At 33.9% G+C, this 72,089-nt stretch overlaps 2 protein-coding genes and 1 long non-coding RNA gene across 4 annotated transcripts in view; 2 read left to right on the top strand and 1 right to left on the bottom strand.

Annotated features, from left to right (window-relative positions):
* The window catches only part of LOC145269629 (uncharacterized), a 6,421-nt gene extending 3,318 nt beyond the window's left edge, over nucleotides 1–3,103 (top strand). Inside the window, exon 1 of the mRNA XM_080125348.1 lies at nucleotides 1–3,103. This exon is cut by the window's left edge and continues 3,318 nt beyond it. The gene's annotated coding sequence lies outside the window, so the exon portion shown is untranslated.
* Nucleotides 3,104–14,719: 11,616 nt separating this feature from the next.
* LOC145269090 (uncharacterized) lies at nucleotides 14,720–31,345 on the top strand. Its single transcript, XR_013864949.1, has 3 exons — nucleotides 14,720–14,839; nucleotides 25,139–25,251; nucleotides 30,829–31,345. It is a non-coding gene; the product is annotated as an uncharacterized LOC145269090 (long non-coding RNA).
* A 12,098-nt stretch (nucleotides 31,346–43,443) lies between these two features.
* On the bottom strand, nucleotides 43,444–71,623 carry LOC145269628 (uncharacterized). 2 transcript variants are annotated; one of them, XM_080125346.1, is made up of 2 exons: nucleotides 71,404–71,623; nucleotides 43,444–55,365 (listed from the first exon to the last, which is right to left on the bottom strand). In XM_080125346.1, the coding sequence occupies exon 2, from the start codon at nucleotides 53,683–53,685 to the stop codon at nucleotides 52,438–52,440; it is 1,248 nt and encodes a 415-aa protein (XP_079981472.1). In that variant the 5' UTR covers nucleotides 53,686–55,365; nucleotides 71,404–71,623; the 3' UTR covers nucleotides 43,444–52,437. The 2 variants fall into 2 exon arrangements, with proteins under 2 accessions (XP_079981472.1, XP_079981473.1); XM_080125347.1 differs by having other exon boundaries at nucleotides 71,404–71,594.
* Nucleotides 71,624–72,089: the final 466 nt, after the last annotated feature.

Below are 72,089 nucleotides of genomic sequence, written 5' to 3'. Positions count from 1 at the left end.
ACTTTGGCTGAAGGTAAATGAAACAAAAAGAGAAAAACTATACTCTCGTAAAATATGTGACTATTATTTTACACAAAAAAGTCATGTGACATAAGAACACATACTGGATAGAAACCATATTCTTGTCAAGTACGGGGTGGTTCTTTTAGAAATAAAAATATTTCGCTATTCATACGCGAACATCTGCTGAACTGGACTCTTGAAAAAGAATTTTAAAAACTACCTGCCAAATATACTGGGTGAACAATGTGCAAAAGAGAATCGTCCTTAAATGGACAGTCAGAATCTTTAAGAAATCTCTCGGTTAGAATATTTGAATTAGCAGATGAATGTTTGGCATCTTGACAGCTTGAACCAAATGATTAGTAATTTTTTAAAAAAAAGGGAAAATATTCTTGTGAAACATGTGGTTCTTTTACAAGTAAACAATATTTGGCAATTCATGTGTGAATCGATACTAAAGATGTCTTGGATAAACTCACTAAAATAGGGGTAAGTGCTAGACATATGGTTGGTTGCTCCACTGACACCCTAGAAGAAAAAGATGAGGAAAAATGAAAAAAAAAGAGAGAAATCATATTCTTGTGAAATATGCTGGAAACAACACGTTTAAAGATACCAAAAGAAGAAAGCATATTTTTGTGAAATATGTGACTCTTCTTTTATTATAACAAAACAAAATATGTTGAAACATGTAAGCACATACTGTAAAAAACTATATTCTTGCAAAAGTATGTAACCCTTCTATTACAAGGAAAGAACTTATGTCACATGTATTCTTGTTGATTATCTTTGTGTTTTTTATAAGAAATCTGATACGCTGCATGCAAACACTTATTGTAATATTCTTTTATAAAGCTTTTATATTTTGCAGTGTGTGACCACCTTACACATATGCAAATACATATTCCTGTAAAATGCTTGCTTTTTTTGCACAGAAACAAAGTTGCATCATTCATGTTAAATGAAATATGTACCACTGCTATTTTGAAATAATTCAATATGTCGCCAAATATAATGAGACTAGAGAAAATTAATTTTATTAATTTACATGGAGGTTTAAAATGAAAGGATACTTGAGTGATAAAAATATTGGGTACTTGTGCACGTATTGAACCGTGCTGAAATAATGTTATTTCGAAAGCCATTCTAAACATGGGGGGAGGGGGTGTTTTGTAACTATTCTGTACTTTCAGTTAACAAATTAATAAAAAAATATATCGGAAAACTTTTATTTAACTCAAAAATACTATTTAAAAATAGCACGGTTCAATAAGTGCACAGGCACTAATATTGTGTTTGTTTTTGTTTTTGTTTTTTTAATAAAACCTCATATTAGGAAAACACTATATTTAAATAAATTCAAGTTGGCTCTACCTAGATCATAAAAAGAAATTAGGTTTTGTTTTTTTTTGTTTTTTCAATAAAACCTCATATTAGGAAAACACCATATTTACATAAATTCAAGTTAGCTCTACCTGGATCATAAAAAGAAATTATGTTTCGTTTTTTTGGATTTTTTAAAATATAAAACTTCATATTAGGAAAACACCATATTTAAATAAATCCAAGTGTGCTCTACCTGGATCATAAAAAAATTATGTTTTTTTTTCAATAAAACCTCGTATTAGGAAAACACCATATTTAAATAAATCCAAGTGTGCTCTACTGCTCTACCTGGATCATAAAAAGAAATTAGGTTTTCTTTTTCAATAAAACCTCATATTAGGAAAACACCATATTTAAATAAATTCAAGTTATTATTGGCTCTACCTGGATCATAAAAAGAAATTTTATAAATGACTTGAATAATACAATACAAATTGTACATAAAGGAACGGTTCGAATCCTAAAATGATCTCTCAACTGAAATATTTTGATTATTTTTATAGGGACAACTGTTGATGCGTATATTAAAACACATTTAAAATTAATCTCGGCCAACTTACAAAACTGATTATAAATTTGATAGATTAAATCAATACAAAGTTGGATAACGTTTTTAATGAATGAAAAATTGTAAGTATTATTTTAGAAAAAAATTTTATTTATAAAATTTATTTTGTTATTTTGACATTTCATAAAATTGGAGTCTGATTTTTCGGTCATATTAGAAATCAATTATTATTTAATTAAAAGAAATGATATGTTTTGAAATCATTTTAATCATATTTTTATATCTTAAAAAAGAATAAAATATCTCTGCAAATGCATAGAAAACGTGCAGTTTTTCTATCTGTATTTGCATCTGTTCATTTTTTAGATATTTATAAAGTTATCAAAATTAAATGCAATGTTTTAAACAAAATCATTTGCATGGTATAAATCGAAAGTAGATCATTAGCATAAAACTAATTTTCATACTACTGATATTGCATAGAAAACGTAGTTTTATTCTGTTTTATTTTATGTTGCGAAAAATAGTTGCTTTATTTAATACAATAAAATAAAATGGCTTCTAAGATAAAATCGATGGGAAAATAATGTCATTGTAAACATTTGGAACACTATCTGGTACATATGTTTATGTTTTACATTTTGTAAAAATTAAATCAACACAAAGATAACTGAATGAAATCAAAATATGGATGTTTTTGAAAAATATTGTGATGTGTAAGAGAACAAACAAGTAGTATTGCCGCTAAAATGAAGATTGAAAATTAAATTGAAAGAGAAAATGATTTAAAGAAACAACTGGAGTAGGAGGAGTAGAAAATGCAAAGAACAAAAGTCATTTTAAAACAAAGGGAAAATGAAGATTGAAAAATAAATTGAAATAGAAAATGATTTACAAGAACAAAGTTTCATGGATATTTCTTATGACAAAAGAAATACAAAAATTATTCAATAATGAAGAATTATAAATGAGATCATGAGACGTTAAACTACAAAATATGGTCTGGAACATGACAACTTTCATAACATCGATACCATTATCGTCAGCTATTATTTACTTGAGCCTTATAAATGAACTTAATAAAATAATTTTAAAATTTGTGATCATCAAAGATGATCTAGTGACTTGTAAGACAAAGAAAAAATGAACAGGCATTATGTACAACTATCTCGACAATACTATATCATATGAATAAAGGCCTATGGGAATGCCAATTTTGTTTATTTATGTTAAAAGAAAAGAAATTACTTTTTAGTGTGTGCCAAGGTAGTAGTCAGTATGAAATAAGGCAGGGAGGAAGAAGGTGAAGACTTGACAACGTCAGAGAAAAAGTCTGACTATTGGGTTTTTTGTGCAGGAATCGCCCGTTTCAACGGTATAGTTGTCCATCTCTTGCCTCTATTTTATATGACTTATTTTTAATTCAACAACTGACACTGTTGACCTTGTCCTTCTACCAAAGAGTCTTTCTGCTGGGCTGGTGCTTAGTCCTTTGGTTGGCGTGTTGAGTAGGTTCAACACCCCTAAAAATGGATCTTGTGATGCTTTGCGTTTGCAAAAGGGGAGTTTGGTGATATTGTTATATTGCTTTTATGTCTGAACAACCATTTCCTTGCAAATTTTCTGAATGTGTGTAGACGATTGAGACCATTGAGAATTGAGGACCATTGTCGGAGGTCAGTACTTCTAGAATTCCATGGCATGTGAAATGCGCTTTTATGCATTCATTTATAGCTTCTGATGTCGGTGTATCTGGTTTGTGAAAATATCTGTCCACTGTGATCAGATAGCTCTTCCCTCCCCATGATAGGAGGGTCGCCACTACTTGCTGCCAAGGTCTTTCTGCTGGCTGAGGGTCTGCATAGGTTGCGCAGGTGTCACAGGCTTCAATGTATTGTCTAATCTTTTTAGACAGTCCTAGCTAACATACGAAGTCCTTTGCTCTTTGTAGACATGTATTTATGCCTAGATGGCTGGTAAGTGCCTTTTGTTTCATCTCAGCATACAGTATGACTATTCACTGTCGTCGCAATATTAATCAGTTTTGTATAGTAAGTTCATCTCTGTAATCAGAACAGTTTGATCGAATTGGAGAGGATTTTCTTATTATCTGGCAACCCCTTAGCGATTACTTCTGTCAGTGTTCTCATGTTGGAGTCTTCAACTGTCATTTGGCGAATCTCTGCGAGACTAGTTTTGTATCAGTTGCACTGTTAGATTATTCACTGGTTTTACTTCTTTCAACTCTGGCGTGTTTGTTGGTTCTTATAGAAGTGTATCTGCCAATGGGATATCTTTCCTTGCCTTAAATTGGAGTGTGTTGTATTCCTGGGCCAGTAGAAGGTTCTGTACCCGTTTCGGTGCCTTTGATAGGGGCTTCCTGTTCATTTAGACGAGCGACTTCTGGTCAGGCAAAACTACAACTTTTCTTCCATAGTTATAGTGGTGAAAATTTTCTAGGCCATATGAAACTGCCAGCAACCTCTTAATTTGTGCATGCCTTTGTTCCGCATTTGATTGTGATCTATTTGCAAAAAAAAAATAAAAGTCAATTTAATTTATGTGCGCCTTAATATAAGCATGCAAAAAGTATTTGTTGAAAATAAAAAATCGCACAGAAAATGTTTGCAAAAAAAGTGATGCAAAAACTATTTGTCAAAAAGGAAAATTACAATTGCTCTCTCAATATGTTCAATGCATTGTAGCTATCGTCCAGGGCTTCTCTCATTACCAATGATAGACTTCGGTCATAAGCACTGTATTAATTGCGCAAAGATAGTTGCATTCTTTTCAATGAAGTCGGGGTCGTTTCTGTTTTTAGGTTCTGTTTGAAGTACTTTGTGTAGCTTTTGAATTCATAGATATCCTAGAAATATAACTTGCCACAATTCGAATTTTGATTCAGATCCATCAAAATAAAGACGCACGCTGGGTGCATAACCTCTAGAAGTGTAAGCCATGTTTAGTTTCAGAACAGTTTCCGATGGTTCGTTGTTCTACACAAATCTTGAGAGGTGACTGGTTTGCAGTAGACAGAACAGTTTCCGATGGTTCGTTGTTCTACACAAGTCCTGAGAAGTGACTGGTTTGCAGTAGACAGTTCAACAGAGAAAAAGATTCTTACCATGTCGAGACGGAAAAAAACATATGCGGAATTGCTACAGAAAAGGTTTAATATTTATGGAGCAATTCTGGTTTCTGATTGGTTGGTAGCAGAACGTGAATTCGATTCGTCAGTTCCTAGCAGTATCGTTTATAAATAAAATCATACATGCAAGATCATACCCCCACCACTCGTGTTGAGGGATGTGTCTCCTAGCGGCTTCAGCTGCAGGGAGACAGAGTAGAAGTACTCATCAAGGATTCGTTCTTGACACTCAGCCTGACAGGCGAGGGGCCGGGAACTGGCCCAGCACCTGTCGGACTGAGGTACACTGCCTGGATAATACCTAGGAGGTCCACCCTCTCAGGCCTTACCACTATGCTTTCCGGTGGAGTAAGTTCATCGCTTAGTGCTTGAGGCGCCCCGACCAGAGAATGCTGACAGGGTTACTCAGGCAATTTTTGCAATTGCACGAGTGCTCCTCCTTTAGAGGAGCCTGCTTAGTTCCCCACTTTCCTGGCCTTGTGCCAAATATTGCTGATGTGGGCAGCAATTTTAATATCTACCCCGTTATTCATCAAAAATAATTTAACAATAATATATCTTCTCACTAACAATATTTATTAATAACTTCTCACTAACAATAAGTGTGATATAATTTAGTGAGTGTAGAGGTAATTGTTAGTATTTCATAAGAAAACTGGGCCGAACGAAGGAATAAGGTTAGTAGTGACTTTATTCAGAAAAGTGCCAAGTTGGTAACGGTTACTTCTGGTCCCAGGCAACAACCCCCTATTTCGTTCATGTGTGTATTTGTTGTGCGTGTGCATTTTGTCTTTGATTTATAAATATGTTATGATGTTATGATCCGTGGGATAAAATCTGACTTTATACTTCGAGGGTTTTCTTATATTTCTGCCTGATTTAGTTCGGAGTTTGCAATATTTGTTTTTCTCTAGTGATGGTCTGATGATGTTGGTTTGAGTGATTTCATTTCTAACATTGACTTCCTTTGGTCAATTAGTATTCGTTAAGAAATATAAAATTCACCCTTTGTTGTCACTGGAATTATTATGCCACGCAAATGGGTGCAATTGCGGCAGAGTCCTTCCACTAGGAGTCTGTACTATGTAGCTACTAGGTTCTTCTTCATTTTCGAAAATGGTTCTAGGATGCAATGTGTTTCCGAATTTATTAAAAACACATGCACACTGACCTGGGTAATATAGTGGTAATTTCCTGGTCCCACTATAGTGGTCATGATGGTTTCAGTGGTGTATGCCTGTGCATATCTTTCTGTTATCATTTCAATATCTTTATTGCTATTTACCTAGTACACCTTTTGTAAATTAAATAACTCAAGTGTTCCTTGTCTTTGTTCTGGTGTCACTAAATTTATCCACACTACTCGTTAACTCTGCTGTCAAAAATTCAGCTCCAACATTCGACACTTCTGTCTAAACTCTCAACTTCAAAATGCGACTCACTGCTCACAATATTTGCTTCTTCAATATCCAAATCTAAACTGCTCAATCTCTCAAAACTCAGGCTTTTTTTTTAAATTTTAACAAAGCATATCATTTGCATATCACGTGATAAACTTGACAAACTCGTAGCCTTATAAAGACAACAGTGACAATCTTATTCATTCTTTTCGACTGCCCCAAGTTTGTACTAATTTTAAACATCTTGTCTTTTTTTAACAAATTGTCATATTCCAAGACCAAAAGTTTCCAAAATTTTTGCCATGATATTTGTGTCAGCATTTAACCAACACCCCAATCTAGTCTGACAATAGGACTTTCCTTCATATCAAACCAATTGGAACTTCCATAAATATCTTGCAATATGAATGTGTAAATATGCGGATTTTAAATGTACGATTTTTGTTGCCTTTGTCATCTGCTTCAACTTCCTCATAGTTTCCCCTGCATACATCAATTGCGTCTCCACCAGAATGACATACGATATAATTATTTAGTTCTCGATAATCAGGAACTAGTCAAACTGTTCTTTGTGGGTTCATATATTTACATATTGATGCCACGGTACTAGTGTTGAGTGGTGCATTTTAGTGGAATAGAGATAACAATGAACAGGAATTCAAAGGAGGAAAATAGACATGTAGGGGACTAGGATATATAAATACCCCAATCCCGTTACAAAAGAATAATGAAACGAATGGGAATTGAAGGAAACAAAGACTCAAGTAATAGATAAGATAAACGTCGTTTATTTGCTGTTGAAAGAAATGAACATTTTAGTTATAACATGTCCGCGCCTATGTAACCAATGTCCGTTGCAGGACTGGTGTTGTAGCAAGAATAGGAAATGTGTTTTCATCTCAAGTTTGGGTCATTATTGTTTGTTCGCGCATGGGAATTGAAGTGAGTGTTGTAGTGGAAATGAGAATCCAGCGTGTAGGCAAGGAAGAGGATATTAGAGTTGTCATCAGTTAGTAGTCAGCTACGCAAAGGTGTTCTTAGTGGCCAGTAGTAGATGGAGAGAGAAAGAGGGAGAATGTATACATACAGTCATTAGCTCGTGCCCCATACATAGTAGGAAGTGGGCGTGAGGTGCGTGTGCGCGCGCGCCGAAACGGTGGCGGCTTGTTCGCCCAACCTCTCTCGTTGAGAGTTGGTCCTAAAAAGAGGATTAGAAACAGGTTGTCTCCATGTTTTATACTCGCTTCTGGAGTGTCTTTTGCGCATGTGTATTTCCTTAGAAAGCGGAAGTGACGTCGTCCATGTGTGTGTTCGTGTTCGCGTGTGTGAGTACATGTGTATACGTAAGCGTGTGTGTATATATACGTGAATGTGAGTGTATGTACGCGAACGTGAATATGTGTACATGTGTGGACGTGGGCGCGTATGTTTGTGTGCGCGTATGTATGTGACATAGCTTGAAATATGAATGTGTGTTTTGTGTGAGACTTGAAAAAGGCTCGTACAGACACACGTGTTGACTGATGAGAAGAACTCTTTATTAAAGGAAAGAACAAAAAAGGGGTTATGGGATATGTACAGGGAAAAGGGAGGTAATAGAGATACAAGGGTTATCGGACTTTCAACACCCCCGCTTGCTCTTCGAGTGTGAGCGTATTTTTTATTGTATTTTTTTAGTTTTTGGTGTTTATAAAAAAGAATATGCGTATATATAAGAGCATCATATCGGCAAAAAGACGAATTTAAAGTCCGAATAAAAGTGGTTTGAATTTTTCTAGTTTTGCTCAGGTTGGGGGTTTGGTCATGATGTCTGCGAGCATGTCTGTTGTGGGGCAATAGATAATTTTTATGTCGCCGTTGTTCAAAGCGTCCCTGATGAAATGATATTTTATGTCTATGTGTTTGCATATTTGTCGATGCATTGGGTCTCTAGAAAGTGCTATAGCGCTTTGACTATCCTCGAATATTTTAATGGGTGTGTATTCCTTGTACCAATCAATTTCTTTTAGTAATTGTGTGAGGTACACACCTTCTTGGGTTGTTTTTGCTAATGCCACATATTCGGCTTCGCATGTGGATAACGCTACCATGGGTTGTCTTTTTGACTTCCAGGAAATGGGTGACCGCCTTTTGTTAAGCTGAAACAGTAACCCGATATACTGTGTCTGTCGTATTGGTTTGATGCCCAATCGGCATCGCTGTATGCGAATAACTGGAGTTGATCGTTTGATTTTGTATAGCATAGTTGGTGTTGCACAGTACCTTTTATGTACCTCAGTACATGTTTGACTGCCGTTTTCATAGTGTCCCTACGTTCGTAGCCGCAAGACTCTCTTTCATGAGTGGTGGCTTTGCAGTAGTTACACCACATTTTTCGTTTGTTATTGGCACAGTCTGTAGATATATGCCCTTTTCCGCCGCACATGTAACATGTAGTGTCTCGCTCGTCGCAGTCGTTGTTATTTACAGCAGTTCTCGAAAAGGAGGAAGTTAGTTTCATCACGTCGTCGCTGCTAGACTCGTTTTTGTGCTTCAGAGTCTCTTCAAAGCTGTGAAGCTCGGTTTTAAATACCGGAAACGTTAGTTCTTTGTTGCTGTGAGTCACTAGCAGTATCAGAATTTTGTTGAAATTTTCAGGCGAGTCGCCATTTTGAATATACACCTATATTTCTATCAGATTTTAATAATAGTAAAACGTAATTTAAACCCGTAAATTTTATTTCATTAAAACGAGCAAAGACCAAATTTTAATATCATAAAAGCTTTAATAGAGAAATAAACAATTTTATTTATTTTTCCTTCGATTTTTCACTTAACATTTCACGGAATGTCGAACAAAACACTAGTTGAATCTTACGATAAATATTTTTAAAATGGCAAAATATATAACTTACCTGGTTAATGAGTAAGATATGCTTTCTTTTAATCTTCCTGTATGAGAATTTATTCATATTTATGTATTATAATCCATGTATTTTTTAAATGGAAGGATTTTTCCAACACACATAGCGACAACGCGTGGCTTTCAAAGCAACTTGTAACGACACCGGAAGTGAAAAATTATCTCTTACTTATGTACGGAGGCCTATAAGTGTAAAAAAAAAACACTAATTCAGAAACCTTAATAATCTCGATATTGGATTACATTCCTTCAAATTTTCCACTTTTAAAGGTTTTCGGAGGCGCTGAAAACGGAAATAACCATTTATATATACGGCAAACGAAACTAGTAGTTTCCAAGATAAAAAATTTTACAAATGGTCACAAAGTGGGGGGTCACTTTTCTATAATGATGTGACGTCAAATGGGCACCCACTTTATGGCCACATTGCAATGAACAGATTTAAGGGAGATAACTTGTCCTTTTTTTTATTTTTGTGCCTTTACGCTATCGTAAATAAAAAAACTGGGAGTTTTCATTTTTTCATTAACACGAATTACGATATGACGCAGATATGCAATGTTATTTTTTTTTTTAATATCTTAAAGAAATACCTGAATTTTTTTTTTATTATACTATAAATCTGCATTATCCGATTTCGTCTTTTTTTTTTATATCGAAGAAAAGGAAACCAGGAATTAAATATAAATATATAAACTGATCGACCATTAATTACTGGAACATTCTAAACAAAAATTAAGCTTCCACGTAAAAATAAAAAAAAAAAACACGTGGTTATCGAAAAAAGAAGGATTTAAATTTTGGACTTTACCGGTAAATTTACAGATAAGTGATATTTTTTGTTGTTTTAAATTTGAGTATTTTATTTATTCATGTTTTATCTTCAATTTGTGATATATAAAACGTGTCAAACAAAATTAATTATTAAAATTCTCATAGACATTCCAAAATGGGGGGGGTGAATTTATAAAACAACGTTTGTCTAAAATATTATATTTAGTTTATCGGAAAGAGCATAAAATTTTACATTCACCCTGAAAAAAACGTAACAATTGAACGAATAGGAAAATTTTGATAGATTTTTAAAGTTTAAAAATTGAAAAATATTCATCTCATAAAAATCAATTGATTTCACTACGTAACAAAATGGCTTCCCAGAGCGCACGCACGCACATTGTAAACAATGTTTTTTAAACAATGAAAAATAATATTTCTATTATTTTTAAACAACTTAAATAGTTTATTTTGGAAGCATATTCTATAAAGAAAATAAATAACCCACTTTAGAAAGAGAAATTACGAGTTTTCTATATTTTAATCGCAGTTTTCTGTTAGGGGTGTCAAAAATTCCCCCCAAATTCTGATACTGCTAGTGAGTCACATATATAGAAAATGGGTCGAACTGGCTAGGTAATCCCTTTAATATCATCGCGATGATTAAAGCATCGTCCACTGTCTGTCCGGCATTTCTGAGGGCTGTTAGAACGGTTTCTGTTCTTATAACGTAGTCCGTGACACTTTCATCGCTATTCTTTTTGAGAGACGTTAGTTGGGTGTATAAAGGCTTCCCTTTTCCTGCGTACTGTTCGCATAATATTTTTAGAGCTTTTCTTCCATTGTCTGCAGCTTCTTTCATTATCAGGGATAAGCTTTTATCGTCTAGAAACTGTACCAGTTCGGCATACGCTTCCTCATTTCTTTTATCGTCGTGTTCATTTGTAGAGTTTACGCCTAAGATGGCGTCTTTTAGACCGAGCATACGTAAATGGCCTAAGAATTTTACTTCCCAAATTTCGTATTTGGCTTCATATCCGTCGAAAGATAGTCTGCTCCATCTGTTTCCATTATCAGTTCTGGGCCCATAACCTGTTGAGTGGTGCATTTTAGTGGAATAGAGATAAAAATGAATAGGAATTCAAAGGAGGAAAATAGACACACGTGTTGACTGACGAGAAGAACCCTTTATTATAGGAAAGAACAAAAAAGGGATTATGGGATATGTACAGGGAAAAGCGAGGTAATAGAGATACAAGAGTTATCGGACTTTCAACAACTAGGATTCCTTCCGAAATCCAATGGTTAACTTCATTATTGAAGTCAACCTTCTGTTCTTCAGTAAGCCTCATATAATAATGATCAACATCGTTATTTAATGTTTGAGGTTTTGAAGTCCACTTCCATTCAACAGTCCACCTCATTCCATCAAATTTCGCACTGAAGTCCTTGTTCACCAACTCACATTAGAATTTGCCATTTTTCTTTCGGTTTAGGTGTACGCTTGTAGCACAATCTACTCCTCTAATCTTCACATTATTATTTTCATCAACTATAACTCCTCCAAGTTGGCAGATAATATCCAACCCCACTATGTTATCGACGCCTTCGATGATTTTTCCACACAATTGCCTCGGTCCTCAGCAGTCATGTATTTCCAATGTTACAGTACTAATTCCTCTGCATGCAACCTTCTGTCCATCTACTGCTCTTATAGTACTTGTGCCTCTACAATCACTTGAAAGACCTGATCATATTAAGGTGGCAGGACAACAAGTATCACTCACATATCATTTACTAATGTTGGTTCTGATCCATTTTGCGCCATTGCTGATGTAAGGAGATAACTGCCAACTCATCGATTTTCTCATTTTTTTTGTTTTCTTGCGAGCAGTATCTTGTGTAGTGCCCTGGTTCGCCACATTCCTAACAAGTTATCATGTATGGTGCATTACATGTGAGGGCATTTACAATTCTAGCATTTGTCACTAAACAGTTTCCTTATCCTGGGTCTTTCATCAATCTTGCTAGGTTCTATTTTCAGTTCTCGTTTCGCAACTGCTGCCAATTTCAGGGGTCTGTGTGGCAGTGAGCACACTGGCAGTAAATATCAGTTCACTAATCGGCAACTCTTTTACATTTGGTATACATTTTCCGAAAATCCATTCACAAAAGTGAGCCTCATGACCTGCGCTCGTCCTGTTCTCTTAAATCCGGCTAATTCTACGAACCTGTGTATATTTGTTGCATATACATCTACTGCCTCACCCGCCCGCTGCATTCTCGCCAAGTTTGCATAGGCAGAAAAATTCTGTTCTGTGAATGCAGTTTTAAATTTAGCCTTTATTTTCTCTGCCTCTCGTCCATCTTCCTCTGATAACTAGAGATACAGTACTAAGGTGTCACCTTCCAAAAACAACGACACGAAACTTGCAATGTCATGAATCTTTTTCAGGTTTGCCACCAGTCTCATTTTGCCAACCAGGTCTTAAGATCTTCTCTACTGAAAGTTGTTTGCATGTAACTGCTTACTGTCAACATCTTCTGCATTGCTGTAATCTGCAAACCAATAGTTGGCCGAAATAGCTTGTACATTGAATAACTAAAGTGTTACTTGTCCTCCTATTGGTTCTGATGCCAATAAATTCAACTCTGTTATTCGTTACTCTGCTGGCAAAAATTCAACACCAACGTTTGACATTCTGCTGTCTAAACTCTCAAAATCAAAATGCGACTCACTGCTCACAAGACTTACTTCTTCAACGTCCAAATCTATACTGCCTAGTCTCTTAAAACGCAGGACTTTTTTTTTATTTCTAACCAGAGTATCTTATTTGCCTATCACGTGACAATTTTTACAAACTCATAGCCATATACAGAAAACAGTGACTAATATTTTACTTCTTCATTCTTTCCGACTGCCCTAGAACAGGTTTGTAACAATTTTTAACATCTTGTTTTTGGTAACATTTCAGACTACATAAGATTCTCTCAGCATGGTTAACGCTCTAGCTCATACGATGAATGGTGTACCTTTGCGAAACTAAATCATTTAATAACACATTTTCCTTTCAAGGTGATGTGTTCGCTATTGCTTGATGGACTTGCTGTACGTGCTCCACCCTGATGGAGTTTGTTATGAGAACTTGTTGGCCTTTGGACAGGATTCCAGATTCGACGCTATATTTGTTGTTGAAGAACCAATATGATCGGATCTAAGCAGGCAATTCATGAATATTTTCAAGCCAGACTTGGTATGTGATCTATAAAATAAGTGGGTCATTCATCACTTTTTTTACAGCATTTCTGCTTTTTTTTTAAGGAGAGTCCATGATCTGATCCTCATCGACTTCAGTGTTTATATTATCCACTCTCTCATCTAATTTAAACAGTTTATGGTTTTCGGGGTAAGATAACCGATTTAGGGTGTCAGCAAGGATCATTTGCTAACCGGTCCTTATGTAACTCGAGATAGGGAGTTCTATATCTTCATTAACATTTCACTATAACCATGTGGTCCTGAATTCAATAGTTTAGCACATATTGTGATAAGTCCGTGATGACGGAAAAGGCTTTTTCATAGAGGTCGCTGTGGTATCGCTGAATACCATATTGAATTGTCGGTAAAACTATACAAACACCATGACAGCGAATTAACCCTAACCCTAACCCTAACCCTAACCCCTAACCCTAACCCTAAACCTAACCTTAATCCTAACCCTAACCCTAACCCTAACCCTAATCCTAACCCTAACGCTGTCACGGTGTTTTGTATAATAATACCGAATTGTCAAAGTCTCTCATTCATTGCTGCATCTGGTTTGTGCGTCAATTAATCTTTTGGATTTAAATTCAACTGCTTCGCCTTTTTTTATCAGTGCCACTCCCAGGTCTTCTGTGAATCATTCCCCTCTATTGATTAGGGTTTGCTCTGATCCTAGTATAAAACAAGTTGTAGCACTCATGATGTTCAGGATCCCAAATCCATGTTAATTGGTATTCAAGACAGCAAAATGTGTTAGCCTTTTCAGCTAGTTCAGAATATATGTTGTAGCGGACTAGGGTATAATATATATATATCCTCCAATCGCACAAACTAGGAAAAATGAATTGAATTGAGAAAGAAACAAACAACGCGTTAAATTGAAATAAACGAACTAGAATTTATTTCACGAAGAAACAAATAAAAGAAAGGGTACAGCAGCAGCACGTGTTTAGTTTGATGTGCGTCTCTCGCTGTTAGACGCGTGTGCACGCGCCATAAACAAATATACGCGCGTAACAAAGATGGCCGCCAAAGAATACAACGCATAATACGACTTTTTATATCTCGATAACTAATTATTTCTGCAAAATTTCAATGCGATGTCCGTATTCAGCATAGTCGAAAACCTTATAAAGTCGTCATTTAAAAGAAAATTTTGGAGGTGGGAAAAATACCTATGTAATTGAATTGACTATCATCGCCTATTTCCTATGACGCGGCAATGGCTCAAGAAAGTGATTATGCGTGATTGCCAATAATTTTTAACAATGAAAGAATGTTTTGTAATTTGACACAACGCAACAAATAAAAAAAAAAAATTGAAATCACACACAAAAAATATATTTTTTTTATTTTCTGCGAACTTACTTTTCCGGTCGCCATCTTAAACCCGTCAAACTCGTCTCATTTAAATTAACTCCCCTTATAATCGTTTCAGATTGCCAAACAAAAAGTAAGTATTTATTAATTTAATTGCTTTTGAAGCTCTTTTTTACTACAGGGGCGCGTCCAATCTATTATGATTCCCTTTGTCTTAATAGAGAAACGAGAGGTTTGTATTACAATACACATAGATTCGAAAAAAGAGCAGATTTGCCGTTTAGTTGTACAAATATACTTGAGCCATGTAATCACCAAAAGGGACTCTAAAAGGTCGACACCGGTATCGAGTATTTTTTTTTTTTTTTACATGTTTCACAAACTTTAAATGGGTAAAATATAATCCTGTGATTAAAATTTAATTAAAATTAACCACGGTGTTTAACAAATTAAAAAAAAATATTAATGAAAGATGAAGTTTTAAAATGATTAAATATATTTTATTTCATAATTTAAAATTAAAAACATTGCCCAATAAAAATGAAATTTTGGGTACTTATGTATTTTTGGTGCCGTGCTGAAATAATAACGTTATTATTTTGAAAGCCATTCTTAATGAGGAGCCTCCTGTTTGTAATTGTAAGGTGGAAGCACAGAATAGTTACAAAACATCCTCACCTCCTCAATTAAAAAAAAAAGAAGGGGTTTGTATTTACTACACATAGATTCAAAAAAAGTTGTCAAAAAAACAAATATACAACAAATAAATGTTATCAAAGGCAAGATAAGTTACTTTTCTACCTAACTGGATATATTTTTCCTGTTTTTATTCAATGTAACATGTTTATTCAGCTCGAAAAGCATACAGTATTTACCGATGTATTGGAAAATTCAAAATGGCGCCCGACACTCTCTTTCACACGGTAAGTTCAGGAAAAGATGTTATAAATAATAAACCAGACAAAATACTGTTAGAAATTCGCTCATTATATGTTACCGTGACATAAGTTGACATATATTCGGTGCTTTTTAATAGTATTTTGTCTAGTTTATTATTTATAACACCTTTCCCCAAACTTACCATGTTAAAGAGAGTGTTGGGCGCCATTTTGAATTTTCCAATACAGCGGTAAACATTGCATGTTGTTCGAGCTGAATAAATATGTTACATTAAATAAAAACAAAAAAATATATATCCAGTTTAGTAGAAAAGTAACTTATCTTGCCTTTGATAATATTTATTTGTTATATATTTATTTTTTGACAACTTTTTCGAATCTGTGTGTACAGTAATACAAACCCAAAAGAAGATATCGTGAAACTTGAATTTAAACTGACCCCCCCCCAAAAAAAAAAAAAAAACTATAAAAAATGACGCGGTACCATCTGCCATTGGATGCATATGAAAACTGTAAAATCAAAGCAAAATTTGGTGCTTATGCATTTTTGGTACCACACTATTTTAAAATAGTTTTTTTCAGGTTAAATTAAAGTTTCACAATATCTTTTTTTAATTGTAAGGTGGAAGCACAGAATAGTTACAAAACACCTCCCATGTTAAGAATGGCTTTCAAAATAATAACATTATTATTTTAGCAAAGTACCAAAAAAATACATGAGTACCCAAAATTTTATTTTTATTGCTCAATGGTTTTAATGTTAAATTATAAAAGAAAACATATTTAATCATTTTAAAGCTTCACCTTAGATTATTTGTGAAAGAATGTGGTTAATTTAAATTAAATTTTAATAACATGATGATATTTTCAATAATTATGTGATTATATTTGAACCATTTAAAGTTTGTGAAACATGTAAAAAACAAAAACCCTTCAGGTCAATACCGGTGTCGACATTTAAGAATCCCTTTTAGTGATTACATGGTTTGAGGATAGTTGTACAACTAAACGGAAAATCTGCCCCAAAAGTTGTCACAAAACACAAATATTTAACAAATAAATATTATCAAAGGCAATATAAGTCATTTTTCTACCTAACTGGATAATTTCTTAGTGTTTTAATTTTATGTAACGTGTTTATTTGGCTCGATAAACATACAGTGTTTACCGATTTATTTGAAAAATGCAAATGGCGGCATGCTCGTTGTTGAACACAGTAAGTTTGGGAAAACGAGTTTAAACAAAAAAATTATACAAAATGCTGTTAGAAACTCACTCAATATATATTACCGTGACATAGGCGGACATATATTCGGTGGGTTTCTAACAGTATTTTGTATAATTTGTTTGTTTCAACTCATTTTCCCAAACTTACCATGTTCAATAGCGAGCATGCCACCATTTTTCTTTTTAAAATATATCGATAAACACTGTGTGATTTTCGAATAGATTACACGTTTTAAATTGAGTAAAACCACTAAAACCTTCTGCAGATAGGTAGAAGAGTAACTTATCTTGTCTTTGATAACATTTATTTGTTTATATTTGTTTTTTAACCACTTTTTCGAATATGTGTGTATAGTAACACAAACTCGAAACGAGTTAACATTCTATGATTGCATGCAAATGAAGAATAGTACTATAGAAATCACTCCAATGGGATTTTTACATGGCCACCAAGATATAGAAGGCCTGTTAACTGAAAAATGCCTGCAGGCAATGTAGGTAAGATTTTTCAAACTGCTACTGTTCATACTATATGAGGGCATTTTTAAAAAAGGGAATTAAAACATGTTAAAGAAAGAAAAGAATGAAACCCAATTCGATTAATAATTAAACTGCACTTTATTCAATATAAAATATAAATATTACGTAAAATCACATAATTTTAAAGCAATATACAATCTAATACTGATAAAACTAATTCATGAATTTAGGGAACAAACAATTAAAGAAACATATTAAACAAACAATTCTTGGCCTTCAGGACAAGATCACAGTGTAGTATCTGTTCTGATGCTACAATTCACCTGTTCTGTCCTCGGCTGTTGGAGGAGAAATCCTTCATGACTGAGACAATTTTAATTTTTGTTCCTATCCAGACTGCCCCTTATTGGGGAGCTGGATTTTCCCCACAAGATTATATGTTGTAATATTTAAATAACTTACTTTTAATACAGAAATTACATTTAAAGTTTTGGTTTTCTGTTCTTTTATGCCCATTTTTTCCTCATGTTTTTCATTAAAATGTGTAGCATATTTTCATCAGTTACATGGTTAGGAATCCTATACTCCGCTATAGTCTTCATTTTCATATCCGTGCAGAATACATGAATATGGAAATGAAGTTCACATAACTACTAAAAGGCGATCCTACCATAATGTGAACGTTGGATAAAAACTAAGGAAATATAGTAAACATCTACAATATTAAATGAAGGTGGTGGTGAATTTGGGAGGGGACATTATTATCATTATTATTTCACTCACTAGGAGTTGTCTCAAAGGCTGTCATCAGTGGTCCCTCACTAGCAGTAACCTGTGGTATTTGCTGGAAACAGTGATAAGTCTCCCCAGCGTTCCAGTGTTCTCCACTTCTTGACTACTCGAGCAGATGATTGTACATTATTGCAACAGCCATTTACCATTGATTTCATGTTGGCATCGGCCATTGGTGTTTCCTGGGGTTTGGGTGACAAAATACCTCCCCAAGGTTCAATATTTGAACTGCACATTTCCAGTGGAAATCTGGTTTGTACTCTCCCACCTCAGACTTCACCGAAAAGCAGCAAAGTTCCACCCCTACACAGTAGAGATTCCTAGATGCAAGACGGCCTTCTACTATAATAGTTATGTTGCCAGAACTGTAAGACTATGGAATTTCTTTCCGGGTTCCTGCTTTTCCAACTTTACTGACATGCAGAAGTTCAAGTCTAATGTGAACATATATCTTGTTGCTCAACTCCCTACATAGTAACCTTGCAACTTATGTCCCCAATAGTAGCCACCTACATCAAAGTAGCATGGTGCCTTGTTTGGGGTCAAAATGAAATAAAAATTTTAAAAAATATATAATGTAAAGAAAAAAAACTTTACTAAAGTCCTATATTAACTTTTAAATAATGTCAACCTGATAAACACGGGTTACATTTTAATGTATATATGTTTTTTGTAAGCAACAACAACGACAACAACAAAATAAACATTTTTATCTTACTTAAAATACATTATTTTATGTAAACAAACAAAACTTTATTAAAGTCCTATTTTAACTACTAAAAACGCATTGATTTATTTTAGTCTTTGATGAAAATAAAACATGTTAGCAATAAATTCATTTTGTAAATATTTCTCATATACTTTACAAAAGACAATAAAGTCCTGTAAATATTGAAAATGTTGTTCATTGCTAAACAACATTAGCTTTTTAATCTCTTCTTATAAAGTCTTAAGGGGTAGATAACTCACTAGAAGTTTCTATATAAGTTTCTATATAATTAACAGAAAACTTCTAGATTCTATTTCAATGCATTAGTCTCTTCATTCTGACCACAATATGAACTATCCCCATAAATAATCATATTGTACCCAATTTACACTATTAACGATTACTACACTACCACCTTACGTTTATTAACCCTTATCCTTGACTGGCCATTTGGCCTTAATAAATGTTGACTTATTCTCAAGTGGCCTTCGGGCTTTGATAAGTGGTGACTCCTAAGAGAAAACAAAGCAAAGCATATTGAAGTGGTCTTGTTGAGGATAAAGACTGTATAAGTTATCAAGTTTGAAATCAGCATAAATAAAAGCACACAAATGAAATTGACAAGACTGTCATTTAGCATTTGTTTAGAAATACAACAGAGCACACATGCAGGTTTTGCCAATCAGCAATTCAGAACCTGGGTCACTTAATGTCTGGATGCCAGATCCTATTGGCAAATGGTGTTTACACTGCTCGCCACAACAAACTGTAAATATCTCCTTATTGGAAGATCTGTAGAAAGATGCAGCTTGATAGATCATTGAATCACCGATAATATCAACTGGAAAGGTGACAGTGTTCTATGACAAAGACATACACGTGGGCAGATACATAAAAGACAAGGCTATTTAACCAGATATTGCGATATGGAACAAGCCTGAAAGAACTGCACTCATCAATTTTAAATGACCATGGCCTTAATAGAGCTGAGTGGGAAAAGATAACAAAATATTAGGACCTGAAGAATGATCTAAAAATGACATGGTCTCTGAAAGAAAGAAATATTATACCAATTGTGATAGGAGCAACTGGCTTAATAAAAAATAAACTTCAATCCCTGGAAGTCTGAGCTGTAACGAAATACAGATAACAGCCATGAAGGGAGCAACATCTATCCTTAAAAGAGCCTTTGGATAGAAATGTAAATCGTAATGGAATCAAGGGAGCTAACTCTAGGAGGAGTTAGCTCCCTTGATCTCTTAAATAACTGAAGTAAAATTTAAAAAAAAAGTAAAAATGCTCCGAGAAATAGTCAATAGTAGACGTCCCCACTCTTTTTCTCTCTCTCTGTACCTAAGAGCTATATGCTTTGTTTACAATGTCTTTTTTGCATTAATTATTGGTAACAAATAGATGACCTCTTAAGAGTCGGCACCAGTCTCACCCCGGACAGATCCAGTCAACCATCCAGAAGGAGATATTTTTATTCTTTAATCTGTTAGTCTCATAATTAGTTAGTCTAACGAAAACAAGCTCTTGATAAGCCGTCCCGCTTGTTAACAAATTTACCGAATTTCCATTACTAACGATTACTTTATTGTCCAATTTCTATTGTACACTCTTTAACCCTTATCCCCGAGTGGCCTCTTGGCCTTGATAAGTGGTGATCCCTATGTAAAAAATAGACATTTTTGTGTGCACCAGAGAAATTTTGTGTATATCATCCTATGTTCCTTTCTACTGTTCATGTGGTAACATAAATTTCTATTTCTTCTTCATGACAGACACATACAGGTTACATTTTAATAAAAGAAAATAAATTTGAAAAAAAACAACAAAACGTTTTTATCAATTATATTTAATTAACTTTTCTGATGTTCGTAGTTTGGATCGCTGATTAAATATAAATAAAAAAAAAACTCAATTATTATATCATTTCTCTCTGATAGGTTCATAAGAGAATAGTGATTGATGGGTGGAAATCAGAGTCTCATAGTAATAATGCTGTAGTCCCTCAGGGTTCCATCCTGGGCCCAACTCTCTTCCTGATCTAGATCACTGAGCTTCCAAATCACATCCTAAGATCGTTTATAAACATTTATGTTGACAACATTATCGTCTATGGCAACACTTCAAAGATCCTAAATGACTAAGTTCTCTCTGATTCTCTTTCCGCTGATCTTGAACACATGATCCAATGGAGAAAGTGGTGGCTTGTTAATTTTAATTTGTTTAAAACCAAGCTTCTATCTTTACATTACCAATGCTCTGATCCCTGTCTGACATCAATTGAAATAAATAGCTCTTGTCATGGGGAGGCTTTATGTTTCGACAAGCTTCTGGGTCTGACATTTACTCCTAATCTTAAATGGAACACGTATATCAAATCCGTTGCCAATGTTGCTGTAAAAATGATGGGATCATTCTACCGCTTTAGTAGATATCTCACTGCTGATGAAATTGTCTACCTGTATAAGAACCAAGTACGTCCAACGATGGAGTACTCTTCCCACATCTGGGCAGGAGCTGCTAGAAACAACTTATGCTACTTTGTAGCTTAATGAAGGATGTCCTTTTTTCTTCCCTGCAACCTCTTTCCCATGGAAGAGATGTTGTAAACCTATCTCTGCTTTATCGTTATTTTCATGGCAAGTGCTCATCTAAGCTCCAATGTATAGCTCCCTCTTGCAAAACTTGCATGAAAAACGCTTGTGTAGCTAAAACCCCTATCAATAATTTCCCCCACTCTTCATCTGTGCCTCAACTTAAATGTAGATTCCGTCAATAAAGAATTAGATCTGCCCCTGGAACTCTTGTCTATTTCCAGCTGACTACAATGTGGTCGTTTTCAAGTCCAATGTCAACAAGTTCTTTATGAGCCGCCCTCTCCTCCTTAATATCCAATTTACCAAAATTTCACTACTAACAATTACTACAATAGTGTCTCATTGACTACTGTACACTCATTAACCTTTATCCTCGACAGTCCTCTGAGCCTTGATAAGTGGTTACTCCTTTGGAGAAAACAAAATATGGAAAGTAAACACAAAAGTTATCAGCACCTCTAAACAGAGGCTTAACAGCTAGTCTACCACTGCATTCACTTCAGTGGCCTATGAATTCATGTAATAGAGTGTATGAATTCATGTAATAGAGTGTATGCAAATGACTAAAAGAAAAAAAGATTATGAAACGAACATGTGCAGAGAATGATGATCACGTGACGTCAAAGCTGGGATGAGGGAATAAATGCCTTTGGTTAAAACTTGAAAAAATTTCTTTCCTCTTCCATTTTTCGATAAGCTATTAAAAGTTAGCTGTATAGCTGTAAACACTATCAATAATTCCCCCCCCCACTCTTTATCTGTGCCTAAACCTAAACATAGATTCCATGAACAAAGCTTCTTTCTTAGAACTGCACGCCTGTGGAATTGTCTTCCGTTTTCCTGCTTTCCGGCTGACTACAATATGGTTGTGTTCAAGGCTAACGTAAATAAGTTCTTGATGAGCCGTTCCATATAAGTTATCAAATTTACCAAATTTTCATTACTAATGATTACTATATTGTCCAATTTCTACTGTACACTCTTTAACCCTTATCCTTGAGTAGCCTCTTGGCCTTAATAATGTGGTGATGACTATGTAAAAAAAAAAGAAAAAAGTTTCTTATAATTTTTAAAGGAAAGTAGCTTCCCTTAGTAGCAACAAATCTTATCCACTTTTGGTCTCATTCCATGACTCAATTGCATCAATAAAAATATCTGAAAAAATAAATATCCAAAGATCAACGCTTGGGGCTCACTTGCATTAATGCCATGTTGTTTATACAGTGATGATCATATTTATTGGCACGGTAAAATAAAAGTTAAATTTTGTCTAATAAATTCTAAAAAAGGGATTAAATTAAAGAAAATAACAAAGTATATTATGTATTTTTAACTGGCCTTTCCGATGCAGCAATCGGATTTTAGAAAAAATAAATAACAAAGGAACAACAAACATAATTGCAAAAAACCCTTGTTCAAAATTATTGGCACGGCTTTGTTTTTCTTTTAGTATCAGTATAATATCAATCAATTTCCGGTTTACGTGCTTTCTGAACCTTTTTATAGCCATATTGTGCTTGTTTAACGCTAATTCAGTGAATAATTTTTTTCAGATAATTTTTAGATAGCGATTTATTTAAACTATTATAAGTGACTAAATTATAATTTTCAATCGCCATGGTTAAAACTAAGGAACACAGCGAAGACGTCAAGAAGCTTGTTGTAGCATGCCATACCAATGGGGAGGGCTATGATAAGATTTCAAAGAAGCTAAACCTTCCCAAATCCACTGTTAGAGCCATAATAAACAAGTTCAAATCGCAAGGCCACGTTATGAGTTTAGAGGGTAGAGGGAGAAAAAGGATTCTTTCCCCAAGAGATGAACGGAAAATTGTTCGACAAGTAAAACAAAACCCAAGGATCTCTGTTGGGGAGATTGTTGATGAACAGAGCACCTCTGGAGTGAATGTATCTCGACATACAGTTGGTAGAGTTTTGAAGAGAGCTGGTTTAAAAGCATGTCGTCCGAGAAAGACTCCCTTATTGAAGCCTATGCACCTGAAAGCAAGGCTAGCCTTTGCAAAACGTCATATTGATAAAGATGTTGCATTCTGGAAACGTGTTCTATGGACTGACGAAACGAAAATAGAGTTATTTGGCCATAATAAAGTGTCTTATATTTACAGAAAATCTGGCGAAGCTTTCCTGCCTAAGAACACCATACCCACAGTGAAGCACGGTGGAGGCAGTTTGATGTTTTGGGGATCCTTTGCTGCCTCTGGACCAGGCCGACTTGTTACGGTCACAGGTAGCATAAAAAAGGAAGATTATGTTAAAATATTGGATGAAAACCTGAAAGACTCTGCTAAAGAGCTCTCATTTGGTCGTCGTTGGTGGTTCATGCAAGATAATGACCCAAAGCATTCGGCTAAACTGACTAAGAAATGGCTTGAGGACAATCATATTAATGTTTTGGAGTGGCCATCACAAAGCCCAGACCTTAATCCAATTGAAAATTTATGGAGAACATTAAAATTGAGGGTAATGCAAAGGAAGCCTAAGAATCTTATTCAATTGGAGGATTATTGTCAGGAAGAGTGGGCTAAAATTACTACTGAAGAGTGCAACAACTTGGTTGTAAACTATGAAAAGCGACTGAGGAAGGTAATCAAGGCCAAAGGCTATACAATTGATTATTAAATAAATCGTGCCAATAATTTTGAACAAGGGTTTTTTGCAATTATGTTTGTTGTTCCTTTGTTATTTATTTTTTCTAAAATCCGATTGCTGCATCGGAAAGGCCAGTTAAAAATACATAATATACTTTGTTATTTTCTTTAATTTAATCCCTTTTTTAGAATTTATTAGACAAAATTTAACTTTTATTTTACCGTGCCAATAAATATGATCATCACTGTATATAGAATCAGCAACAACATCATGGATCATTCTTTTGTCTAAGAATGATTTGATTATACGAAATATTTTTAGTAATACTGTAGTAATTAATTCGTATAACATCTTTATACTAGATATTTTCATAATACATTTTTAACATTCTTCCTCAAATCTTGTATTAAATAAATATTATTTGATTAATTATTTTACAGACTTATTTACTAGTAAATCGGAACTGCATATATCCATAGCTAAAATGCTTAAGCATATTTTCTTAACTTTCAAAGGAAAGAGAGACTTCTTGATGTTCAAATAGTTTATTAAATAAAAGTTAATTATTTTTATTTGTAAAATGTTTAGTCTTATGGATTTAATGATTATTTAAATAGTGTGAGTTTATTTTTTTAATTTGTAGATTTTTGTATTTGAACACCACAAACTTTATAAATGTTCTCATCAGTTGCAACATCACTAATGTAATATTTATTTTTGGTGTTAAAAATACAATAACAATATGATTAAAAAATAAAACTCTTATTAATACACTTTTACCAATCAATACATTTTCACCAATTAATACATTTTTACCGATTAATACATTTTTACCAATTAATACATTTTTACCAATTAATACATTTTTACCCATTAATACATTTTTACCGATTAATACATTTTTACCAATTAATACATTTTTACCAATTAATACATTTTTACCCATTAATACATTTTTACCAATTAATACATTTTTACCAATTAATACATTTTTACCGATTAATACATTTGTACCGATTAATACATTTTTACCAATTAATACATTTTTAACAATGAGAATCGGAATTAATTATTGTATTAACCCAAAATGATTTGATTTATTTTTACAGATTTTTCCAGAAAATCTGAACTGCCTATATCTATTGTCGAAATCTTCAAGCATAGCTTTGTGATATTTAAAGAAAACATGCTGCTTAAGTTTCAAATACTTTTTAAATAAGAGGTAATTATTTCTATTTGTAAAATGTTTAATTTTCATTATTTTTTTAATGATTATTTTAATTGTGTGAATTTATTTTATTCATTTGAAATGTAAACATTTGTAAGATCAATCAATTTGCACACCACAACTTTATGAATGCTCTGCTCAGAAATTAATACTATTGTGTAGTGGAGTACTAAATCAATGTCTGTTGTGTTGTGAGGTGTCATAACAGGGACAAGACATTTCTATAACAGTGTACACGACGGTTACAATGTAGCAATTCTTGGAGATCTCATATTAATAGAAGGCTGATTGAAGTGAGATGTAGACAGTTATTTTAAACACAGCAGGGGGAGCACATTATTGGTGATGGGGACAGACACTTTGGAAGGGGTTTATTATAAGTTCTTTTTACAAGTGTACTATAATCCTGCATAAAATCTGTAAATCTTTTAAATTACTGAATATTTCATTATCTGTTTGTATATAAATGTAGTAAGACACACAAGCTCTCAGCAATATTTTTGAAACCCCTGTTATTAAAGCTAATGCTTTTAGAATTCTACAGATATGTGATTGTCGTTTGTGTAGTATGTGACTTGATATTCGGAGAGTAGTGGATGATATTATTGAGTGTTTTGATAGAAAATACACCTTCCTTTTTGGGAATAATGTTTAGGACGTCTTATTTAAAAATTACAATCGATAAATGCAAGCATGAAACAAGCAAAGTAAAAAGGGGTGTAATATTTGAAAAGTGTCTAAAAAAATACAATAATATTTCACATGTTAATTATAAATATAAGCTAATTTTATTCTTGAATTTAAAATACAAAACTAAACTACTATAAATACAATGATGTTATTGTGACATTTTGAAATAGTAAGAAAGTAACGACAATTAGATATTTATTCATCTCTGACTAGTTCAACAATGCCTTCCATAACATTTCGTATACACACCAGAAATGCAGTCAGACATACAAGATCTCAGTAATATTTTGTAATCTGTCAGAATTTTTCACATTTGTAATTGTCATTTGTGTAGATACTTGGAGAGTAGTGGATAATATATATTGACTGTTTTGAGAGAAAATACACCTTCCTTCTGGGAATAATGTTAAGAATGTCCTATTTAAAAATGCAAGATCATCCAATCTCAAAACCTCTTATTGAAGCAGATAATTAAAAGCATAACAAGTGTTCAGAAATATTGGTTTCATACGTGACACATATGTGTTGTAGATATATTAGGATGTTGCATTATTGATTTTTCTCATTATAAGCTATGCCCATAATAGTCCTAATAATTTGCAGAATCATGTTCACAGTTAATCCCACTTTAGCATGGCAATAGGTATTACTGATCTAAACTATGATATGTTAGATTCATATTGATATTTGCCAGGTTCTTTAAGGTAGGCAGAACCAAATCTAGAAACAACATATTTTTCTTTAATATTTTATTAAAGGATGCAAAAATATTTCTCATTTATGGAAGCATAAGTTAAAAGTGTGGCAAAATAAAAATTATGAATACATTTGTAATTGTGATTTGTGTAGTATGCAACTAGATACTTGGAGAGGAGGGATGATATATATTGAGTGTTTTGCTAGAAAATACAGCTTCCTTCTGCTAATAATGTTAGGGATGTCTATTTAAAAACAAATAGAAAACCATGCAATCTCAAAACGCCTGATTAATGGAAGCATGAGTCAAAAGTGTGGCAAAATAAAAATCATGAATACATTTGTGATTGTCATTTGTGTAGCATGCCACTAGATGCTTGGAGAGTAGTGGATCATATTATTGAGTGTTGTGATAGCAAAATACACCTTTCTTTTGGGAATAATGATTAGGAAGTCTTATTTAAAAATTACAATAGAAAAATGCAAGCATGAAAAGTAATATGGTTTAGCTTAAATTTATAACTTAAAATATTGCAGCATTAAGAATTGATTATATAATGTTAAATTGAATTTTAAAAATTCTTAATGCTGCAATATTTTAAGTTATAAATTTATTATATTTTTTACTAGAATATCTTGCCGTTTCTTTTCCAGTTTTAACAACTAATCCTTTACTTTTCTATGTTTAAGCTTAACTATATTACTTTTCATCCTTGGATTTTTCTATTGTAATCCATTATTTTTCCAAGCTTCCAATAAATTCGCTTGTTCTTTGTTTAATTTCAGTCTTATTTTTTTGTCCCCATAAATATAACACACACATATATGTAATAACAATGTACGGCACTCGTCTGCTTTCAATAAAATCCCCCAATTATCTCCCTTTCATTCTTTCATTCTGCCTCTTTCACTTGTTACTTCTCTTTTCGCAACAGCAATGAATTAGTAGCAACACTAGTCGCTGAAGTGATGTGGTTGGTATGGAAACCAGTCACAAAAAACGTCGCTCACCTCCTTACATTTTTTTACAATTTCGAACACTAGTAAATTTATCATTACTTTTGTTTTACTGAACGAAAATTGAAAGTTTTTAATGATATAATTTAAAAAAAGGACAACAACGTTATGAATATTTCAGTTGCTCGGTTAGGAAAGGATTAAACTGACAACATCGAGTGTGCTGCTTCAATCCTGCCTTCAGATTGCTTTTTACTGAAAACTACTTTTAAAATCAGGAATGATAATTTGTCTTATTTAGAGTATACTGACTACTATTCTCATCTTTTTCACAAAATAGCTGAGAAGGTGATCTATAAAATGTAATAATATTTTGAAATTTGGCCGAAAAATAAGTGAGCGGTGAAGCTTTAAAGCAATTCTAAATGACTAAAACTGCCACTTATATATGCATAAATTCAAACACTACCATGTTTGAATGATAGAAAACCATCATATCTCCAAACTCCTTATTAGAAATTGTAACAAGTGTTCAGAAATATTGTTTTTATATACATGACACTTACATATATATTCCTTTCTTGATTGTCTCATAAGTTACTGATTTATCTGTTAATAGTTCAACAATGCCTTCTCTTAACGTTTCATATGCACACCGAAAATCCAGTCAGACACACAAGTTGTTAATAATATTTTTGAATCTCCTGTTGTTTAATGCTAATGCTGTTAGAATTCTTGAGATGTGTAATTGTCATTTGTCATGCTGTTAGATACTTAGCGAGTAGTGGATGATATATGTCGAATGTCTTTGACAGAAAATACAACTTCTGGGAATAATGTTAGGGATGTCTATTTAAAAACAAATAGAAAACCATGCAATCTCAACACGCCTGATTGGAGCAGGGAATTGAAAGTGTAATAAGTGTTCAGAAATATTGGTTTCATGTGTGGCATTTTTATATATGTTGTAAACATATTGCGATATTATTATCTTAATTTGTCAGATGTGGCAATTTTATATATGTCATAAACATATTACGATATTGCTTTCTTAATTTGTCTCTTGAGCTATGCTTATAATAGTGATCATAATTGGAAGAATCACATTCACAACAAATCTCACCCTAAATAAGTAATACCTATTGCCATGCTAAACTATGATACGATAGGTCCAAACATCATCCATTCAGATCTTTGATCTGCTTACCTTAACGTGCTTATCAAAAATCAATTTGGGCCTATTATATTATAGTATAGCATAATTATTTGAAGTAGTACAATATTTTATAAGCCTAGAATAGAAGAAATACATACACACTTGTCTTTATAAAAGAAACTCGTATAGTTCAGAAAGATATGATTGCTCTTGCTTTCCTGCTTTTAACTTTGTGCAATTTGCATTGTATTGATTGCTGGATATTCTACACAATAAAATAAAGACAAATTATAAAAATATAATAAAATATCATGCGTTCAGATCTTTGATCTGCTTACCTTTAAAGAACCTGTCAAAGGTCAATTAGAACCTATCATATAGTTTTGCATGTCAATAGGTATTACTTATCTAGGGTTGGATTAGCTATGAACATTATTCTGCAAATTATGAGGACTATTATGGGCATAACTTATAAAGAGATAAATTAAGTAGCAATATCGTAATATGTCTACAACAAATATGGAAATTGATTTTCGATAAGCACGTTAAGGTAAGCGGATCAAAGATCTGAACGCATGATATTTGATTATATTCGTGAAATATGTTTTTATTTTATTTTGCAGAATATCCAGCAATCAATACAATGCAAATTGCACAAAGTTAAAAGCAGGAAAGCAAGACCAATCATATCCTGCTGAACTATAAGTTTTTTTTTTATGTATATGTCTTTTTTCTATTCTTAGGCTTATAAAATATTATACTAATTGAAATAATTATTGTAACGCATATGACTAATGGACTCATTGACGGTTTCATAAATGCAATGAACAGTAGAATAATAACGTCTTGTATTTAAATAATGAGCTTCAAAAATGGTTGATTTATTAAAATGCACAGAAAATGATTAGCCGAATTGTGAGACATAAAGTTTAAATATTATCTCATAAAATGCATACATATTCACTGGATCTATCATATATGTTCAGTATTCATCAATCGATCCACATCAAATATTGATTAGATGTGGATTCTTTTGGTTGTAGAGTGAGCTGGCACACAGAGGAGCATACATTTTGTATATATATATATATATATATATATATATATATATATATATATATAGAAGCTCAACTGAACACATGGAAATAAATAACTACAATACAAAAGTAAAATAGAACAGATATATTGAGAGCAAGAAAGTATATACAATATTTACATAGAGTCCATTGGTATAGTCATGGGGAGATTGTCCCTTGAGAAGGTGTCGACTGGGTTGTCGGCAACTCTCAATCTTGTCTCTCTGAGTCTCTAGTAGGGTCTCTCCTGTCTTTACGGTACCAACCATACTTATATGGTTGGTACTCCACATATGCTAATTAGGTAGCTGCTACCACAACACACATACACACACACACACACACATATATATATATATATATATATATATATATATATATATATATATATATATACGTTATCACATACAGTTAAACGTACAAACATTTACTGAATATATAAAATATATATTCAATAGTCATCAATCTGTATTGATTTAAAGTCTAACATAATGTAAGCCATTCCACGTTAAATACAAAACATTTAACTGACAACTGTTTATGTATTGCTCCTACTCTTAGTCTTAATAAATGGAACACTCATTGAAATAATTATCAAAAATGCATACGACTTATGTACATTTGGGTGCATATGAATAATACACTCATGATTCTTTTTATAAATGTAGTATTGCAGGCAACAAAATTATTGAAAAGAAACTAATAGAAAAAACTTATATGAGATCCTTATTATAAGCTGCAAAATTGTTGGTTTTGTAAAATTATAAATTATAATATACAGAACATCATAAATCTGTGTTATTTACGTAAAGTGTAAATATAATCTTATAAGGACAAATAGTCACTGATTTATCAGATATTCTTCATTTTGATCGATCTTTAAATGTTAAGTTGTAAAAAGTAACTATGCATTCACCTAAATATCTTAGTATTTCACAAAGAACATGTATCTAATTAAATTATTTTGTGAAATTTATCTTTTTTTTCTTTTTACAGAATATCCAGCAATTAACACAATGCAAAAAGCCGGAAAACAAGAGAATCATATCATTTTTTCTTCTCCTATTCTAAAGAATTTTATGAAAATACATGAAAAAAATCCTGACAACTGAATATGTCTTTCTTCTGTTTTTAGGCTTATTAAATATGATACTAGTTGAAATAACTATTGCAAGTGCATATGACTAATCGACCCATTGACATAAATGCAGTGAATAGTAGAATAATAAAAACTTATATGACACTTTAATAATGAGCTGCAAAAATGGCGGATTTGTTAGAAGTATCAATTAAAATACACAAACAATGATTTATATTTAACCAAACTATGTTAATACGTAAGGTTTAAATATCTCATAATATTCACTGGATCTATCATATATGTCAAGTATTCATTAATCAATCCACATCAAATATTGATTTCATGTGGATTTCTTGGTTTTATAGATACTGAGGAGCATAGATTTTGAATATATTTTCCTTTGTTTATTGATCTGAAGTTCATAGACCCAATCCGTACACACAATTCTTATATATATATATATATATATATATATATATATATATATATATATAATACTATTTAAAAGCTTACATATATGTTCATTTAAATATGACAATAATTAACATTGTAAACAGTCTACCAAATTTAAAATCAAAACAAGCTTAAAACAGAAATCCTTCCTATTCATTCTGTTTATTCTAAAATAGAAAAAAAATAACAAAAATATAAAGAAACTAATGAAACTAAAAAGTCGTTAATTTTTCAATAAAGAAAATGAAAACTAAATCCGATACTGGAGAAAAATCATCATCTTGTAAATTATGTGTCTCTTCTTTTACAAGTAAACAATATTTAGCAATTCATATGCGAACACATACTGGAGAGAAACCATATTCATGTGAAGTATGTGGCTCTTCTTTTACACAAAAACGACATATGTTGCAACATATGCGGACACACACTGGAGAGAAACCATATTCTTGTGAAATATGTGGATCTTCTTTCACAAAGAAACACGACTTGATCATTCATATGCGAATACATACTGGAGAGAAACCATATTCTTGTGAAATATGTGGATCTTCTTTTACACAGAAAATAACTATGTTTCGACATGTGTTAACACATACTGGAGAGAAACCGTATTCTTGCGAAGTATGTGGTTCTTCTTTTACAAGGAAACATGTCTTGGTTATTCATATGCGAACACATACTGGAGAAAAACCATATTCTTGTGAAGTATGTAGCTCTTCTTTCACAAGTAAACCTCATTTGACCCTTCATATGCAAACACATACTGGAAAGAAACCATATTCTTGTGAACTATGTGGCGTTTCTTTCACAACTAAACATAATTTGGCCATTCATATGCGAATACATACTGGAGAGAAACCTTACTCTTGTGAAGTATGTGGCTCTTCCTTTATAAGAAAATATGATATGGTCATTCATATGCGAACACATACTGGAAAAAAACCATATTCTTGTGAAGTATGTATCTCTTCATTCACTAAGAAACAATGTTTAGCCATTCATATGCGAACACATACTGGAGAAAAACCATATTCTTGTGAAGTATGTGGTTCTTCATTTAAACAGAAACAACACATGGTAAGGCATATGCGAACACATACTGGAGAGAAACCATATTCTTGGTAAATATGTGACTCTTCTTTTACAACTAAACAAAACTCGATCATTCATATGCGAACACATATTGGAGAGAAACCATATTCTTGTGAAGTATGTGGCTCTTCTTTCACAAGTAAACAAAACTTGGTCATTCATATGCGAAAACACACTGGAGAGATACCATATTCTTGTGAAGTATGTGGCTCTTCTTACACAAGTAAACATTATTTTGCCATTCATGTGCGAACACATACTAAAGAGAAGCAATGATCTTGTCGTGTAGGTGGTTCTTTTTTTTACAAAGAAACACAACTTGTTCATTCATATGCGAATGCGTACTTTAAAGAAACCATATGTGAAGTATATGGCTTTGATTTCACAAGACAAGAAATTGTAATACAACATATGCAAACACATAAGAAAAATAAAAAGAGAGATAAACCATAAAGCATAAAAAGATCATATTTTAGGAATTTCATAAAGGAAATGACGATTCAAAGATAATTATATATAACATAACGGATACATTTCCACCACGTAAACAAATATGGTTGGCGTGTGTCAATCAGGGTTTTTATGTGGTAGCATAAAAGAAACAATGAAGATCAAAGACACGTTAAAGGCATTGATTTCAATAAATAAACATGTATAAAACCAAAGCGGTTTTTTCATCTATGATGTTTGTAAATTCTTTTTTGAAGGGATACTAAGTTTCACCAATGTATATACAGTAGCGTCCAAAACTAAGGGACAAAATTTTAAAACCTAATATTTGGAATAGACACATTGAGAGCATTGCTGCAAAGAAGGTGGGCTTTCTACCGTGCCAGAAAATTACTTACGTCTGAAAGTATCCTATACCTCTATAAGGCCATCATTCGTCCATATATGTAGTACTGCTGTCACATTTGGGCTGGTGCATCTGCTACTTGTCTCTCACTCCTGGACAGGGTTCAAAAGAGAGTCGCCAACCTGATAGGTCCTGAACTGTCATCTAGGCTTCAGCCTTTGTCCCACTGACGAAATGTTGCATCCCTCTGCCTTTTCTACAAATACTTTAATGATGAATGCTCTGACGAACTGCAAGCACTTGTACCTCCTCGACGTGACTACCCCTGACAAGCAACTAAGTCCCACCCCTTTACAGTAGAGATCCCTAGGTGTCAAAAAATCTTTTACTCCAATATTTTCTTCCCCAGAACTGCAAGTCTTTGGAACTCGCTCCCGGTACACTGCTTTCCCAACTGTACTAATAAAATTGATAGAAAATGCATATAAATAATAAACTGCATCTCTAGCATTGGCTTCAGTAATAAAAAGAAATTACATGATAGTACAACAATACCTGCATGTGTCTAACAGCAGCCAATTCGTATATCTAAGTCTTACATGCATGTGCAGTATTGTCAGCATATTTTTTTTACACGGTGGTCACCACTTATCAAGGCCAGGAAGCCACTCAGGGATAAAGGTTATTGAAAGTACAGTATGTTAGTGTGGAGATTTAATGAAGTGTTTACTTAAGAGGGCGGTTCGTTAGGAATTTGTTAACGTTGAAACTTGAAGACATCCAAGTTGTAGTCAGGTGGGAAGCAGGCAGACGGAACAGAGTTCCACAGGCGTGCAGTTCTAAGAAAGAAGCTTTGTTCATGGAATCCACGTTTTGATTTAGGCATAGATAAATAGTGGGGGAAATTTTTCACAGTGGATTCAGCTAGACGGGTGTTTTTCGTGAAAGATTGGCGAGGGGGGACTAGAGATTGGAGTTCAGACGAGCACCTGCCATGAAAATAACGATAAAACAAGGATAGGATGGCAACGTCTCTTCTGTGGGAGAGAGGTTGCAGGATAGAGAAAAGGGCATCCCCCACTAAGCCACAAAGTCTATTTTGTACTCTGTCAAGACAGGGTAGGCTGTTTTTAGCAGCTCCTGCCCAGATGTGGTAGCAGTATTCCATCCCTGGACGCACTGCACAATTCTGCTTATAGAGAAGGAAAATATGAAATGAAAAACAAAATATTCAAAAAGAAAGGCTATAAAATGAAGTAAGCTAAAACAAACTATGTTCCAACATATGCGAATGCCTATCAGACACTGTCCTCGAGTGTCTAAGGTCTCTCTGTACAGGGGTTTGTCAGAACAACCTGGTATGAGGATAATTTTCCCTGGAAGTAAACCCTGACCAAATATTCAAAATCATATTCGCTGCCCAAATAAGATCTCACTATGGCTAACCCACATTAGTTTTTACGAGGAATGGTGCACCTTCTCCAAGTGATGTTACCTTAAGTAATAGCACAGAGCTGGATACTCCACCAGACTAGATAAATTCTTGTCCCGGAATCCAATCAAACCAAGAGATCAAAATGAAAGATATACTACAACGTATGAAAATGATTATTTGGCGGGAGGAAGATTATGTTCTCAATTTCTTTACTAACTCTGTGTTTGAGAGATAACGAACTTAAAGGAACATTCGAATATCTATGTATCTCATATATAAATCAAGTGTTAGCCCCAGGTTGTGGGCCTCTTGATTTCTGAGAACTTTGACAGAAGTAAAATAAAACAAAAAAAGAGAGACACCATATTCTTGTAAAATATGTGGTTCTTCTTTTGCACAGAAACAAACCATGATTCAACATATATGGGAGAGAAACCCTATTCTTGTGAAATATGTGGCACCTCTTTTACAAGGAAACGAAATATGTTCCAACATATGCAGCAGCATACTGGAGAGAAAACATAATCGTACAGGGTATGCAACTCTTCTTTCAAAAGAAAACATATATTGCAACAGATTCGGCCACATACTTCAAAGAAACCATAATCTTAAGTATTTGTGTCTTATTTTTCCAATAAAAAAGTATTTTACATGTGAATATATGCTTTAAAAAATCAATGCAAACTTTTAAAACCATTTTAAAATTAAACAAAATACATGGAGGAATATTTTAAGAAACGTTTTTCCTTTATAGCAGGTGAATAATATAAATTTTTACACACTTACGGACATACTAGTAAAATATATGGTTTATTTAATGCCATGACATAATAATATTTAATAATATATAAACTTACGCGCATATTAGTAGAAAATGTGTTTTTTTTATTTAAATAGAGGAAAAGATTACCTTTTTAAACAACATCTGTAAATTTTACTGTAATACAGGATGTGTAGGTGTACCAGAATTTTCTTCGGAATTTTTGACACCCCTAACACGAAACTGCAAATAAAATATTAAAAAATCGTAATTTCTCTATTGTAAAGGTGGGTTGTTTATTTTCTTTATGGAGTATACTTCCAAAATAAACTATTAAAGTTGTATAAAATGTAATAGAAATATTTTTAAAAAATAGTAATGAAATTAATTGAATGTTACGAGTTCAGTATTTTTCACTTTTTAAACTTTAAAAATCTATCAAAATTTTTCTATTGATTCTATTTTTACGATATTTTCAGAGTCAATGTGAAATTTTATGCTCTTTCCAATAAACCGAATATAATATTTTAGACAAACGTTTTTTTTAATTCACTGTCCCCACATTTTCAAATGTCTATTAAAAAGTAAATAATTTATGTACCAAAGTTTTATATATCACAAATTGAAGATAAAAGATCAATAAATAATGTATTCAAATTTAAAACAAAAAAGTAGTGTTATTTTAGAAATTTACCTGTAAAGTCCGAAGTTTAAAACCTTTTTTTTACAACACGTTTTTTTTTTTTTTTTTTTTTTTTTTTAATGAAACCTTGTTCCTTGCTCCTTTAAATGAAAAAAACATTAGGGTTTGAATTACATTTTTCGAGAAGTTATAAGCTTCGAAAGATAGCAGGTGGAATTATTCAATAGTATTCACGAAATTTCTGACACTGCTACAGGATGTGACAGAAATATTTTCAAAACTTTAACATGCGATCTTCCTAGTCGCACTCGTGCAGTTTCTGAGCAATCATTAATTTGTATGGATAGAACTGCATATCAGCGTTCAATTAGGCAACTATAATGATAAGGCATGAACATATACGAGACTGCGTAACAGAAAGTCTTGCAGTTCAAATACTGTCTGGTGTTCAAATGCTTCCAGGTTGCTTTCCTTAAAGTGCCGAACCAGTAGCTCTAAAATTTGCTACTTAATGCTGTATTAATTTTCCATCTAGAACAGCATCATGATTGGCTTAACTTGTAATGAACTCGGAAAGCTCTCTATGTTGCAGTTACAGGTTCACCATTCTTTTAAGAGCTTTTCTACAGTAAAGGCACGATGTGCGCCAGTCTAAATCATAGTGTTTGATGAAGCTACCTGAAAAAGTAAATAGCAAGTAATTCGCAAAATGAAGCCATCATTGGCATTTACATAAATTCATTAGCAACATATAGTTAAAAGTTTAAAATGTGGGAGGTATTTTTGCTGACCCCTGTACTCGCGCCAAGATCAAAGTGTAGTATCTGATATTAAGATGCTGCACTTTAATTTCTTGTTCTCCATCAGTGGAGGAGAAATCCTTTATGACTGAGACAATTTTTATTTTTGTTCCTTTTCTCCGCGTTAAAAAAAATGACCCTGCTATCTAACTCTATCCCATGGAGAGGCATTGTAAATAGGAACTCGCTCGTGGGCGTACCTAATCATTATAACTCACTTTGTCTCTGAGACTAAAAAGGATTTAGGTCTATTGGCCCTGTTTGAAGGAAGACATAATTTGCGAGTCTTCTCTCTTCAAAAATTTCTTTTAGACAGCTGGGCCCGCCAATCTCCATAGAAGTGGCAGGTGTTCTGCACGTAACTTCCGGCCAATGGGAAAGTCATCCAAACAATGTGTTAAACCAGTCAACCGAAGTTGATACAATTTGTATAATTTCTCAGTATATTTTTAATCTTAAATGTAGACTGTTTTTTTTTCCATATATATCGAAATTCGCTTTCTCCATTATAATTTTCTAATTTTTTTTTTAACGTTTTTGGTTTTCTGCAACATTAAAATCAAAATTTTTATGGAGTGTGTAGCAGCCGACGGTCGCCAAGCAGGCAAAAGCTACTTCTCAGAACTTCGAGATTTGAAATCCATTTCCTCCTAGTTTTTCCATTCACAAGCCAGCTCTCAGTCACGTGACAGAGTATATACAAGGCGAAATCTGACACCATTAATCCGCTCTCTTGCTGGTCTGCCTAACAGCAAACATTGCTGGGGGGCTTTACCTCCCCCCCCCAAAGGCCTAACGTGAGTACAAGACCAGCGTCTCTTCAAACTACTACTTGCTTCTTCTATGTGCTGTCTATACCCAAACGGACATTTTTTGTCATGCTAAAGAACTGTCTTAGTCGATAAAACGCACACTCACCCATGAAAACACGGCAACACGTTGAAGTCTTTGTCCTCTCTTTCTCCTTCAAGTAGCTTCCTACAAACAACCTTAACTCTGACTAGATGATCACACACGATCCCCTTTATGACAAACAACACAACACTATGTCACTCGGTCCGGGTACTTTTACAACATAAAAGAAATTTGTCTTTTCTTAGTCTCTTTACTGGCATGGAAAGTTGATGGTTCCAAGATATCGAATTCAGATATTTCCGTATGATGCTATATTCACATATGGGTAGTGTCGAAGAATGAAGTGGGCATTTAGTGATGTTCCATAAATCTGATGAAACGTTTTCAGTAAGAAGTGTTTAGTTAAAAATGAAGACAACGAAAGGAAATCTCATTTTAACTTGTTATAAACAACTTTATTTGTTATCTTCGTTAGTAGCTTTGGTAGAAGAGAGAAACGGGTTAATAAGGGCGTTCAGTGTTCGTACGTGCACGTGTAGGTGTATCAGAATTTTTGTAGGAATTTTTGACACCTCTAACACGAAACTGCGAATAAAATATAAAAAACTCGTAATTTCTCTTTTAAAAGTGGGTTGTTTATTTTCTTTATGGATTATACTTCCAAGATAAACTATTAAAGTTGTATAAAATGTAACAGAAATATTATTATTTTATTTTTTCAAAAACAGTAATGAAATTAATTGAATTTTACGAGTTCAGTATTTTTCAATTTTTAAACTTTAAAAATCTATCAAAATTTTTCTATTGATTCTATTTTTACAATATTTTCAGGGTCAGTGTGAAATTTTATGCTCTTTCCAATAAACCGAATATAATATTTTAGACAAACATTTTTTTTTTAATTCCCGCCCCCCCCCATTTTGAAATGTCTATTAAAAAGTAAATAATTAATTTACTCACCAAAGTTTTATACCACCAACAAAGAAAGGGACACAAAATGTCCATTTTTAACAATGTCCAACAAAACATAAACAAAAAATACAACAAATAAATGTTACCAAAGATAAATTACTCTTCTTCCAACTTAGATATTATTTACGGTTTAAATTGTCTTATGTTTTTCTTTTCTTCAAAACAAAAGTGGTCAATATATTAGAATGAAAAAAAAAATGGCGATCTCCTTACGGTCATCTGGGGCCGTAATAATCGTTCAAAAATACAAGATTAAAGAAAATACTAGAAATACATCAAATAAATTCTGCCAAATCGTGCGAAAAAGTAATTTTCTATCAGTAAATAGGTAGGCGTGTCAGAAATTTCGTGAAAATAGTGAATAATTCCAACCCTTCTTTCTCCTCGAAAAATGTAATTCAACCCCTAATTTTTTTTCTTCAATTAAAGGAGCAAGGATTCATTTTAAAAAAAAAAAGAAAAAAAAAGTTTGTCTATGTCTAAATTATATTCGGTTTATTGGAAAGAGCATAAAATTTCACATTGACCCTGAAAATATCGTAAAAATAGAATCAATAGGAAAATTGATAGAATTTTAAAGTTTAAAAATTGAAAGATATTGAGTTCGGAAAATTAATTACTGTAAAAAAAAATTCTATTACTTTTAAAACGACTTTAATAGTTTATTTTGGAAGTATAATCCATAAAGAGAATAAACAACCCACTTTTAAAAGAGAAATTACGAGATTTTTATATTTTATTCGCAGTTTCGTGTTAGGGGTGTCAAAAATTCCTACAAAAATTCTGATACACCTAGTAAATAGGTCAACATACACACACACACAACAAAAATTATAATAATTATGTCCTCTCCCAAATTAATCCTTACCCTGGTTTAATATTGTAAATGTTTGTTTACTATATTTTCTTAGATTTTAGCAATAATTTACACTATGGTACCATTGTTTTCTTTAATTATTTTTTTTATGTATGTGAACATCGTTTTCGGCTTGAGGATATAATAAAGGAGAGGTCAAGATTTGATGGTCAAACGGGTAGTACTATTATAGTGAAACTAAAAAAAAAAAAAACATGTATTCGGAATGGTGCTCTGTTCCGACAATTGTTCCAAATTGTCCCTCGTATTAATCAAAGACAACAACGTCCAGAGTCACCAAACTCTAAGAGGATTCGAGTCTGCTATTAAGCATGCTATAAAGGAAAGCATAGTTGATGGTTTAGCATATAAAAAGCTAAAGACATTACAGAGCATTGATGGTTTACAAGAGAAATTTTCTTGATAAAAATTACTGGAGTGTTATTAAACAGGAAGATACTTATATACCGAATCATCAAATCTCCAGATTCAAAAATCAGTCTCTCCCTTGTAATTGAACCTGATTCTTCGATACATGTATTCTGCAGTGATGTATGTGGAAATGCAAACTTTATGGGAATATAAGATTCCTAAACATGTAACAGATGAAAATGCTCTACAGATTTTGAGTCGGAACATGAAGAAAAGCAAACCAAACTTCAAAATGTAGTTTCTATATTAAAATTAACCTTGTCATTTTTGTTATTAGTGCAAGATGTGCCATTTAAATATGTAAATGCAATTAAATTCATATATATACAAATAAACATAATGACATTGAATAAGGGTAATTATTCGAGTGAAATAATGATATTCTTTTCCTTGTTATTGTTTGTGGAGATAGGTAACCACCCCGGAACATTCTACATAAGGAACGAGTCACCGGCTTTCACCGGACGCGGCAGAACAGAGATTTCCGCCTGAACGATGAACACGCTTTTATTTGTCTCTATGTACCTGGGACAAGATCAAAGTGTAGTATCTGTTCTTCAGATGCTGCACTTCTATTTCTTGTTCTCTTTCGGTGGAGGAGAAATCCTTCACGACTGAGACAATTTTTATTTTTGTACCTTTTCTCCGCGTTAAAAAACGACCCTGGTGTCTAACTCTGTCCCGTGGGGAGGCACAGTAAATAGGTACTATGCCTCCCCACGTGACAGAGTTATACACTTGGGCCGTTTTGTAACGTGGAGAAAAGGTACAAAGATAAAAAAAATTGACTCAGTCGTTAAGGACTGCTCCTCTCCACCGAAAGAGAACAAGAAATGGAAGTGCAGCATCTGAAGAACAGATACTACACTTTGATCTTGGCAATACGTAAATAAACTTCTCTTTCAGTATTAAACCCACAGTTTGTATTTATTTATTCCTTTCGCGGAGTCCTTTACATTTGATTGCCCGAATTAATGGGCCTCCTTTAGGACATATCAGTTACATAACTGCTCACCTAGAAGATACAGACTGTTAAGAGACACCAAAAATGTAATTTTGCCATGTTATTCAACGATCAGAAGAGTAACCCTATCAACTTATCCTGTCATTGAACAATATGATAATAATTTTCTTATGTATATTAAATGTAAGTTCAAGATATTCGTGCGGAAAAACATCACCGTAATCTTTATGTGTTGATAAAATACATCTGAAACGTTATCTTGATTATAGGAGGTACAATATTGTTGGCTTTTTTTTTACATAGGCATAACCACTTATCAAGGCCAAGAGGTCACTCAAGGATAAGGGTTAAGAGTGTACAGTAGTCAATTGGACAATATAGTAATCGTTAGCAATGGAAATTCGGTAAATTTGTTAACAAGTCGAACGGCTCATCAAAAACTTGTTTGCATTGGACTTGAAGACAATAAGATTCTAGTCAGCTGGAAAGCAGGAAAATGGAAGACAATTCCACAGGCGTGCAGTTCTAAGAAAAGAAGCTTTGTTCATAGAATCTACGTTACGGTTTAGGCATAGATAAAGAGTGGGGGAATTTTTGATAGTGTTTTCTTGTGAAAGTTTGGCGAGGGGGTACCATAGATTGAAGCTCAGTCGAACACTTTCCATGAAAATAACGATAAAGCAGAGACAAACTCGCAACATCTCTTCTGTGAGATAGAGGTTGCAGGGAAGAGAAAAGGACATCTATGAGGCTACAAAGTCTATTTTGAACTCTATGAAGGCAGGACAAGTCCTTTCTAGCAACTCTTGTCCAAACGTGGCAACAGTATTCCATCCTTGGACGTACCTGGCTCTTATATAGATAGAGAATTGTATCAACAGTGAGATATCTACTAGACCGATAGAAGGATCCGACCATTTTTCCAGTGGCCTTGGTAACCGATTTAATGTACGTGTTCCATTTAAGATCAGGATAAAGGTCAAGTCCAGAAGCTTGTCAAAACGGGGGCGGTCCCCAAGATGAGAGCCATTCATTTCAATTGATGCCAGATGTGGATCAGAACGTTGATGGAACTTGGTTTTAGATGCATTAAAACAACAATTACCAAACAACAGCAATGAAGCTGCAACGAGGGCTTTTATTGCTTTTATGCTTCGCAGTGTATTCTCATATTATTAGGATGTTGTATATGTCATGCAACTAAAAATCTTCTAGCTGAGAACTTATCTGACTTTAATAATTGGCTTATGGAGATAGTCTTTTAAATATTATGTTGTATAACATAGTAATGAAGTAAAGAAGAAAAAAGCTAGGCCTTCTTTTGTAGTCCAGCAAAGGTTTCAATTGTCTATCCATATCCACTTTTAAAGTCTATACCTCTTTTCTACTTATCCGACATAGTAGATATATTAAAATACATTAGAAATAACTGGCTTGGTCAGAAAGGCAAAAGTAAAGGCATGATGTTCCCAACATTTAGCTATGATTGTAATCATGAATTTGTACGAGCCTTTTTCAAGTCTCACACAAAAACACACATTCATATTTCAAGCTATGTCATATACATACGCGCACACAAACATACGCACCCACGTCCACACATGTACACATATTCACGTTCGTGTACATACACTCACATTCACGTGTATATATGCACACATATGTACTCACACACGCGCACATGAACGCACACATGGACGATGTCACTTCCGCTTTCTAGGGAAATAGACACATGCGCAAAAGACACTCCGGAAACGAGTATAAAACATAGAGACAAGCTGTTTCTAACCCTTTTCCGGCCCAGCTTCCATGCTGGTCGGTCGGTCTACGGACCAGACCACGTGCGTTACGCCCACTTACTACTATGTATGGGGCACGAGCTATTAGACTGTATGTACACATTCCCACTCTTTCTCTCTCTATCTACAACTGGTCCCTGAGAACACCTTCGCGTAGCTGACTACTAACTGATGTCAACTCTCATATCCACTCTTTTGTCTACACGCTGGACTATCATTCCCATTTTTCACTACAACATTTATTTCTCTTCCCACGCGCGAACAAACGATAGTGACCCGAACTTGAGATGAAAACACATTTCCTTTTCTTGCTACAACACCAGTCCTGCAACGAACATTGGTTACACCCACGCGGACATGAACACATGTTATAACTAAAACGTTCACTCTTTCCACAGCAAATAAACGACGTTTATCTTATCCATCAATTGAGTCTTTGTTTCCTTCAATTCCATTCGTTTCATTATTTTCTTGTGGCGAGCTAGGGTATTATATACTCTGGTCCGCAACAAATTATATAACATCGAAAGTGCCCCTATGGCCTCCAGGTTTTTATAAAAAGGATTAGGGGGGGGAAGAATGCCACAGAGGTCACAACCAAGATTACATGAAATGAATAACATTGGAAGTGTGTAGATTCTGACTCCATATAATTAAAGACAGACGAATATTGAAGGTTGAGAACCGACTTTATTTACTACCAACAATTTGTATTAGGAGAGGCAAAGTGTTCGTAGGATGGAATGTGATTTAACAAAGGAGATTAATGTTCGTAAAATGTTTGTAGGTATGTATGAATTGACAAGGAATGAATGTTCGTAAACTGTTTGTAGGTATGTATGAATTGACAAGGAATGAATGTTCGCAAACTGTTTGTAGGTATGTATGAATTAACAAGGAATGAATGTTCGTAAACTGTTTGTAGGTACGTATGAATTGACAAGGAATGAATGTTCGTAAACTGTTTGTAGGTACGTATGAATTGACAAGGAATGAATGTTCGTAAACTGTTTGTAGGTATGTATGATTTAACAAGGAATGAATGTTCGTAAAATGTAACTTGTCTTTTGGACGATGGAGAGGGTTAGGGTAGGCCAGTCATCCTGCTGTCGGTGATGCGTGTCCTGGCTTGTAACTGGAAAGTGAGTGACTTTTTCATCAGCAGCTAGCAGCCCGGCCTCTTCGTCTCCTTTTCCCTCCTCTCTTCTTTGGTTTGTGTGAATTAGGCATTGTTTAGAATTGAAGGCGTTTGCACCATAACATGAGAGCGTAATCGGCTTCAGTTCACAGGTGCCTTATTTCTTTTTCTTCTTCATCTCTTTAGGTCGGGTTGGAGAATCCGTCTGTGCGTTCACTGACAAAGCAGGGCGAATCTCCTCCTTCCTCTTTTTGGTCCCCTCATTTTATAGTGGCAAACCGGTTCCCAGCGACTGTGATATTTGAGGTGTTTATTTTAGGCGTGGAGCTCTGCCATTGGTCGATAATTATTTTGTGGTTATCTTATTTTTTCTTCCCAAGCGGAAGTGATGCGTGGAGCTCTGTGCAAAAGACGATATTTCATTTTGTCTCTCATGGTAGATGCGTTGACATCCGGTTCTAATTCTTATTATGTTCCCACACCCCCTTTTCTAGCTTACACAAATGTTATGCTCAAGTTCATTGCTGTTTGCAAATGATAATAACATCTCCACCCACATTAGGGCATTAATTCGTCTCAACGAGACAAAGGGGTTTTGAGGCTATTAGTCTCGAATGAATTTTCATAAGTCCATTCAACCTGTTGTCTGTGTGAAAACTGGCGGGTTGAAAAGATAAATTTAGCGCCAAGAATATCCTCGGCAGTTAGTAAAAACAATCAATCTGATAGGTTCAAACAAAATCGTGGGCAGTTAGACCGACCAATGAGGAGCCTGTTTATTTCTGCAGAATTTCTTACTGTAAACAAAGTTCTTATAGATGATTATAAATAACCACGAATGTTCCTTCAAAGTTCTTTGGAAGTTTGCTGAAATTGTCTCTTTTACAGCTGGTTCCTCTCCACTTAACTCAATGAAATTGTCTTCCTTAATCGTTCACACTGCAATCCGGCCAATTAGTCATCCAGAATTTCGAGCTGGTGTAAAGGCCATACATCAATTTCTCCATCTAAATGAAAGAAATGTACGGTAAAGTTCCAATACAGGAATATTTCGGATTTTTTATGTCTTTACTGACCTTGCTTCTTTTTCGGCGTGTTCATTGTATAGATACGCAATCAGGATAAACAGAATTGTGACTTGGTTAGCTTCTCCAAACTTTAAGGGTTCCAACTGGTTTTAAGTCCATTTCTATTTCTTCATTAACGGAAACAAAGTTTAAACGTCTATAGCATCAGAGTGTAAATCTCCAACAAACGACAAAATCGCAAACCTTACAAGAAAACACGCAGGAAGTTTCCAAACAAATCAGGAGTACAATTCAATAAGGTAATACCACAATCATCATCGTCATCGTCATCAGCATCCTACATATCTCCATCATCATCGTCATCATCATCATCAGAATTAAATAAACGGGTAAGAAGGAAAAAGAAGAGCAAAACAAAAAAAGAGAGAGATAAAGCAAGAAAAAAAAAACATCTAAAAAAGTGCCCCATAAGAAAGGCAAACCCTGATAGGTCCGCATACATGAGAACATTCAATTTTTGCAATGTGTCAATTTTGTCATATTTTGATGTTTAAATCATTGGAAATCGGCCAAAAATACATAAGAAATACATCATGACAATATGATATAAATGCGGGAATGCCCCAAGGGTCTATCCTTGGACCTCTGTTGTTCCTAATATCCATAAATCACCTCCCCGCCAAAATTGCCTCTGAGATGGGTATATATGCTGATGACACCACACTCTATAGCAAGCACGACAGGAAAACAAATGAACACATATCTAAAGAATTGGTAGAAACACTAGAGCATGACCTCCAATCTGTAGTGGAATGGGGACAAAAATGAATGGTCATGTTCAATGCCGCCAAGACTAAACTAGTTTCTTTCAATAATTTCAAGAAACCGTTTCTACCACCAATAGCAATGGCTAATGACACTTTATCTGAGAGTACATCTTTCAAACTGCTTGGCCTAACGTTCACAGGAAACATGAGTTGGACCAATTACATTGAAAGCATTGCCAGGGCCGCTGCAAAGAATGTAGGCTCTCTCTACCGTGCTAAAAAATTACTAACACCCGAAAGTATCCGGTACCTCTATAAGGCCACCATTCGCCCATGTACGGAGTATTGCTGTCACATCTGGGCTGGTGCATCTGCTACTAGTCTCTCGCTCCTTGACAAGGTTAAAAAAAGAGTCGCCAATCTTATAGGCCCTACTCGCATCTAAGCTTCAGCCTCTGTCCCATCGACGAAATGTTGCATCCCTCTGCCTGTTCTACAAGTATTTTAATGGAGAATGGTCTGACGAACTGCAAGCACTTGTGCCCCCACGACGTAAACACCCTCGACAAACCCGACAGACAGCTAAATCTCATCCCCACACAGTAGAGATCCCTAGATGTAAAAGATCTTTCTACTCCAGTAGTTTCTTCCCCAGAACAGCTAGACTTTGGAATTCCATTCCAGGTCCCTGCTTCCCCAACTGTACTGATGTGCAGAAGTTCAAGTATAATGTGAACAGACATCTTGTTGCCCAAATCCCAGCATAGTACCCCAGTAGATGTTACCCCTGATAGTAGCCCCCAAAACCAAAGTAGCAATGTGCCTTGTTTGGGGTGAGAATGTAATAATAAAAAAACATAATGGCGTCTTTATTTAACATTCGTAAACAAAGCAAAAAACGTACACCGGGAAGGGACGCAACTCGAGTCGGTGAAAACTCTTGTTAGTCCCTCATGCAACAGGCTGTTTACTACTTTGACAGTAAATGTGAAATCGTGTTCACTTAAATAGTTCACCAACAAAAACTAAAGTAAATGATTCAGTAATGATCACATATTTTTACCACATATTTCATTTTAGGATGCATTTTTGCCAATTTTCCACATAAGCATCTGCATACACACTACTTGTAACTACAAAAATAAACTTACAAGTGATAACTTTATTTTGCTACTGCAATCTCTAATTCATCTCTTGCAATTTCGCCTTAACAATATTGTGAGATTTTCCCTCACAAGGTTTTTGCTAACAGAAAATTACAATCATCTCACCTTAAGACTTCAACGTAAATTTTATTAAAGTAAAAAAAAGGTCCATGTTGCAAAAGATGCGTCATCTTCGGCTATCTGCCACTATGGACTGGTAACATTTCTGAAGAGAATAATAGTTCGTCTTCGATAAAGGTTGGGTAGAATTCCCATTGACAAAGAATGCGCAGGTTGGAGATGTTGAGGTGACTTCTAAGATGAATACTGCTAGCTAGGCATCCATGGTGGGGGGTCCTTCCAGTCAGTCCAATGGCTAACAAGCAGGTCAAACCGTAGACCTTGATTTCATCTTGACAGCCATCAAATTGTAGCACAAGCATGCAAATATAATTCGCCCTACTTGAGGGCATTGGTAATTGCAATGATAATGTTCTGCTCAACGTTTAGGCATTAAAACGTCTCAAAGTAACAAAGTATTTTTCGATTTGAGTGAGAAATCCACATGTGTCCAACTCTGCCTTGTTTTGGATTCTGGTCTGAAAAAGGGAATATTGCAGTCAAGAACATTCTCGACAGTTAGTTATAACATGCAATTTGATTGGTGAAAATAAATCTGTGGGCGGAGAAATCGTCCAATAAAAAGCTTGCTTATTTCTGCAGAATTTCTTACACACTGCCAAGGAAAGGAAGAAAAAGTAATGAATAATCATTACTTTTTTAAACAAGAATATTGACGAAAATGCTGGAAATGTTTTTTGTATCAACAATTGTACATCTCTAGGTGCATCGGAATTTTTTGGGAATTTTTGACACCCCTAACACAAAACTGCGAATAAAATATTAAAAAAAAAATCGTAATTTCTCTTTTTAAAGTGGGTTGTTTATTTTCTTTATGGAATATACTTCCAAAATAAACTATTAAAGTTGTTGAAAAAATAATAGAAATATTATTTTTCATTAAAAAAAAAACAGTGTTTACAAAGTGCCAGCGGGCCTTATGCAGCCATTTCAATTGAATTTTACGAGTTAAATATTTTTCAATTTTTAAATTTTAAAAATCTATCAAATTTTTTCTATTGATTTAATTTTTAGGATATTTTCAGGGTTAATGTGAAATGTTATGCTTTTTCCAATAAACCAAATATAATAATATAATGATTTAGGCTGCGCGAGGCTTTCCTAGTCTCACGCAAAAACACGTTCACATTTCAAGCTATATTACTTGTCATATACATACGCGCACACAAACATACGTGCCCTCGTCCACACACGTACATATATTCACGTTCGCGTACATACACTCACATTCACATGTATATACACACACTCTAACGTACACACATGTACTCACACACGCGCACACATGGACGACGTCACTTCCTTTCAAAGGAAATCCACACATGCTCAAAAGACCAGTGGAAACACCTATAAAAGAAAGAGCAACAAGCGGCTCCTTCCTTTTAGGACCAGCTCTCGGGCTGAAAGGTTCGATGAACTGCTGCCTCCCTTTCGGGAGACACGTACCTCACACCACTTGCTACTATGTGGGACAAAAAGCTAACAGACAGTACGTACACTTCTCACTCTTTCTCTCTCTATCTACTACTGGTCTCTGAGAACACCTTCGTGTAGCTGACTGCTAACTGACGTCAACCCTCTATCCTTTTCTTTGTCTATGCAATGGACTGCCTTTCTCGTTCTATGATATTACTCACTTCTCTTCCCACGCGCGAACAAACGATAGTGACCTGAACTTGAGATGAACACACATTTCCTTTTCTTTCTACAACACCAGTCCCGCAACGAACGATGGTTACACCAGCGCGGACATAAACATGTTATATCTAAAACATTCATTCTTTCAACAGTAAATAAACGACACGTTTATCTAATCCATCAATTGAGTTTTTGTTTACTTCATTCCATTCATTTCATTATTTTCTTTTGTAACGGTATTAGGATTTATATATTCTAGTCATCTGCAGCATGAAATGGTGACTTTGTTATTTAAAAATGGAATGGATGCGTTTGTCCATAAGTGTGTAAAAATGTATATTATTTACCTGCTATAAAGGAAAAACGTTTCTTAAAATATTCCTCCATGTATTTTGTTTAATTTTAAAATTGTTTTAAAAGTTTGCATTGATTTTTAAAGCATATATTCACATGTAAAATACTTTTTTATTGGAAAAATAAGACACAAATACTTAAGATTATGGTTTCTTTGAAGTATGTGGCCGAATCTGTTGCAATATATGTTTTCTGTTGAAAGAAGAGTTGCATACCCTGTACGATTATGTTTTCTCTCCAGTATGCTGCTGCATATGTTGGAACATATTTCGTTTCCTTGTAAAAGAGGTGCCACATATTTCACAAGAATAAGGTTTCTCTCCCATATATGTTGAATCATGGTTTGTTTTTGTGCAAAAGAAGAACCACATATTTTACAAGAATATGGTGTCTCTCTTTTTTTGTTTTATTTTACTTCAGTAGAAGTTCTCAGAAATCAAGAGGCCCACAACCAGGGGCGAACACTTGATTTATATATGAGATACATAGATATTCGAATGTTCCTTTAAGTTCGTTATCTCTCAAACACTGAGTTAGTAAAGAAATTGAGAACATAATCTTCCTCCCCCCAATTAACCATTTTCATACGTTGTAGTATATCTTTCATTTTGGTCTCTTGGTCTTATTGGATTCCAAGACCAGAATTTATCTAGTCTGGTGGAGTATCCAGCTCCGTGCTATTACTTAAGGTAACATCACTTTCAGAAGGTGCACCATTCATCGTAAAACTAATGTGGGTTAAGCCATAGTGAGGAGATCTTATTTGGGCAGCGAATATGATTTTGAATATTTGGTCAGGGTTTACTTCCAGGGAAAATTATCCTCATGCCAGGTTGTTCTGACAAACCCCTGTACAGAGAGACCTTAGACACTCGAGGACAGTGTCTGATAGGCATTAGCATATGTTGGAACATGGTTTGTTTTAGCTTACTTCATTTTATAGCCTTTCTTTTTTAATATTTTGTTTTTCATTTCATATTTTCCTTCTCTATAAGCAGAATTGTGCAGTGCGTCCAGGGATGGAATACTGCTACCACATCTGGGCAGGAGCTGCTAAAAACAGCCTACCCTGTCTTGACAGAGTACAAATAGTGTCTAGTAGGCATTCAAGTTCTCCTCTCCAGTATGCTGCTGCATATGTTGGAACATATTTCGTTTCCTTGTAAAAGAGGTGCCACATATTTCACAAGAATAGGGTTTCTCTCTTTTTTTTCATTTTTCTTAAACTTTTTCTTCTAGGGGATGGGACATCCAACCAGATGTCTGACATTTACCCCTATTTTAGTGAGTCCAACCAAGAGATCTTTTCAGGATTCTAGCCGTCCCTTTCAGTGCAATCGTTTGTTTTTCACTTGCACTTGGTTCACCGGGTATGCTTGCTATGTACTTTTTAAAGTTCTTTTTCATAAGCCCAGTTGCTCCTATGATGACTGGTATAATTGAAATGTCTTTTAATTTCCAATTTCGTTTCATATCATACATAAGTCCTTGATACTTTGTTATCTTTTCCCTCTCAACTCTGTTAAGCCCTGTATCATTGGGTACACTGACCTCTATTACGGTCGCTTTTTTGTTTGCTCTGTCCCAAATCACTATATCTGGTTTAACAGCTGCGTTTTCAAGATATGTAGCAGTAGGAATTATGTAGTCATAGTGAATAGTGTAGTTGTCATTCCCAACTGTTCGTTCGGGTATATGTTCCCAGGAGTTTTTACTACACTGAATGTTGAGTTTCTTACATATCTTCCAGTGAAGGTATTTGCAAACTCCATTATGGCGATCTGTATAATAACCGTCTCCAAGTAGGACTTTGTAACCAGAAATCAGGTGGCCCACACTCTCAACCTCAGTGCTACAGAACCTGCATTTATTATTGTTGCTTAGACCACACATCTTTTTGAAGGCGTTTGTCATGAGGCCCTGGTCTTGTGCAGCCAATATCAACCTCTCTTGGTCGTAATGGAGGGATCCTCTTTTGAGCCAATCCAGGGAACCATCCCTATCAATATATTCTTGGGATAGTTCAGTCGGTAGGTATTTTGCCCGTTTATGGTTGGTCCATTCTTCTGTTTTAACACTATGGAACTGGCTAGTGTATTTTTTCCGACTTTTCTGGGCTATGTCAGTGGCAGGCTTGTTTGGGTTCTCAGTATCATTTGTAAGGCAATCTTTTCCAAAATGAGTGGCAAGTTGTGTTATAGATGTTGTACTACTTGCTCGATTCTGATAATGGTCTTTAATTTTCATAAGCTTGGGGTTACAGGAACTTATTATGTACTGACCTATGCTGACGATTGTGGCTCTGTGTTGATGATTGACTTCCGAGAGTCCCATACCTCCTTCTCGCCTGGGTAGGTACAAACGAGGCATGCACTGATTTCGATAAATAACTCGGTACAAGGTTAGCATTTTCCTTGTCTTTGTGTCGAGCCAATTTATGTCTTTCTGAGGCCAGTCAATAATGCCAAAACTATAAGTTTATACTGGCATGGCAAGTTGGTTAATTGCCGTAACTTTGTTCTTGTTTGTGATTTCGGTTTTGCAGATTTTTCTTACCCGGCGTAAATATTCTTGGCTTAGTTTCTCTCTCATCTTTGAATGCTGGATGGACTCATTTTCATCAATGCCGAGGTATTTGTATGTTTCCTGTTCATCCAGTTCTCTGATTACATTATTTTCATCGTGCTGTATATTTTCAGTATATATCTTCTTGCCAGCTTTCAGAGTACACATAGCACACTTATCCAGTCCGAGCTTCATTTTGATGTCATTAGAAAAAGTGTGGACAATTTTCAGTAGATTATCTAAATCCTTATCCGAGCTAGCATAAAGCTTAAGATCATCCATGAAAAATAAATGGTTTATTAACTTGGAGGATTCTCTTTGGCGGCTGTTGCTTAGATTATAAGCACCTTGGTAGTTCTTTAGAAGTTTACTTAGAGGATCAATTGACAGGCAAAATAGTAGAGGAGATAGACTGTCTCCTTGGAAGATTCCTTTTTTTATTCTTATATTTGGGATGGATATCCTTCCCCCGTTATGGTTTAAGGTAATGGATGTTTGCCACTCCTTCATTTGGGCAGCTAAAATTTCTCGTATGGTCGGGTGGATTTTATATAATTCAAGGCATTTTAGTATCCACGAATGGGCTACACTATCAAATGCTTTCTGATAATCTATCCATGCCATATTTAGATTTCTTTTTCTTTTCCTGCAATCTTCCAAAATGGTCTTATTAATGAGCAATTGATCTTTGGTGCCCAGGCAGTTTTTCCTACATCCTGTTTGTTCCTCCTCAAGATAATCACCGGATGAAAGATGGTCATATATGCTGTCAGCTATTAATCCAGTGAACAGCTTGTAAGTCGTGGTTAGGCAGCATATTGGGCGATATTTGCTAGGGTTTTTGGTTTCTGTGCTTTTAACTATTAAGCTTGTATCGCCTTTTAATAGCTATGATGGTGTCGCTTCATAAGCTTTCAGCATTCTGGTGAAACATCTGCTATAATGATCATGCAATGCTGTTAGCTGTTTTAACCAGAAGTTAGATATGTTGTCTATGCCAGGTTTCTTGTGATTTGAAGCTCGCGCCAGCTTTGATCTTATTTTATCTGGCGTTATTTCTGGCTCTGGCATTTCTCTTTTATTTTTGTTTGCATTGATAATATCCCCGATCCACTGGGCCTCTTCGTTATGTACTTCCTCTTTTTCAAATAAGGGTCTCCAGTAATCGTCTAATTCCTGTTTACATGGGGGATCTTGGATTTTAATTTCCTCTCTTATTAGATTCCTGTAGAAAGTTCTGGGATTATTTGCAAAAAGCTTATTCTGTGTCTTTGCATGAATCTTTGCCATGCGATGTTTAATTCTTTGGGCTATGGCTGGTATTTTGCCCTCCAGTTCCTTCACTATGCTTCTGATATTTTTACAATTTGTTTTAAATTTCGCACAGATTCTTTTGACGATGTTTCTGAGTCTACCTTCCACTGTGGGATTATTCATGAACTGCTTTAATTGGCTAAGTTCCTTTCTACAGGTGTTTATTTTTTTTATCAGCTTGGCTTTCCATTTTGGTGTTGCTTTGGTTACATTAGGTATTTTATTTCTATTTTGGTGTTTATTCAGAGGAAGTATTTTGTTGCTAATGTACAGCCCAGCTGCATATGTGACGTTATTTAGCTGCCTGAGGTCTATTTCTTCTGGAACAAGCCTTATAAGAGCAATATTGACTTTGATGATCAATGACTTAAAGAATCTTGAGGCTTGTATTTTAGGTAACCTAGGCCTTTCTTCCATGCTCATATTGTTGACTTTTTCTATTGTGTTACAGAGTTCCTCTTCTATTTCCAATTGCTCATCATCTGGTTCTGGAAGCAAAACACAGGGTGGAGTTTTTCCTGGTGAAGGAGTTATTTCAAACGTTGATGGAAATGCAGATGTGTTACCTGCTTTATAGTGAGAGTGAGCTGGTGTAGAGGATTCTGTAGGCATTTGAGTTCCTGATATAGAGTGATGCACTTCTGTTGGACTTTGTGCTGTAAGGGTTATCTGTTGGGTAGCTACCGACAACTGTTTCACTGATCTAAGGTGGTGGTGTTGCAGGCTCACATTTGCGGTCTCATCAAATTTGGTGGGATACAGAATAGGATTCTCTAGTGGGTTAGCCTGTGTGTTTATTAGGACTGTTATTTCATCTCTCATGTATTTTAGTTCTTCCTCATTAAACAGTATGCATTCACATATGTTGAATCATGGTTTGTTTCTGTGCAAAAGAAGAACCACATATTTTACAAGAATATGGTTGCTCTCTTTTGTTTTATTTTACTTCAGTCGAAGTTCTCAGAAATAAAGGAGCCTACGACCTGGGGCTAACACTTGAAGTCTATATGAGATACATAGATATTCGAATGTTCTATTAAAGTTCATTATCTCTCAAGCACTGAGTTAGTAAAGAAATTTAGAACATAATTTTCCTCTTCCCAATTAACCATTTTATATGTTGTAGTATATCTTTCATGTTGGTCTCATTGTCTTACTGGATTCCAGGACAAGAATTTATCTAGTCTGGTGGAATATCCAGCTTCGTGCTATTACTTGAGGTAATATCACTTGGAGAAGGTGCACCATTCCTCGGAAAAGCTATGGGGTAGCCGTAGTGAGGAGATCTGTTTTGGGCTGCGAATACTATGTGATTTTGAATATTTGGTCAGGGTTTACTTCTATAAAAAAATTATCCTCATGCCAGATTGTTCTGACAAACCCCTGTACAGAGAGACCTTAGACATTCGAGGACAGTGTCTAGTAGGCATTCAAGTTCTCCTCTCCAGTATGCTGCTGCATATGTTGGAACATATTTCGTTTCCTTGTAAAAGATGTGCCACATATTTCACAAGAATAGGGTTTCTCTCCAGTATGCATTCGCATATGTTGAATCATGGTTTGCTTCTGTGCAAAAGAAGAACCACATATTTTACAAGAATATGGTTTCTCTCCAGTATGTGTTCGCATGTGTTGGAACATGGTTTGTTTATGTGCAAAAGCAGAACCACATATTTCACAAGAATATGGTTTTTGTCCAGTATGTGTTCGCATATGCTGCAACATATTTCGTTTTATCGTAAAAGAAGAGCCACATATTTCACAAGAATATGGTTTCTCTCCAGTATGTGTCCGCATATGTTGGAACATATTTTGTTTCTTAGCAAAAGAAAAACCACATAGTTCACAAGAATAGGGATTTTCGCCAGTATGTGTTCGCATGTGTTCTAACACATGGTGTTTCATTGTAAAAGAACAACCACACACTTCACAAGAGTATGGTTTTTCTCCAGTATGTGTTCGAATATGTTGCAACATACTTTGTTTTTGTGTAAAAGAAGAGCCACATACTTCACAAGAATATGGTTTTTCTCCAGTATGTGTTCGCATATGAATAGTCACGCTGTGTTTTCTTGTAAAAACCGAACCACATACTCTACAAGAATATGAATGCTTCCCCGTATCAAATTTATTACTCATTTTGAGGTCAAAATATTTGAGATATTTTCAGTTTTATTTTATGTACTTTTATATATTTTTTTAATTAAATTTTCACCCCAATGTGCCGTAAATGCATAGATTTAAGGCATTTGACTAAGGAATACAATATACAATTGACAAGAAAATGTTAGGTCAAATATCATCATTAATTCTGATTCAATGAACGAAACAAAAACCCTTTACATAGTTTACAATGGTATTTCTCTCATTTCAAGCAATTTTCATAAAAAAATTGTTAATATTTTAAAATATGTTTCTATAAGACATTTTCATGTTTTAAATCACACAGGGAATGTTGATATATTCAAATCCAATTATACTTTTCTTCTCACGACTGGATTTCTGCAAAATTAAACACAAAAAGATAAATTTCATGAAAATATATTATTTCTATATAGATTCTGCAAAATAATAATTAAAATATTTATTAAATGCACTGTCATCTATATATATAAAAGTTAAAATGTATGTGTGTATGTATGTACGCTTTTCCTCGATGTCCACAAAAGGCATCTTTCAGAGAAGCGCTCACACGGTTTGCAACTTCTTAAAACTTTTTATATCATCTATAAATTGTAATATCTCAGAGTTACCCACGGAGCTCGCCTGTCTATTTAATTTTATTGACTTTCAAACCTTAATTATTCCACATTTCCCACATTGGCACGTGTTACATTCGGTTTTCGGTATAAAAACAAGTGAAACTCGACTGTAATAACAGGCCCAGAGCCAGTGAACCTTTGTCGACTTCATCATATCAGACGGGGGAGCGAGTTTTTGAAAACGAACAAACCGATTTATTGACCTCATTAAAAACTGTCCCGCACAAAATTCTCACTGCTGAATACCTATCACGTCACGTCAATCAAAAACGAGCACCTGTTTTTTTTCACACTTTACTATTTTCCAACTGTGCATCAAGTCTTCAAATCTATATGATTTTTATTAGAATACATTATTTATTTATTTATTTTTTAATGCGGACTATTATCCTCATCTTAGTTATTGTTTCATGACGTTTCAGCCAACTATTTCTCTGGTCTTCGTCAGGTGGTAACCGCAACAGGATAGGAACTCTGAATCTCGTAACTGCATTATTATTCCAATTAAATAATATATATACCATTCTGTATGGACCCGACCATGGAAGATCAGATAATAAAAATAAACGTGGATTTATTAGATCAAAAAATCCAAACTTGATCGTCCTTCGGGGCCTGTGGCGCAGTAAATAGACCTCTACAGTTCCAGGCGAGAATTGTCTGAAGATAGTGGTTTCAATCCTACCCAAAGCCAGCCAGAGGCTTAATTGGCCAAAAACGTGGTGAGACAACAACTGTGGGTGGCAGTAATTGCTGAGAATGTAGTTAGGGTTAGGGTTAGGGTTAATTGCTGAGGATGTAGTTAGGAGATTCGGAGTTCCTAATAACTAACCATAAAGGAGTCATTTGATTATACAATTTCTATTTCTTTGTGACATATATTTAGTGAAATATCAAACCTCGCAATGTTCAACAAGGAGAACCCCCATACATGATAGTCAACTGCTGCCTTACCTCACCGTACTTATCGATTCTTTCTTTGCAACTGTTGATCGATTTCTCACATATTCCCAAATTATAGTAACTAAACTAGGTTCATATTTGTAAACTACGAAAACTTCTTCATTAACTCTATAGCTGCTTCCGACAGTTCTTGCTCGGGAATAGCCAATATACAGAGTTACAAACTACTTGGAAATCTGAGAAATTTCCATCATCTGGTGATGTTTCATTTCTTTCTTTTATTTTCGAGAACTACTTATTCTAATTGCCTTTTAACACACACCAACTTGATACTTTACTAATCTCCAATAAAGCGATTGACACAGTTTATACTCTCAATGGGGATCCTGGATATGACCTTAAACTATATCCAGTGGGGAGACCCCAGCTTGTGGGCTTTGGGGAGTGTGGAGCCACCCTTTAATTACCATTGCTCCCAGGTTCACTCTGACCTGGAGTGGTAGTACCTGTTTGGGTCCCAACTATGGGTTAAATAGAAACCGACGTGAAAACAACAAATATATTGTATTAAAAAGATTTTTCTTCAAAATCTTTGGATTCTGCATTAAATAACCCGAAAAGGGTTGATATGCCGTAAAACAAAAACAACCAACCAACACAGTTTATATGGTGTCTTTACCCACACTCGGTCACCTGTTCGATGTAAGTCTGCTGTTGATTACTTGTCAGCACTGATGGTCTATTTATTCCTTTCAGTTGTATTTTTTTTTATTACTTTTTCATGCCAAACAAGGCACGTTACCATGTTGATATAGGGGGCTACTATCAGGGACATAAGTTGCAGGTGTACTATGTAGGGAGTTTAGCAGCAAGATGTCTGTTCGCATTACACTTGAACTTCTGCATGTCAGTACAGTTAGGGAAGCAAGAAACTGGAAGAGAATTCCAAAAAAACCTGCAGTTCTGTATGCAGTACACATACACAATGTTAGCAGGTCCCTCGATGTAACGTTATACCAGTATACTGGTTCCAGTGTAGTACATTATTTTTTGCTGCAATCATTTTTGTTAGGTTCCAGTGTAGTACATTATTTTTTGCTGCAATCATTTTTGTTAGGTTCAAGTGTAGTACATTATTTTTTTTGCTGCAATCATTTTTGTTAGGTTCAAGTGTAGTACATTATTTTTTTTGCTGCAATCATTTTTGTTAGGTTCAAGTGTAGTACATTATTTTTTTGCTGCAATCATTTTTGTTAGGTTCAAGTGTAGTACATTATTTTTTGCTGCAATCATTTTTGTTAGGTTCCAGTGTAGTACATTATTTTTTGCTGCAATCATTTTTGTTAGGTTCAAGTGTAGTACATTATTTTTTGCTGCAATCATTTTTGTTAGGTTCCAGTGTAGTACATTATTTTTTGCTGCAATCATTTTTGTTAGGTTCCAGTGTAGTACATTATTTTTTGCTGCAATCATTTTTGTTAGGTTCAAGTGTAGTACATTATTTTTTTTGCTGCAATCATTTTTGTTAGGTTCAAGTGTAGTACATTATTTTTTTTGCTGCAATCATTTTTGTTAGGTTCAAGTGTAGTACATTATTTTTTTGCTGCAATCATTTTTGTTAGGTTCAAGTGTAGTACATTATTTTTTGCTGCAATCATTTTTGTTAGGTTCCAGTGTAGTACATTATTTTTTGCTGCAATCATTTTTGTTAGGTTCAAGTGTAGTACATTATTTTTTTGCTGCAATCATTTTTGTTAGGTTCAAGTGTAGTACATTATTTTTTGCTGCAATCATTTTTGTTAGGTTCCAGTGTAGTACATTATTTTTTTGCTGCAATCATTTTTGTTAGGTTCCAGTGTAGTACATTATTTTTTTGCTGCAATCATTTTTGTTAGGTTCCAGTGTAGTACATTATTTTTTGCTGCAATCATTTTTGTAAGGTTCCAGTGTAGTACATTATTTTTTGCTGCAATCATTTTTGTAAGGTTCCAGTGTAGTACATTATTTTTTGCTGCAATCATTTTTGTTAGGTTCAAGTGTAGTACATTATTTTTTTGCTGCAATCATTTTTGTTAGGTTCCAGTGTAGTACATTATTTTTTTGCTGCAATCATTTTTGTTAGGTTCCAGTGTAGTACATTATTTTTTTGCTGCAATCATTTTTGTTAGGTTCAAGTGTAGTACATTATTTTTTGCTGCAATCATTTTTGTTAGGTTCAAGTGTAGTACATTATTTTTTGCTGCAATCATTTTTGTTAGGTTCAAGTGTAGTACATTATTTTTTGCTGCAATCATTTTTGTTAGGTTCCAGTGTAGTACATTATTTTTTGCTGCAATCATTTTTGTTAGGTTCAAGTGTAGTACATTATTTTTTTTGCTGCAATCATTTTTGTTAGGTTCAAGTGTAGTACATTATTTTTTTTGCTGCAATCATTTTTGTTAGGTTCAAGTGTAGTACATTATTTTTTTGCTGCAATCATTTTTGTTAGGTTCAAGTGTAGTACATTATTTTTTGCTGCAATCATTTTTGTTAGGTTCCAGTGTAGTACATTATTTTTTGCTGCAATCATTTTTGTTAGGTTCAAGTGTAGTACATTATTTTTTGCTGCAATCATTTTTGTTAGGTTCCAGTGTAGTACATTATTTTTTGCTGCAATCATTTTTGTTAGGTTCCAGTGTAGTACATTATTTTTTGCTGCAATCATTTTTGTTAGGTTCAAGTGTAGTACATTATTTTTTTTGCTGCAATCATTTTTGTTAGGTTCAAGTGTAGTACATTATTTTTTTTGCTGCAATCATTTTTGTTAGGTTCAAGTGTAGTACATTATTTTTTTGCTGCAATCATTTTTGTTAGGTTCAAGTGTAGTACATTATTTTTTGCTGCAATCATTTTTGTTAGGTTCCAGTGTAGTACATTATTTTTTGCTGCAATCATTTTTGTTAGGTTCAAGTGTAGTACATTATTTTTTTGCTGCAATCATTTTTGTTAGGTTCAAGTGTAGTACATTATTTTTTGCTGCAATCATTTTTGTTAGGTTCCAGTGTAGTACATTATTTTTTTGCTGCAATCATTTTTGTTAGGTTCCAGTGTAGTACATTATTTTTTTGCTGCAATCATTTTTGTTAGGTTCCAGTGTAGTACATTATTTTTTGCTGCAATCATTTTTGTAAGGTTCCAGTGTAGTACATTATTTTTTGCTGCAATCATTTTTGTAAGGTTCCAGTGTAGTACATTATTTTTTGCTGCAATCATTTTTGTTAGGTTCAAGTGTAGTACATTATTTTTTTGCTGCAATCATTTTTGTTAGGTTCCAGTGTAGTACATTATTTTTTTGCTGCAATCATTTTTGTTAGGTTCCAGTGTAGTACATTATTTTTTTGCTGCAATCATTTTTGTTAGGTTCAAGTGTAGTACATTATTTTTTGCTGCAATCATTTTTGTTAGGTTCAAGTGTAGTACATTATTTTTTGCTGCAATCATTTTTGTAAGGTTCCAGTGTAGTACATTATTTTTTGCTGCAATCATTTTTGTAAGGTTCCAGTGTAGTACATTATTTTTTGCTGCAATCATTTTTGTAAGGTTCCAGTGTAGTACATTATTTTTTGCTGCAATCATTTTTGTAAGGTTCCAGTGTAGTACATTATTTTTTGCTGCAATCATTTTTGTAAGGTTCCAGTGTAGTACATTATTTTTTGCTGCAATCATTTTTGTAAGGTTCCAGTGTAGTACATTATTTTTTGCTGCAATCATTTTTGTAAGGTTCCAGTGTAGTACATTATTTTTTGCTGCAATCATTTTTGTAAGGTTCCAGTGTAGTACATTATTTTTTGCTGCAATCATTTTTGTAAGGTTCCAGTGTAGTACATTATTTTTTGCTGCAATCATTTTTGTAAGGTTCCAGTGTAGTACATTATTTTTTGCTGCAATCATTTTTGTAAGGTTCCAGTGTAGTACATTATTTTTTGCTGCAATCATTTTTGTAAGGTTCCAGTGTAGTACATTATTTTTTGCTGCAATCATTTTTGTAAGGTTCCAGTGTAGTACATTATTTTTTGCTGCAATCATTTTTGTAAGGTTCCAGTGTAGTACATTATTTTTTGCTGCAATCATTTTTGTAAGGTTCCAGTGTAGTACATTATTTTTTGCTGCAATCATTTTTGTAAGGTTCCAGTGTAGTACATTATTTTTTGCTGCAATCATTTTTGTAAGGTTCCAGTGTAGTACATTATTTTTTGCTGCAATCATTTTTGTAAGGTTCCAGTGTAGTACATTATTTTTTGCTGCAATCATTTTTGTAAGGTTCCAGTGTAGTACATTATTTTTTGCTGCAATCATTTTTGTAAGGTTCCAGTGTAGTACATTATTTTTTGCTGCAATCATTTTTGTAAGGTTCCAGTGTAGTACATTATTTTTTGCTGCAATCATTTTTGTAAGGTTCCAGTGTAGTACATTATTTTTTGCTGCAATCATTTTTGTAAGGTTCCAGTGTAGTACATTATTTTTTGCTGCAATCATTTTTGTAAGGTTCCAGTGTAGTACATTATTTTTTTGCTGCAATCATTTTTGTAAGGTTCCAGTGTAGTACATTATTTTTTGCTGCAATCATTTTTGTAAGGTTCCAGTGTAGTACATTATTTTTTGCTGCAATCATTTTTGTAAGGTTCCAGTATAGTACATTATTTTTTGCTGCAATCATTTTTGTAAGGTTCCAGTGTAGTACATTATTTTTTGCTGCAATCATTTTTGTAAGGTTCCAGTGTAGTACATTATTTTTTTGCTGCAATCATTTTTACAGTTCTAACGATGACAGTATCAGATATACACAGTTGGACTCAGGAATCTGGGTGAAATTTGAATCACGATTCTTATGCAATTACAACTGAAGGAATAATAAGCAATAAGATTATTTCGAAATCTAGATAATTATCTATTGTTCAAAAATTCTTTAACATTAAAGCTTTCTGTTTTCTATGAAGGTCAGAAAATCAGGGTAATGATTTTGACGATTTTGACTAAAAATATATGCGATTCCTATTTTCTGAAATATATTTGTAAAATAATAAACCAATTAATTTCGGTCTTACATAAAAAAAGTGATGAGAAGTTTTGATTTCTCATTAATGAAATTGTTTTTTATGAAATTCTAATTCTCTTTATATATTTTTAACATTAAAATATCAAATCGTTCGTGTTTTACCTTCATATAGATAGAAATCAATCATATTATGGTAAAATTTATATTATGAAAATCGAATATATGAATAGAAATCAATTACAGAAAAATATGATTGAAAATCGAATCATCTAAAATCATGTTTAAATTATTCTCTATTTAAGTGAAAAATCATTGAATTACGTGAAAACAAAAAAAAATGTTCTGTTTTTGTTACAATGTACTTAGATGGACGGCCATTTTGGAAATGGCAGGTGAAGTATGTAGAATGAAATGTAAGTTACCTTTCTATCCGCAACAAACATGTCCGAGGCTGCATGTTGTGATTTGCGCCAACCAGCCACTGGCCTGCGATGGCAAACAAAACTCAGAATTATTGTTACTAGCACTGGTACTAGTAGTAGTAGCGGTGGTGGTGATAATTCCGTGATTCATTCACGTATGTCGCAATATCCTCTTAAACCTGCACGCCATTGTGCTCCAGAAAATATCGATAACTTTTGACAATCTTATATACTTTTACAGTGCATCACAATCTGTACGTGCCCCCTATTCCGCGAAATGTAAATCTATGCTGATTAAGAAAATCTTAGCTATATTTAGCGGATGCAAGTAGTTTTCGATATATAAAGCCTGTATTATGCACTATATATATCACTGGCTGCCAGATTAGTACGCACAGGCAAGAATCCAATCTAATTATATCCGACCGACACTGCCATCCTCTAACTACTTTCTTGGTTCATAGTATTTGCACATGGGGATCTTGACACTAACTATCAAAGTTAAATTTGTAGCAAATATTTTGACAGTCACCCTCAATACTAAAATTGGTTGTCTATTCTGAAAGCTGTTCTTAACATGGAAATGTTGCCAGTGACCACACCGAAAGCCGTTCTTAACATGGTGTTGGATAACAACAGCAACAACCATACTTAAAATTTTTCTACGAGACAAGGGGCATGCTTTCACCGGGTAACACCGGTTAGTGGGTCCTGCTAGTATAAGAATAAATATGAAATCTGTGTTAATCAAAATATATTTAAGCATATTTTATGACCAGGCAATTCCGGGCGCCCTGCTAGTCGTATCTAAATAAATGTTGACAGATTTGAATATTTTTGTTTTAGTACCCAATTAACCTATGCGGCATAATGGCAAGACCTGGTTCCAATTCTCGGTCAAGTCATACCAATGACTAAGAAATGATACTTGATGATCCTTTGCTAAAAATTCAGCATTATAAAGTGAAGATCAAGGGTAAGTGGAAATCCAATTTTCTCTCATTGATTATACTTACATTTTATGTTGTGATAAATCTGAGAAAAAAAGGAAACAATGTTGATTTTTGATTAAAACAATATTTTACAAGAATGTTTTTACGTTTTCATAAATTCTTGTACTTTGCAATCAGAAATTAGAGTGAAAATATAGTGAAATCTTGTGAACGAAGATTTTAATCAAGCCTGTGTGGAATTCTTTTTATATTTTAATCAACTGTTAATAAATTAGATAGTAAATCTAATACTAAGCTTACATCTAAATAAACAAATGTGATAAATGGTATTCTTAAAATGCAAAGGATTGTTTGGATATTAGTTATCAGATCAAAAATTATCCAATGTTGCCAACGCTTTGACTTCTTTTATCTTGTTTCAATAATTTGAACATGCGGCAAAAGCTGTGAAAATGAGGGCTTATCGTTCAAACGACCTAGGTGGGCGTGTGTTCTTTGGCATCGCTGCGAAGCTAGGATAGGAAAAGAATTCCAAGATGGCGCCGACGGCGTTTTGTAATGGAATGATCTTGGAAACTCTTGCAAAATCTCGTGCATATATGCAAATCAGTTGGTCTTCGACAACTATAAATTCAGGTCGTTTTGGAAGGCAGTGCGGGAGGAAAGAACGGCTGGTTGGTAATTGTGTACACTGGATCGTGTTGGTGGCGTGTCACTGTGTCTGTGTGTGTACTGATCGAACCGCTTTCCTGTCCCTTGCACATTGGACTTTGAATTGCTTTACATTGGACTTGCACATTGTACCTTGAATTGGTTTACATTGGACTTGCACATTGGACTTTGAATTTGTTTAGATTGGACTTCAACTTCAGAACAAATAGTAGAATTTATTTCATGTCAGAGGAGATAGAGTTTGAAAATATGAAGACAAACAGACAGACCAACATATAGTGATTTATATATTAGATTTCGATCAAAATTAAAACAAAGATTCTAGACATAAATATCAGTAGCATTATATGTTTGTTTTATTCTTCATGTGGGGGTAAGTGTTGTAAAACTGTTCTATTTAGGGAATTAATTTGATCATTAGACTTGTATGCCTCTTCATGTAATATGAAGTAAATTAAATATAGTTTCTGTGCTATGGCAAAAAAAAGAGCCAAATTCAAATCTAATCCAAATAATCTGCACACAAACTTATATCAGGAATAATTATGTAAAGATAGCAAGGACTTGAAACATAAAAAAACTTTTACAATGACCGGAATCATCATTAAATTAACTGGAAAAGTATGGCATGGTTTGCTTGAAGCATTGTTAAAGAATAAAAGTTATTTTTGAAGGCTTACAATGCGGGAATGTACTTATTCTAAATTTGATCTTTTTCTCATACACCAAGAATAAATAATTATAAGTTCTAAATATGTAAAAATCCAATGACAATTTCCCAATTTACTTCAAGAAAAATAAAAACAACAACAATTCGCTATAGAATTATACATTTGCTTGTTGAATTTCAAGCCTTGATAAGTGTACTTATTAATAACCCATCATCAGAAATAAATCGGGTAATAACTTCTTACACTTAGTCTGAGCGAGACAGAGTTAGCAAAAACAAAGAAAATAATCCAACTCTCAGAAAACCGAGCAAAATATGGCTGTCGAATCAACTTCTTAAATCTTTGGATTTAAAATCTAAACAAAACAGCTACTTTACAATTTACAGCCGAGAGAGAGGATTTATTTCTCCACTGATGATGGGTTATTACCCAAAAGGACCTTTGGAATAAATTCAAAATTACCTTTTATTTCATGTCATTTAACAATATAAATGCAAACACATCATAAAAATCATGTCAAAGTAAAAGTCAATCAACAACTGGTAAGTACAATAAAAATTTCGCCACTGGAATTGTTTGTCTGGAATTTCTACAAGAGTTGTTTGCTGTTGATTTTCTCCAGCATAAATGTTGATGAATGTTCTTCAAAATTTTGTTCTTACTTGATTCAGGATAACCTAATTATTCCTTGTTAGATCCTTTCATGGTTAACATATTTCCTTGGTTCTTCGTTCTTTTCATTATGGTAGTTTTGTGATCAACAAACTTTAAGGCTTGTTGCGTTTACAAAATGCTACTTTATTTTAATTCCATGAACAAGGCTTCTTTCTTAGAACTGCACGCCTGTGGAACTGCCTTCCGTTTTCCTGCTTTCCAGCTGACTAAAATATGGTTGTCTTCAAGTCCAATGTAAACAAGTTCTTGATAAGCCATTCCCCTTAAGTTAACAAATTTACTGAATTTCCATTACTGACAATTACTATATTGTCCAATTGATTACTGTACATTCTTTAACTCTTATCCTCGAGTGGCCCCTGGACCTTGATAAGGGGTGATGCCTGTGTAAAAAAAATATATAATCTATTTACATATATATATATATATATATATATACATGTACATCCTGTGTATCTACATATATACATTAATATATTTATATATATTAGTGCATTGACATGTGTATGTATGTGTAAAGTGTGCATTTATATGTATATACCCATGTATATATCTGTGTATATAACCATGTATATATTTGTGTATATACCCATGTATATATCTGTGTGTATATACACGTGTACATATAATTGTGCACAAAATAAAAATTTGAAAAGTAAAATAAAAATTTAAAAAATCAGTTTACTAAGAGAAACTTATGTTATATAGGCAGGTGTATGAATTTGTTCTATAATAACGTACAAGTTATATTATGTGTATACGCCATATCCTGTAGTTGATCGTCTAGTGTGTATATTTTAACATTTATGCAAGATCCTTTCATGGTTAACATATTTTCTTGGTTCTTGGTTCTTTTCATTCGAGTTTCATTTGGCCTTGTGGAATTTTTGTCATCGATAAACTTTAAGGCTCATTGGGTTTACAAAATGCTACTTTATTTTAATCAACCTCTTGCATAAATTAAGGGTAACTTTTGTCGATTTCTTGTTTGGGGGGGATTGTCACATAGGAATCCCTTTCGGATTTGAGGAAAGGTAAATTGCAAACCAATTAGTATATGGCTTATAGTAAGACTGGTCTTAATTTATTAGTAATTTGGTGGGTCCAATTATTTAGTTTGGCACAATCCAGACCAAACTTCAGCTCAGTAGTATTTAATAGCAAGTGTTAATGAACAAGAGCTTATGAAAAAAACGACGAAAAAAAAGCATGTGTATATATATATATATATATATATATATATATATATAAAATATATTTTAGTCATCGACATACAGACCTGTTTCGTTGTTTCACAACTCATCAGTGCCGCTAGACTAACACCTCTCCCAAGCCGAGGATCGAACCTAGAACCGTCGTGATGACAGTCGGCAGTCCTACCCCCTGACTACGGAATCGGTGGCCGAAATTAAACTGTCCGAACGTCTATTTAAATAAACATCCGTCCGCTACTCGTAGAGGGCTCAAACGTTTGTTTGTAAACAAATCGCGAGCTTCGCATTATTTCAGCTAAATTAAGTAGCGAGTAAGATAATTTACGAGAGTGCTCTACCGAAGAGGGGAGCTTTATAAAATATATTTTAGTCATATATATATATATATTGTCATCAACACACAGTACTGTTTCGTTGTATCACAACTCATCAGTGCGGCTAGACAAACACCTTTCCCCAGCCGTGGATTGAACCCACAATCGTCGCATAGACAGTCGGCAGCTCTCACCATTCGGCTCTTATAGAGTGTGTATTAAGTTCACACCCTCCCGTCACACAGTGCTCAAACCATCAGCTTGTTTACAAACAAATTAATAGTGGGCTTTGCTTAATTGCTTTTAAATATGCATCAGGTGAAAAAAGAGGGGGGGGTCTTTAATTGTCATCCACATAGTTATATACATGCATGTGTGTAATTATCTTTACTGTGAATGATTGAAAAATAGTTTTTACATCTGTTACACAGGGGTACATATATAAAGATGACAGGAGTTCACATAACGCGCACATATATAACGGGGCTCATAATACAGATGACGATTCTGATGGGAAGACATTTATATATATTACTTCACGACATCGACTGTGACAATTCCTGGGAACTTCATATTATTACTGACTGCATGATATTGATGCAACAGTTCTTATACACACATATAGGGAGGAGGAGGAGGAGGAGATACTTCACTTATGATGATATTACTATATATTACTATATATTACTTCACGACGAACAGACATTTTATGTTATATAGGCAGGTGTATGAATATGTTCTTTAACTACGTACAAGTTATATTATGTATATGTATATACTTCGTATCATTTAGTTGATTATTTAACATTTATGCAACAGTTCTAACAGGAAACGATTGATGTGGACGTATTAAACAAGTACAAAAAGTAATATAAATCTGTTTTCTTCACCTTTTTTTAATAAGTGTCAACAAAAGAAAAAAAATGGATGGTCACATTCAATGCTGCCAAGACTAAACTGTTTCCTTCAATAACTATAAGAAACCTTCTCTACCACCAATAGTAATGGCCAAAGACTCTTTATCTGAAAGTACATCTTTTGAACTCCTCGGCCTAACGTTCACAGGAAACATGAGTTGGAACAACTACATTGAAGACATTGCCAGGACCGCTGCGAAAAAGGTGGATTCTTTCTACCATGCTAGAAAGCTACTAACGCCCGAAAGTATCCTGTACCTCTATAAAGCCACCATTCGCCCATGTATAGAGCATTTTTGTCATGTTTGGGCCGGTGCATCTGCTACTGGTCTCTCACTCCTAGACAAGGTTCAAAAGAGAGTCGCCAACCTGATAGGTCCTGAACTGTCATCCAAGCTTCAGCCTCTGTCCCATCGACGAAATGTAGCATCCCTCTGCCTGTTTTACAAGTATTTTAACGGTGAATGCTCCAACGAACTGCAAGCACTTGTACCCCTTCTATTTAAATACCCCCAACAAACCCGACAAGCAACAAAATCCCACCTCTTCACAGTTGAGATCCCTAGATGCAAGAAAGCTTTCTACTCCAGTAGTTTATTCCCCAGAACTGCTAGACTTTGGAATTCCCTTCCGGGTTCCTGCTTCCCCAACTGTACTGACATGCAGAAGTTCAAGTGTAACGTGAATTGACGCCTTGCTGTCCAACTCCCCACATAATACCCTTGTAGCTTATGTCCCTAATAGTAGTCCCCTACACCAAAGTGGCAATGTGCCTTGTTTGGGGTGAAAATGTAATAAAAAAAAAAAAATTGTGCGCAAAAGAAAAATGTAAAAAGTAAAAAAAAATCAGTTTACTAAAAGACACTTCATGTTATATAAGCAGGTGCATGAATACGTTCTATAACGACATACAAGTTATATTACGACGTGTATGTATATACGTCATATCATTTAGTTCATCGTCAAGTGTGTATTATTTTATCATTTATGCAACAGTTCTAACAATATTCTATTACAATACATGCCGCAACCTCATTCATCACGTGATTCTTCAGTTCACTAACTTCCTTTTGGTAACCACCGTCAGGTCCATTTCTTTTTTAATTTTATCGTTTCGTATAAATAAAAAATGTTTTATTTTATATTTTAACATTTATGCAACAGTTCTAACCAGAAACGATTGATGTGGACATATCGAAACAGTTGTAGACAAACAGTTCTTCTTAACTGATGTAAATAACACAACACATACCTGAATTATTTACAAACATTTATTTTCATGATCCGGCCGGCATTTTCAGAGATTACAAGTGCTTACATCTTGGCTGCCTGAAATGACACCACTTCTTGTGTCATGGAGACCGACTCTTGAGTCATACGGCCCCTCTGATGTCCAGCTAATGACTGCCTAGAATCTCCCCGAATCTACATACATCATGTGTCTCATTATGTTTCATCATTACGTGTCTCAGACCAACAGCTGATGTCCCCAATCTAGTAATTTGTTTATGCAAACCCCAAAATAATGTTTACATCTATTTTCTATTTTCACATTCTTTTTGTAATTTATTATATTATATGTCAATCATTTTTTCCCCAATCTATTTGTTTATTTTTCTAATCATAGTAATTGATCCAGCGACCCGTCGTCACTTGAATCAATTAATAATAATAATAATAATAATAATAATAATAATAATAATAATAATAATGTTTTAACCCTTGGCCCTGCTTGCTACAGTAAACACAGATACTACACTATGATTGCAGTTCAAAGGGTCACAACATTACATTTATACATATTAAAAATGCTAAAAATACTGTACTTAAAATTGCGTAAAGTTTTTATTTTGTTGTGACGTTTGAAGTAATAACGATGGATGAGATTATCTAGGTATGTGCAAAATGAATGCCGATGCTCAAAATGTATAAACATTTTTACCCCTCCCTTTACCTTAAAAATTCACCAAAAATCAGGAAATTAACCAATTTTAATGACATTTTCAGTATTTATCAAATAATGATCGCGGAATATAATGAACTAATTATTTTTTTTATTTAACTCTTAGTGGAAATGTATTATTTTGTTTAAACAAAAAAAATCTTTACCAAAATTATGGTTTTCAGTAGTAAAAAAAAAAAATGAATGAATTTATGTTTGCTTTTTTTTTTAATAAAAATAAAGCATCGTAAATTATAACAATTACAGCCCCTCAAGTCTGTATTAATGAATTCGATATAACTAGAAGAAAAAATAATTTTTTGAACTAGCGATATTATTATTGAATGTAGCATTATTTATTTAACATTTTAACACAAAAAATTATAAAAGGTAAATAAAATTCTACTTTTTTTTTCAATTACAGATTTCGCATGATTTTTGTATGTAAGATTTTGATATTTTCCTTGTGAAACTTTCGGCATAACTTAATTTTTATATAATCTTGAACAATAATTTTTTAGAATTAATTTTAAAACAGGAACATAGAAAAATATTTAAATTAAAAAATGGTAAAAATGATACAAACGTTTAGGATAAAAATGTCCGGATGCACGTCGGGGGTGGGGGTGGGAGACTAGCACCCTCTCCCTCCTTTGTATTACATGACTCCATTTTTAGCCAGCCTTTTGACTAGCTGAAATTTTGGACTTCCATATTATTTGTGTTCACAAAATTTCTGTTTGTCGTGATTTTGCGAATAGCAGAATTCCTAGATTTTAAGCCTAATCACGCTATTTTTTGTACAAACCAGGTGTTTTTTTTTTAATTCTATATTTCAGGACTTTACTAATTATCTTTGAAATAGACCCAGAAAACTAATACTTATCTTTTAAAGGATTTTTACAATGAATTTATTTAACTTCAAAATTTAGTTGAATTTGGTAGTTTGCCGTGAAAACATTTTTCATAACTTTTTTTTTTTTACGTGTACAAATATATTTTCTTTTGAAAATTAACTTTAGTCTTTAATCTTTCAAATACAACCAAAAAGTAGTCGGAAACCCACCAAAAAATTTTATGATAAATCGGCTTTCAAAACAAGGTCTCCTCTATCTTTATTCGTCCATTTTTGCCCGCACCTAAGATTATCTGAATCACTCACATCTCGGAACCATTTTGTACATATCTTGGGTCCTTAGATTTAAATTTAAGCTATGTAATAACCAAACTACAAAGTTTTAATTGTCTCCAATACAAAAATAGTCCGCAGAGCAATCATATGTGTGTGTGTGCGAAAATTAAATTGCTGACGATTGTATAAAAATTACGGGTCTTCGTTTACAGAAGGTTAACTCGGGTTTGTATTACTGTACACATAGATTCGAAAAAGTTGTAAAAAAAGCAAATATATAACAAATAAATATTATCAAAAGCAAGATAAATTACTTTTCTACCAAACTGGATATATTTTTCGTGTTTTTATTCAATGTAACATGTTTATTCAGCTCGAAAAACATACAGTGTTTATCGATGTATTGGAAAATTCAAAATGGCGCCCGACACTCTCTTTAACATGGTAAGTTTGGGAAAAGGTGTTCTAAATAATAAACTAGATAAAATACTATTTAAAAAACACCGAATATATGTCAACTTATGTCACTCACTCACATATAATGAGCGAATTTCTAACAGTATTTTGTCTAGTTTATTATTTATAACATCTTTTCCTGAACTTACCGTGTTAAAGAGAGTGTCGGGCGCCATGTTGAATTTTCCAATACATAAACACTGTATGCTTTTCGAGCTGAATAAGCATGTTACATTGAATAAAAACAAAAAAATATATCCAGTTAGGTAGAAAAGTAACTTATCTTACCTTTGATAACATTTATTTGTTATATATTTGTTTTTTTGACAACTTTTTCGAATCTATGTGTACAGTAATACAAACCCGGTTAGCTCATGTTTATGACAAAAACAAAGGGAATCATAAATGGTTCAAACATGCCTAGGTTGTAACAAGGAATCCATAAAAGTAATTAAATTCAAGTAAGACTTACCTTCTGTTTGGCAACTTGTTTTTAAAAAAAAATAAACGATACACTTTTATCGGGTTAAAGATTAATTTTAAGATGGCGGCCGGAAAAGCAAGTTCGCAGAAATTAAAGCTCATCCAATTTAAATGCACCGTTACGAAATGCTCTTTTCGGCAAATGTGAAGTATAAAATTAATAATTAAGTTGTTGCGATATTTTCAAAGTTTAATGCGGGCAAAAAAAAAAAAAAAAAAAAAAAAAAAAGTATTGAAGAGGAAGAGCTAATAAATATTCATTTTGTCAAGTTTGACCAAGGTAAGCGTTATAGCTCAAAGTTGTTTTGTATTTTGCGGAAATGTAGGTCAACACACAAAAAGTGATGTTTTTCACTGAAATATATTTACAGAAATAATTAATGATGTAAATATTTTTATATGAATATAAAATAAATTCAATCAAATTAATGTTATTTAACATGAATATTTATTAACGAAAATTTGTTTGTGTCCCTAACATTAATAAAAGTCATAATAGATTACAGATTTTATATATATATATATATATATATATATATATATATATATATATATATATATATATATATATATATATATATATATTAATCTGTAATCAAAAAAATAATAAAACGCATATTTGCTCTACAACAGTAATCAGCACTTTCTTCAGTTTTTATTAATTACCATTTCTAA

This window comes from Euprymna scolopes, chromosome 45 (assembly GCF_053919585.1).
Source record: "Euprymna scolopes isolate OS-2025 chromosome 45, ASM5391958v1, whole genome shotgun sequence".
NCBI classification, from domain to species: Eukaryota; Metazoa; Mollusca; class Cephalopoda; order Sepiida; family Sepiolidae; genus Euprymna; species Euprymna scolopes.
The sequence above is the reverse complement of the archived record's forward strand: the minus strand, read 5'-3'. Positions and strand labels throughout refer to the sequence as shown.

Bases quoted from the DNA above. Each gene is read 5' to 3' on its own strand.
- LOC145269628 (XM_080125346.1), bottom strand. From the start codon at position 53,685: ATGAGAGATGAAATAACAGTCCTAATAAACACACAGGCTAACCCACTA.